The sequence below is a fragment of the Pelophylax lessonae genome (genome assembly GCF_965119305.1).
Source record: "Pelophylax lessonae genome assembly, chromosome: 7".
Lineage (NCBI taxonomy): Eukaryota > Metazoa > Chordata > Amphibia > Anura > Ranidae > Pelophylax > Pelophylax lessonae.
The window spans coordinates 238,663,817-238,730,767 of NC_138774.1; the positions used below are offsets into that span (position 1 = coordinate 238,663,817).

General features: G+C 43.0%; 1 protein-coding gene across 1 annotated transcript; it reads left to right on the forward strand.

Annotated features, from left to right (window-relative positions):
• Positions 1-221: 221 nt before the first annotated feature.
• On the forward strand, positions 222-56,910 carry LOC309559360 (actin-associated protein FAM107A-like). The gene is made up of 6 exons (XM_082262608.1): positions 222-319; positions 10,806-10,850; positions 21,438-21,535; positions 29,569-29,704; positions 34,892-35,033; positions 56,578-56,910. Exons 1-6 carry the CDS (start codon positions 279-281, stop codon positions 56,704-56,706), a joined length of 591 nt encoding a protein of 196 aa, XP_082118734.1. The 5' UTR covers positions 222-278; the 3' UTR covers positions 56,707-56,910.
• The last annotated feature ends 10,041 nt before the right edge of the window (positions 56,911-66,951 follow it).

A 66,951-nucleotide genomic window follows, 5' to 3' on the forward strand; every position in this document is an offset into this window, starting at 1 on the left:
TGGTACAAGCTAGGATCTGCAGTATACCTGTCCCCTCCTCTGTAATAATGTGAATGTTGGCAGCCTGAGTTGTCTGTATGGTTTTTCTCTTTTATATCTGCTCTGCCTTACAATGGCTGTATGTGCGTGTCTACCGTGGATTGCAGACAATCAGGGGTATTTAATAATTAACATGTAATGGAAACAGACACCAGAAATAACAGTAGGTTTGGAACTGCTGTGTCAAGGTGCTCAGACACATCCCAAAGTCACTGCAAGACCTCCAGCAGCGTCTCGCGATGTCACAGACCCCAGAAGAGATAAGCCACCACCAGGACATGTAAGACCCCAGAGCTCCTCCACGCCTTTCATTCTCTTTTAATTTTTTCTACACATTCTTATGGCTTGTTCTGAGCTGTAACTTTTTCTGATGGGGCCACGTTTTAGAGCCCCTTGATTCTCCAAACTTCTTTTAAACTCACCAGACACCTTTAGATCTACCAACAACTCTATAGTGCAAATACCCAGTTGGACTGGATATAAATTGATTGACTAGTTTAGGTGGGTCCTCATATTTACAGCATTTTTGGTCATTTATAATAAGAGATTGTACATAGATTGTAATGCTTATGATGAGCTTAAAAGCCCACATGGAAGAAAAATATATTTAAAATATATTTTTAAAACATTCATGTTTTTCCCCCAAATATATTGGAAATATATTTGAAATGCTACAATTTTGGCCATATTCAATATATTTCTAAACATTTTCCCTAAATATATTGGAAATATATTTGAAATGCTACAATTTTGGCCATATTCAATATATTTCTAAAAATGTTTCCCTAAATATATTGGAAATATATTTTCTTCCATATGGGAGGTGTTGAAGTTCTAAAGGAAATGGTCTACTGTAGTAAACTGTATACTATATTGTATGCCACCATTTATAAAAATAATCTGGTAGACTGAATGTTTATACATTTTCTATTTTTTTTTCTGCGAGTAAATTTTGAAAATAGGCTGTAGCGCGGATGGCAGCAGGTTAATATGTGTGTAAGTAAGTGGGGGCTTTGGTGGGCCCGCCTTGGGGGACACAAAGGCAATTGCAAGTGATGGATGTGATTGTAATGCTGTACATATCTCAGTACCAAGCCTAGAAACCCCTTGCTTTTACAGGCCAACTCACTATTTTAGGTTAAAAATTGATGTTTTCATTGCATACATTGGCAGATACATGTGAAGCAACACTACCACGTCAAGGCCCTTACGTGAAGTGTGGTCACTAATTCACACACTAGAGGACTTCAGCTGGCTCAAGCTTTTACTCAGCCTTTCTCAACATGGAAGAACCAATAAAATAATCTTCCAGTCTCAGGGAACCCTTTCTAATAATTATTACAGCATATCTACAGCTCACAGTACAGTGATGGTCAGTTGGAAGAATGCTCCTTATTTTGACCATACACTATTCATTCTCTGTACAATCTCCTATAGACCTACCAAAACTACCTAATATGAGAACAAACCTTAACGATTGCATTGCATTTTTATCAAATCAGGTAGTTCCTTGCGCTACATAGTTAATGGTAGATTGGGAAGAATCTTCCTCTTACAAATAGCTAAAAAGATCATTGGTGTCAGTGGGTTCTCGTTTGGGAGGTAAAAATTGCTCACTGTTTAAGAAGCCCCTAGCAATCTCTGAGGAAACCTTGGTTGAGAATGGCTGTTCTAGTCTATCTATGCATGTAGGAGGGCATGGCTATCTCCAAGGCATGCCTGCTCTCAGGTATTCATAGCTGTATAAATGTCACAAGTTTAGAGCTCAGATAGTTAGGGATCACAGTTTCCAGTAGGCCTTAAAGAGGAGCTCCAGTCTCCCTTAAAAAATTAAAAGCCAGCAGCTACAAATAATTTTGGGACCTGTATTAAAATAATAAAATATGGCCTGATGCACCCTGTGACGCACCTCCATCCCTAAATAAGATAGAAAGTTGCAACGGTTTGCCCTTGGGACTTTAAATGAGGTGCGACACGCCCAATGATGAGGTATAAAATGCAAGTTTATTGGTACGTGCAATGTCAACAAGTAAACACGGACAAGCACTGTATTGTCAAACAGATTTGTGATGTCATACATAGTATATTATATATTCATAGTGAAGTACAGTATTCCATAGAACAACCCATGGTAGGTATGAAAATGCACCCTGATAGCCCAACGCATTTCGTGAACAACTGTTCGCGTCCTCAGGGGTTGATGCGATACATAAATTCTATGAAATAAAACAGTTTGTGGTATGTAATAGGGATAGTAGATAATATTGTATTAATGCAGAACACTAAGGCGCCACCGAGGGGCCCATACTTTCAAATCTGTTGAAAAAGAAATTGTATGCTTATGTTCCATTGGCTGCTGCTGGGAATGTCTATCCCAGGAGTTGTGGGTCTGGGATCCACAAGGGCCTGGCAGGACAAACAGGGCCATACGCAAGCACAAACCAACATAGTGTGGCATCAATGGTGATGGCTATAGGAGACATATCTATGTATCAGACTCATTTCTAAAGTGTATATGAATAGTAATATTAGCAATCAATACAAGGAGTATAATACTGTACAATATGTAGGGGTATCTAATAGTAACATCAGGAGTGAGCCTGAGTTAAAAAAAAAAAATGTATATCTGATGCTCAGAGTAATTGCTACTAGTGGGCAATAAAGCAAAAAAGTTTGAAAAAAAATCAATGATTTGCAATTAAAATTAAAGGAAAAAGCAAAACAAATAACTCCAGGGCCCAGAAGACTCAGAGAAAGAGGTAGTGAATCAAGGTGACCTACCTAGGTGGGAATATGTAGCAACAAAGTACTATGTTGACTCATGTGCAATCAAAGTGAGATAAACATGACTGCCTAGGTGCATTGAATATATCATACTATGTTAGGGGACAGGGAGAATTGGAAAGACTGAAGATAGACATTCCCAGCAGTAGCCAATGGAACATGAGCATACGATTTCTTTTTCAACAGATTTGTAAGTATGGGCCCCTTGGTGCCCCCTTAGTGTTTTGCATTAGTACAACATTATCTACTATATTTATTACATACCACAAACTGTTTTATTTCATAGAATTTATGTATCGCATCAACCCCTGAGGAAGTGAATGGTTGTTCATGAAATGCGTCAGTCTACCAGGATGCATTTTTATACCTACCATGGGTTGTTCTATGGAATACTGTACTTGACTATGAATATGTAATATACTATGTAGAACACCACAAATCTGTTTGACAATACGGTACTTATCTGTGTTTACTTGTTGACATTGTATGTACCAATAAACTTGCATTTATATCTCAGCATTTTATATCTCATCATTGGGCGTGCTGCACCTCATTTAAAGTCCCCGTGATGTGTCCCAGAAGGCTGTGGGGGAAGGAGCGGGGCCGAACTTCCTCATAGATCACTTGTGGCGATCTGACTGACAGTGGGGGAGCGGGTACCCTTCAAAATCAGGTACCCGCTTCCCCCCCAAAATAATTGTGCCAAATGTAAAGGAGGGGGGGGGGGAGGAGGAAGAGCAGAACATCCCCTTTTGGGTGAAGTCCTGCTCTATAATACGGTGGTGTGGTTTCATTTTTATAGCCTCAACCCACTATCGAGGGACTCCAAAAAAGCTCAATTATCTGAGTCCTAACAGTATGATATTTAATATCAGGCTGAAAGAAAACACAACCTTAATTATGGACTCAACAATGTTATTAATTAATATTTATAAATATCAAACAAATCAAAGAAGTTCAAAAAAATACACGGACAATAAGTTCCCTGTCAAGATGTATCACATTTTTCTCAGTATAGCACATGTAATTGAATAAAAGAAGAAAATGGTCGCACACCACCACGGAATCTAATGAAGAAAAGTTCTTTTATTCACATAAGTGGTACAAGATACAGCACGGTAGGACAGTAGACGCGTTTCACACGACTGCTAGGTACTTGTTCACTAGTGAAAAAGCACCTAGCAGCCGTGTGAAACGCGTCTACTGTCCTACCCTGCTGTACCTTGCACCACTTATGTGAATAAAGGAACTTTTCTTCATTGGATTCCGTGGTGGTGTGCGACCATTTTCTTCTTTTATGCTTCTCCTGGTGGCGAGCCGAGGTTCAGCACCCACCTTGAATCGTGGACTTTGACTAGCCTGAGCGGTGTTATCACTTTTACTATATCTAAAGCTCATGGAATATTAGTGTGATGATAACTGGGAAGAACGATCCTTTCACTTGTAGTCACTGGGAAGAATCCAACCCTTAAAGTTGAAGTTCACCCTATTACTAAAATCTCTGAACCTACAGACATCCACAATCTAAAACTGAACTATCTAGACCTGTAAAGAAGAAATTGCTATACAGTACATATCTTTTCTGAAGCCGCTCAGGTCCGGTCTCCAGCGACTAAAGGTCTGCAGAAGAGAGAGCTGACAACAGTTGTGAAATGAATGGGAAGTGAGGTCATCCATAGAGTTACTATGGGGGTTCTGTTGTCGGCTGCCTCTTCTGCACTCGCCTCCACAGCGAAGCTGCCACTGACAGCTCAGCGTGGGACCGGACTAGATCGGCTTTTTAAAAGGTATGTACAGCGATTTATTCTGCACAGGGCTAGATAGGTTAGTCTTAGATTGCAGATGCCTGTAGATTTAGAGATTTTAGTATTAGGACGATTTTCTACTTTAAATATAGCTAAAAGATCATTGGGGTCAGTAGATACTCATCTGAGAGTCAGAAGTTGCTCATTAAACATTGAACCCCTAAAAACCTCTGGAGGAACATGGAATCCTGGTAGATAAAGTTTGGTACAGAGTGTAATAAATAAACATTTAGGGAGCATAGCTGTACCACAGGCAACTTGAATACAAAATAGAAAAAAAAATGGAAAAGGGGCTCGCATAAAAATACAGGGGCTAAAATTAAACTAGTAGTGGCATAAAGCCGCAAAACTGATTTTTAAACAATAGGATATATACTTTCAATATACTTTCTATAGGTGTTGCCGAAGGTGTCTGCTTAGAGTTCAATTCTGTCCAAAAGTCCCACAATGCAAAGTAAGTCCCCAATTGCAGCATAGTCCCTGGTCCTTGGTAGAACGAGGGTGTACACCAGTGTGCGGGATTTAATCAGCTCACACCTAAGGTTCCAACTTGAAACTTTTCTAATTTCTTAATCGTACACCTTATGGGGATACAAGTAATAATAATTATAATAATAAACTTTATTTTTATAGTGCTTTTAAAGGTACAATAGCTTCTCAAAGCGCTTTAGAAAGAAAACACAAGAAATACACAGGATGAAACAAAGGAAAAAAAGGGACAGTTAAGTGAAAGTTTGTCTAAAGAAAAACGTTTTTAGATTTGATTTGAATGAGTTTAGAGTAGATGACTTTTTGATGTTCTTTGGAAGTGAATTCCAGATTTTTGGGGGCATAGCAGAAGAAGGCTCTGTCTCCCATCGAGTGCGGGTGAGTCAATGGAGGGGACACACAGAAGACCAAAATATGAGGAGCTGAGGTTAAGAAGGGGGGAGTAAGTTGATAAAAGTCCATACAGATAATGAGGTGTCAAGCCATGAAGAGCCTTGTAGATGAGCAAGAGGATCTTAAAGTGGTTGTACTTGTCAATCTTTTACTTGTATCTATAGGTAAACCTATAATATGGCTTAGCTATAGGAACTGTAAATATCTCCTAGACTTGCACCATTTAGGAGATATTTACTATATATATATATGCAGCCGCATGCGTTTTGAACGAACGGCCACCCGGGCCGTTCCTTTAGAATCCTGTGCTGCAGTGACGTCTGATGAATAAAAATTTGGGGGGGGGGGGTATCAAAACTAACAACCCCCCCCACCCTGGCAGTCAAAGTTTATATTGTGTGTTGGAAATATCTTTGAAACGTTTGTTTAGGAGTGCTAAGACAAGATCAGTATAAATGGGGCGGCTGAAGAGTTTAGTTGCGTGTCAAATATTTTAGTCCAGAAGGCCTGCAATCTGCTCTACCACCCCCTCCCTCCTTCCTCCCCCCATCCTTACCTGCTCCTTCCCCGAGCGCTGTGAGTGTCTCCTCGGGCCGTATGTTCCCTCCCTCTTCCTGGCCAATGGCCAGTAAAATCACGTCTCTTTTTAGCCAATCAGGAAAGGGGTCTCGAGACCGCTTCCTGATTGGCTGGGAGGAGAGACAGTATGATAATAGTGAATATTCATTCAGTATTGTCATACAACTGGGTGGGCTTGGGGCGCAGTGCTCTGCGCCCCGAACCCACCCTTTTCTGAAGCCTATTAGAGCCTCTGGCTCTAATCACTTGCTTCAAAAAAAAAGAAATCCCCTATTGGAATCCGTGTGTCCAGCGCCCTGCATGTAGATTAGGGGGCCGGACGCATGGATAGGGGGGACAGCGCCCCTGTGCCCCCAATGAATGGGGCACCCCTGCTGTGCTGTAAACGGCTGCAGGAGTGACATCTTCACAGCTCTGGCCAGTCACACAACAGGAGTCCGCAGACCCGGAAGGAAGATGGGTGAAGATGAAAGCGGCCTCCAGCGATGACATCACATCGTTGGAATGCTTCGTATTCATGTAAGTTTCACATAATGTGCTAGTATGCGATGGTCAGAAAAAAAAGGGCACCCCGCAGTTTACAACTGCTTGAAAGTTTATGCAAAACCTGATAAGTAGCCAGGATAGAGGTAATATGATCACTTGTGCTGGACCTAGTCAGCTTCAGAATTTTGTGCATATTTTGTGCATATACAGTATCTCACAAAAGTGAGTACACCCCTCACATTTTTGTAAATATTTTATTATATTTTTTTCATGTGACAACACTGAAGAAATGACACTTTGCTACAATGTAAAGTAGTGAGTGTACAGCTTGTATAACAGTGTAAATTTGCTGTCCCCTCAAAATAACTCAACACACAGCCATTAACCACTTAAGCCCCGGAGGATTTTCCTGCTAAAAGACCAGGGGGTATTTTGCGATTCGGCACTTCGTGACTTTAACGGACAATTGCGCGGTCGTGCCACGCTGTACCTAAACGAATTTGACGTCCTTTTTTCCCACAAACAGAGCTTTCTTTTGGTGGTATTTGATCACCTGTGCGATTATTTGATCACGCGCTATAAACAAAAAAAGAGCGACAATTTTGCAAAAATAGCAATATTTTTCACATTTTTTTATATGAAAGTCCCCAAAAAAAATGTAAAAATCAAAATTTTTTAACATTTTCGGCCAATTTGTTTTATCCTACCTATGTTTGGTAAAAAAAATCGCAAAAAGCGTATTTTTATTGGTTTGCGCAAAAGTTATCGCGTTTACTAACAAAGGGAAAGATTTTTGTCATTTTTGTTGTTTTTTTTTTTTAACGCGTAATGGCGGCGATCTGCGATTTTTTTTGCGGTACTGCGACATTGCGGCGGACAGATCGGACCCTTGACTGACATTTTTGACACTTTTGGGGTTACCAGTGACATTTCTACAGTAATCAGTGCTATACATATGCACTGTTACTGTAAAAATACACTGGTAGTGAAGGGGTTAACTTTATTTGGGAGGGAGGGGCTGTGTGTGTCCCTAGGGGCGTGCTTTCTACTGTGATTGGCTGTGGCTTGAGCTGTAAGGACACTGATCAACGGATCTACATAGTAGATCCGTGTGATCAGTGTCTTTACACCGAGGAGAATGACAGGTGGCTTGTTTACACAAGCTGCCTGACATTCTCCCTCTCCCCCGACGATCGCCGAGTGACCGGCGGACATCGGGTCCGCTGGTCACACGCGCGGGGGGGGTCCGTGACCGCGCGGGAGCGGGAGCGCGCCTCCGCGGGCGCGTGCTCGCTCCCCAGACCCTCCCAGGCTAGTGACGTTAATTAACGTCACTCTGCCTGGCAGGGGCTGACCACCGCAGTAAATCTACTTGCGGTGGTCGGCAAGCGGTTAATGTCTAAATCGCAGGCAACAAAAGTGAGTAAACCCCTTAGTGGAAATGTCCAAATTGGGCCCAAAGTGTCAATATTTTGTGTGGCCACCATTATTTTCCAGCACTGCCTTAACCCTCTTGAGCATGGAACTCAACAGAGCTTCACAGGTTGCCACTGGAGTCCTCTTCCACTCCTCCATGACGACATCACAGAGCTGGTGGATGTTAAGAGACCTTGCGCTCCACCACCTTCCATTTGAGGATGCCCCACAGATGCTCAATAGGGTTTAGGTCTGGAGACATGCTTGGCCGGTCCTTCACCTTTACCCTCAGCTTCGTTAGCAAGGCAGTGGTTGTCTTGGAGGTGAGTTTGGGGTGGTTATCGTGTTGGAATACTGTCCTGCGGCCCAGTCTCCGAAGGAAGGGGATCATGCTCTGCTTCAGTATGTCACAGTACTTGTTGGCATTCATGGTTCCCTCAATGAACTGTAGCTCCCCAATGCCGCTGGCAGCACTCATGCAGCCCCAGACCATGACATTCCCACCACCATGCTTGACTATAGGCAAGACACACTTGTCTTTGTACTCCTCACCTGGTTGCTGCCACACACGCTTGACACCATCTGAACCAAATAAGTTTGTCTTGTTCTCATCAGACCACAGGACATGGTTCCAGTAATCCATGTCATTAGTCTGCAAAGTGTAATTTCTTCAGTATTGTCACATGTAAAGATATAATAAAATATTTACAAAAATGTGAGGGGTGTACATAGTGAGTCCAATGCCTGTTTTTACTTAGTGAGTCCAGCCTGGCAGATTGAACAAGAGAAATCTTTACGGTTGAGCCAGCTTTAGTCACACTCTTCAGCATTCAACACCATGCACTGTGGTTCCATCCTCTGATCTCCACATCACTGTGGGGGGGACCCAGGAGATGGAGACTTCGGTGTATTGTTTCTCAGCAATGGAGCAGAGTTTAGCAGTGTGGGGCAGCAGGACATGTATTTAATTTCTTTTTTACAGGTACGTGCTTTCCTCAGTCTTTTTTCTCATGTGACAGGGTCTCTTTAAAACTGACAGGGTTGCTTTAACATTTGTTCATTCTGCAGTCAGTGTATTTGGCTGTATATACAGCTGTTGTGTATTCAACACCAACACAGTAGATGACATGGCTCCCCAAATCATCACTGACTATGGAAACTTCACACTGGTCCTCATGCAACTTGGATTCTGTGCCTCTCCACTCTTCCTCCAGATTCTGGAACCTTGATTTACAAATGTATTGCAACATTTTCCACAGTCAGTGAAGATTTGGGGAGCCATGTCACCTGCTGGTGTTGGTCCACTGTGTTTTATCAAGTCCAAAGTCAGCGCAGCCCTCCACCAGGAAATACTAGAGCCCTTCATGCTTCCCTCTGATGGCCAGCTTTATGGAGATGCTGATTTCATTTTCCAGCAGGACTTGGCACCTCCCACACTGCCAAAAGTACCAATACCTGGTTTAATGATCATGGCATCACTGTGCTTGATTGGCCAGCAAACTCGTCTGACCTAAACCATACAGAGAAACCTGTGGGGTATCGTCTAGAGGAAGATGGGAGACAGGGCCATCTTACCGAATGGGCACGTTGGGCAGTTGCCTGGGGGCCCCACTTGCCCGGGGGGGGGCCACCTGCCCAGAGATCAAGCCCCAGCCAAGCATTAGTCCCAATTTCTGTGTGCATCCCACCGCCGAACTTAGCAGGTGGCAAGCGCCTGTCGGCTCTACGCTACTGTCAGGCCACTTGGGCCATGGAAGGGAAGCCCACAACTGCAGGTATGCCTGTATGCACACACAGGACAGTCAAGTCTGACTCCCGTCTGTGTGTGTGTTTACCGGACCCAACTTAGAAGCTGTCATTAGCCTGGCACTGCTGTACCAATAAATATAGCCTTATTGATAATTTGCATTTTTATTCCCGTGGGTGATTGTTTAGGCAGGGCCCCAGTGCACTGCATTGCCCAGGGCCCTTTAATGATCTTAAGATGGCACTGATGGGAGACACCAGACCCAACAATGCAGATGAGCTGAAAGCCGCTATCAAAGCAACCTGGGCTTCCATAACATCTCAGCAGTGCCACAGGCTGATCGCCCACATGACACTCCACATTGATGCAGTAATTCATGAAAAAGGAGCCCCAACCACTTCTTGAGTGCGTACTATACTGTACATGGGCATACTTCTCAGTAAGCCAACATTTCTGTATTGGTTTTATGTAATATTCTCATTTTCTGTGATACTGGGATTTTTACTAGCTGTAAGCCATAATCATCAAAATTAAAAGAAAGAAATGCTGGCAATATATCACTCTGTGTGTTACGCATCTGTATAAAATATGAGTTTCCTTTTTTGAATTTATATACTGAAATAAATGAACTTTTTTCAAATTTTCAAATTTTATGAGAGGCTCCTGTATAAGCACCTCTCTATATTTTTGGGCTTGTGTTCATTGCTCCACTATAGTACACATGTGCAAGAGATTTGTAGGGCTTGTTAAAGAATTTGGGTACTCACTTGTGTACACAAGACATCATCATGCGTTTATTATCATTAAGCAGCGGCCAGCTAGCAGAAGGTTAGTTATTTTCTATCCAAATAGTGTTTGTCACTGGCTGTGAAACTGGAGCCAGAAGCCTCTGAATCCATTATTAAACATCTGGATGCAGTTTCCTAGACACAGTTTAGTAGTTGAATAGCTATTGTATATAATCCCTGCATACAGCCACAGGCTTGACAGGTGCATATGGAAATATTATAATATTGTCTTTGACCCTTTTCAGTCTTCTATTAACTCCTTCCTTCTTTACCATACAGAGACGAGCAGTGGGGATCAACGCCTCCCGTTCCACAACAATGCAGGTAATACAAAACTTAAAGCATAAAATATTAAATATATGCATGCTACAGTATATGTGTGTGTGTCCAACTGTGTTACCTGGCAAAAGATCTGTAATTCAGGTTGGCCAGTCTTGTGATTTAAGCACCCCTGCTGGACAGTGTAGCCGGGTCCTAGACTTCTCTGCAAACAATATTGTGCCCTATCAGCTGTGTGTGATAAATAATCATTGTATCGTCCATTTTTACTGCTAGGGGGTTCTTATAAATTTACCATGAAAGTGCCTGAGCCCCCTCTCAGAACTCATTCTGGAACAGCAAGAGACATCCATATTGTTCTGCCCCCTCTATGTGTAGCTTGACATGCAGCTAAACCTTCCTATTCTGCAATAAGCCAGACTGAGTGTAATAAAAATGGGAATGTAGTTGGAATCGGCGCTACCTCTTAAGTATACAATATAAACCGGCGGTGTATCCAGACCATAGAGTATCACTTTAAAATATGTGCGGAATAAAGTGCCAGTGCAAAGAATTCAAGAAAATCGTGCTGATAAAAATTATATATATGGCTGGATAATTAAAAAACACACAGTGCTGGTGAAAATATTTAATTGTGAAGTGACAAGGTATGGTATATGTATATAATCAATAAATATTGATAAAAGGCATAAAACGATTGTGCTTATAAATAAATAAAAAGTGAATGACTAAAAAGTGGTTGTGGTGAGCTTTAGGTGCTTGTGTCCCAACTTCCGCTAGAGGTCGCACTCACCCTTCAGCAAAAATATCAATCGTGGCTGCAAGGGGTGATGACAAAAACTTCCCAGATCTGGCTCCAAAAAATCCTTACGGACAGGCGGATCCCATCTGAGTGTTAAAACATAGAAGCCTCATAGCGTAGTATGTCATGTCTAAATTACAAGAGGGAGAAGCAGTAACTCACGGTTAAGCTGTAGTTGATCCACTCTATATTGCAGCGCCGGGGAGCTTCCGCGTTCCACACACGGCAGACTGCAAACCGGAAGTGACGTTGACGTAAGGTACCGCCCTACGCGTTTCGTCATTGGAGGTCTACTGGAACGGTCGTAACCTTGAAGAGTTATTAACAAAACAGCGTGGGTGAAACTATTGAGAAAAAACAAATACAGATACCTATAATCAGTATATGAAGTATACAGAAATACAATGAATAAGCTAGGCTGTAGATGGCGTTAAAGAGATATGTAGGGTTTTTTTCTCTATTTTGGAATCATACTTACGTAGGTGGATGCAGCTTCGGTCAGATGCTGCATCTGTCCCCCGGCACCTCTAACACAGAGAACCGAGTGATCAAACCCCGCTGATCGCTCGGTTCTCACAGCTCCGTAAACAGAGAGCTGCTGACTATCAGTCACAGCTCTCTGCTCTACCCCCTCCTCGCTCACTGGAGCGCAAGGCTGTGGAGGGGGCGGGAGCGGCCGGCTCAGGCTCTCAGCGGCTGGCTGAGAGGCTGAGCTGGGTGCCGGTCTAGGCATGTGGGCAGATCCTGACTCCATAGTCATGAGGACGCCCAAGCCAGGATCGAATCTGTGACGTCAACAGAGAGTGGACCTCAGCTCGCTTTCTGCTGAAAACAGGTCACAGGAGTGCAGAACGAACTGCACTCCTGTGGTCCACAGGAGAAGTACAGCCAAACAAGCTATGGCTTTACTTTTACTTTAAGTAATTCTCACCAGCGATGCTGCGTTTAGGGGATGCAAGCGGATGCAAGTTTTAGTCCTACATCTGCTCTGACAGCTGGTTCCTTATTGTAGTCTCTAAGATTGAGTCTGAGTTCCCAGCATGCCCGTTTCTCTTGCTCAGACTGAAGAATGATGAGAACTTTTGTTAAAGGTGAACAGTTTCCAGTTTCTGCAAAAACAATAAAATTACCACTGGCTCCATCTTGTAGCCAAATCTAATATTGCAGGCAAACAACTTAATATTTATCCTGCTGGAAGCAGAACACATATGCTTATGGGACTTAAACATGTGAATATCTGCTGGCAAAGCAAAAATTGCACTGTAATTTAAAGCATGATGGCAATAGAACTAATGTTTCCATTGTGATGGCAATTGTACTTATAAATTATCCCTCTGTCTGGCATTATTGCTTTGACAGATCGTTCCCCTACAAGGGCAATAGCACATCCTCGTGGCAACTACACAAAATCACTTTCCCATGGCAAAAGCATGATAAATGATCCTATGGCACTGGGATAATATTTTTTTTTCCCATGGCAACAGTGCCAGGATCTAAAAAACTAAAATGTATATTGCTGTGTTACGCAGAATAAAAATCTAATATTAAAACAAATAAGCCGGTGCTAGTACAAATGCAGTCTATTATTATTTAAAATCTCCTCAATAAATATGCTGATGCCACTGTGGGTACAATAGGATGAATTATCACTGTCCCTCCTAATTAATGGTCTAGTGTATAAATAATTATCAATGTAAACTGTATACAATAATTGGTGAATAAATAAGTGTTATAAATGATATAAAAATATGATCTCAGCCAATCCTATAAAAATTAAATATAAAGTGCAGAGTGCAAATCCTGTGCAAAATGCCTTAATATGCAATCCACCGTAATCAACAAATTAATAAAAGCCTCATAAATAGGTCCTATAAAAACGTGCAAGATTCATAAATAAAACATGTGTTAATATAGTGTCCAAAAAAGAAATAAATATTCATAAAGTGTCCTTTAAATAGGAATAAATAATCAAGTCCATGTGATTCAGTGCAAATAACAGATTCTTGCTGTGCTCATAAACCACCAGCGGGTGGCAGGTGCTCCTCAAATTAGTGAGTGACCTGAGTGTCACAGATCCTGCTATCGCTGTGCACCCCCTCGTGAGTGGGCGCTCACCTTAAAGAGGATAAATATAGACTCATCAATCTGGGGTCCTTGATAGGGATAACCCTTCCTGGTCCCAATATTTCAATGATCCGTAGCTCAGAAGGTATGCCCTTATATCGAAAATCAGGTTAAATCACTCCATCCACACTCCAGCAATCAGTGTCACCGTATAGTATGCAAAAGAAAAATCTCCAATAGTGCTTATACCTTCAAAGCATTTATTTCAACAAAAGAACAAAAGGTTTAAACTCACAATTTTCGGGGCAAACATGCACCTTTGACAGGCTGTATACAGTCAGACATCCAAGCCGCAATGGGAAAGCAGGAGACTCTGTGGCTGTATAATCTCTCCTCTGCCGATGCAGCCAGGCAGTCTCACAAACAGTGAAGCGCTCCGTCCGTCCTAGCCCCTCCCCTACGCGTGACGACACAGGGACCTCGTGTCTTCCTCAGGGGGACGTGATTGGACGGTAGGACGCTTCCTATTACTTATATATTGGCCGGCGCCATCTTATCGAAGACTCTTACATTTTGAGGACATACTGATTCGGACTGTGCGCATCTGAATCAACACACAGTTCCATAGAACGAACAGGAGCTAGCTGCCTCTATGTAGTCTCCCTCTTTGCCACCACGGCCTTGAATTACATATGCAATAACGGAATCCATCATAATAACTTTATACAGTATATGCTGCTAAAAACTCAATATAAATACTACAGCTGAACACTCAAATCCTAAAAAATATTAAAAAATATTTTAAAAACTTGTATTCCATCATATTAAAATATCCCTTGCATGAACCCAAACGTGTAAAAACATGGTATGAGCAATCCCACTGCTATAATTGATAATATTATTAAAACTCCTCAATAAAATCAGCGGTCCCAAATTAACCCCTACACCCATCACTAGTTGCTTAAAAAAGGAAGGGGGGGGGGGATTTTAATAAATACTTAAAAAACATTTCAAATCAAACTCCTTGTTGATACCCCCAGGGTAAAGGGAGCCAAGCTGGTATATCCACCATGACTCTCTCTTGCTAAGTTCCCTGACGAAATTGCCCCCCTGCCAGTGCCAGGATCACTATGGCAATGGGGCAGGCCAGTACCAGAAGACAACAACAAGAAAAAGGGCGCACCGACCTTGTGCATTACCACTAAAAAAGTTTATTAAAATCCAAATAGATAGCAACCATTATACTCACAAACATAAGATGTATACATGCATGTAGGAAATAAGAACCAATCTCCTCCAGGACACTTCTATACTGCTGGATGGCGTGATGGCATCCACAATGACCTGGCTTACACGTTTCAAGGGAGAACCCTCTTTCTCGGAGCCAAAATCGCCACCAGGACAGGGTCATCCAGAGCAAGGATGCAGAATTGCGCCCCTCTCCCCCACTATTAATACATGCCGTAGAATGGGTGCACCACCCTGTGTGTATTTTTGCCCATTTGCTTCACTGCACCCAGTGCAACTACCCCTTCTGCCCATCCCTTGTCCCAGCCCTGGTGTAGACCCCTCCTTCACTATAGCAACACCGCAGATTCTATGGCATCTCCACAACCATTGCTATGGCAACATCATAGATCCTTGTAGCAATAGCAAAGATTACTTTATTGCCAAGTCACCACATGATCTCTCCATCAATATGACAATGGTGCTATTATATTGCCATGGTTACCACAATGGCGCTGATCCCTCAGCTGTCCGCTACAATGGCAAATGTGCAGATCCCTCAATTATTATGTCAAGTTTCACCATTGCCATTCTTTCATCATGGTATGGTAATTGCACAGTGACGAATGCTGGCCATAAACTATACTAAAAATCTGACAAAATTCTATTGTTTCGACCGTTCGGCTGATTTTCAATTAGTGAATGACAAACGATAATTAGTTTTAAATTTTCAGCCCCGGAAAATTTGGTTGGAATTTTTAAAATATTTTTATTGAATGAACGAAATTTGTAAGGTTAGTGGCTTTATTGCACACAGAAAAAATTGTTTGAGCAAGAAAACTTTAACCTTGCAGTAAAGAAATTCCTGATAACATAACATAGAGACACAACGATCTTTTGTCTACACAAGCTCAAATACACATTCAGCTAGCAGGAGACATAGTACATTTGAGTTTGCCATTGACTACAGTCATGTAAAAAATAAGCTTACAAAGTAAAGACAAGCAAAATTGCTTTTAGCAAACTTTATTTCAATCAAAATCTTTTTTTTTTTCAAATAACAATTGAAAGTGCACATTTTTTGGTTTCCAGTCCCATAATAGTAACAAGGCTGTATGTTGAGCATATAATGCAAAATAATGGTAGTACCTATGGTTATGACATCAAATAATGCACACACATTTGTGGCTATCGGGGATGCTAACAAAGAGAAGATAACGATCACGAAGTGGGACAGAAAGATCTGTCCACAACAAACATACACAGAAGGGATGTCGATAGATCAATTTTATTTCATCATTTCTCTTCTAATGTGACCAAATCGAACAATAAACCAGTTAATTTATGTCCATTGAACACTTCGATATTTGGTCAATACATGATGGTACTATCTTTAGCCCTTCTGAAAATTCTTTCATTTTTCGAAATCGCTATCGTCCGATTTTTTGTATATTGTATGGCCAGCTTTAGTCGCCATGGGAAAGAGTGCCAATCTTTCTTTCATTAAAGAAATGAGGCAGAAACCTTTTTTGAAATGGCAACAGGGCCAATCTTTGCAAGTATAGTGGCAATGCCAATATAACTGCCGACAGCCCAATTGTCATTACAGTGTAGCCAGAATCTTTGATCAGGCACACATTTGCTCATACTCTGTATATTCTATACGTGAAATATAACTGAATTAAAATAATGTGTGTAGTCTTTGCATTAGTGAGCCTTCTTATGACTCCTCAGGGTAAGACTTGTCTATTTCATAATGACTACATCCAATAAAATGTCTGCGTTCCAATACGAAGATGTTGCTTCAATGATGCCACAAGTTAGACTTTCTTGTGCTTGGCAGATTACAACGTTTGTTTTCTTTTACAAAGTTATGGGGAGAAAAAAATCACATAAAAAGTATAATATATGATATACAATTGCAAATCAAGTCATTTTGTAATTGAATGTTATTTAAAATGACCTTTCATTTTCAATCTATAGCGCTGTCATTTTCTATAACATACAATGCAATATGGCTATCTGGAGGCATTCTGTACGATAGTGTACAGGACGTCCCCCAGAAATGTAATGTCCTGCTTATGTGATTGGCTCACTGATTTTCCCAGAAATCTGCACTAAGATACAAGTCAGATCAGAGGCGTAACTGGAACTTTCAGGGCCCCAGTGCAAGAAACCATGAAGGGCCCCCGACCCTGGCAGGGACTCTTTCCTCTGAGTCTGCGGCCCTCAGTCTTCATCTCTGCAGCCTCAGCTGCACAGAATGAATGGACAGCAATAGCTCTGTACAGAGCTTCCCATTCATTCACAAACTGAAGCATAATAAACAGTTACTAAGCTTCAGTTATGAATGGACACAGTGAGTGCGGTACCAATTACTCGCTGTGTCTATTTAGAAAAAAAAAGTGTCCGAGGGGGGGCACTGTGAAAGGAGGGGGTTAATGTAACAAGAAAGGGGTAGTATGACAGGAGGGAGGCAGTATGACAGAGGTGGTAGTGTGACGGATAAGTAGTATGATGGGGGGGGTATTGTGACAGGAGGGGGGCAGTGTGACAGGGGCAGTATGATGGGGGTATTGTGACAGGAGCGAGGCAGTGTGACAGGTGGGGGGCAGTGTGACAGGTGGGGGGGTGCAGTGTGACAGGAGAAGAGTATCTGAGAAGTATGACAGGAGGGGGGAGTGTGATAAGAGGGGGCACTGTGAAAGAAGGGGGACAGTGTGACAAGAAGGGGCAGTATGATGGGGGATTGTGACGGGGGTAATATGACAGGGGGGACAGTGTAATAAGAGGGGGCGGTATGACAGGGGAATATTAGGACAAGAGGGGGCAGTGTGACAGGAAAAGGGTACCTAGGAAGTATGACAGAAGGGGGGCAGTGTGATAAGAGGGAAGCAGTGTGATAAGAGGGGGCAGTGTAATGAGGGAGCACTGTGAAAGGAGGGGGATGTTTAACAAGAGGGGGGCAGTATGATGGGGGTAGTGTGACAGGAGGGGGCTAAATATGACAGAAGGGGGCAGTGTGATGAGTGGGCAGAATGATGGAGGGGCAGTGTTACAGGAGGGGGGCAGTATGACGGGGGGGTATTGTGACAAAGGGGCAGTGTGACGGGACAGTGTGACAGATGGGGACAGTGAGATGGGGGGACAGTATGATGTGGGCAGTGTAATAAAAGGGGGCAGTGAGACCCAGTCATTTTATTGTTTGGTTACCTTGACGGCCGTGCCTTGGGTCTAAATAGAGCCCAATCATCAATCCTCACCACCCATAAAGCCTGGATTTCAACATGATTTATATTGGCCAGAAGAGCCATTCTCAGTGAGTGGACAGTGTCCTCCACACAAACATTCAAAGATGTTCAACTAGAAATGACCAAGCTGCTCAGCAGAGATCTGATTGACATTCAATTTTCCTTGAGACCTACCTCGTGGTTTTCCTCCAAATGGGACTGCTACCTGCCCAAATATCCCTTACCGGAGGCAAAGCCATTCAGCTTAGGTCATTATACGCTCCCCACAAACGTACAAACAATTCCCCCCTCATCATCATCCCCTCCCTCTTTACCCTGCCTCCATCATTAGGTCTCCAAACTGGTATTTGACGCAAACCTTCTGCAACCTATGCACAAGTCTACTCCTTTATCTTCTCTGGACATCCCAAAAATCTCAGATCGCCCACAGTGCCCCAAAACTCGCCTTTCCCCAGTTAGAGGTCTTCCGTGTAGACCTCAAAGTTTACTGTCAAATTTGTTGGAGTGTGCACCCTTTTGACTCATATGCCTTAATCTATGCTATTTCAGAAATATGCCAGCTACTGTATTCTATCTCTTTCCCCTATGAAGGTATTCCTCCCCTGCCCTCCTCCCTTCCTATTTCTCCCCCCCCCCCATTCTTTTTATCCCCTACTCTCTCCCCCCCTCTTCCTCCCTCTTTACCATTAATAATACTGTCATATTGAATAAGCATCTCTACCATGTGTAACCTGGTTTGTATTGTTATCATACGCCGAGTCAAATTGTATTTGTTACAACATGTATTTGGTATAAATGTTGTACTTTGTACTCCTGTTTTACTTGAAAAATTCAATAAACTTTGTAAAAAAAAAAAGAAAAAAAAAAAGGGGGCAGTGTGACAGGATGGGGGGCAGTGTTATAAGAGCGGGGGCAGTGTGACAAGAGGGGGGCAGTGTCATAGGCAGGGCTGGGCTGGACTGGCCTACCGGGATACCGGTAAGTTTCCCGGTAGGCCGGAAGTCCCACTGCCCTGGGGCTGCCTAAACGTTAGCGGCACCTGGAAAAGCCTGTTCACGCTCGGCCATTCTCGGGCAGATGGCGCATGTACAGTGACGTTATGGCACCACATGGTGGCATTTTTAAATGTTAGGCGCCTCATCGATGGGTAAGTAAGACCCCGCCGCAGCCCCTGCATCTCCTGTGTAATGCCCGCAGCACTGCATCTCCTGTACCATGCCCGCAGCACTGCATCTCCTGTGCCATGCCCGCAGCCCCTGCATCCCCTGTACCATGTCCACAGCCTCTGCATCTCCTGTACCATGCCCACAGCCCCTGCATCTCCTGTACCATGCCCGCAGCCCTGCATCTCCTGTACCATGCCCGCAGCCCTGCATCTCCTGTACCATGCCCGCAGCCCCTAACATCTCCTGTACCATGCCCGCAGCTCCTGCATCTCCTGTACCATGCCCGCAGCACTGCATCTCCTATACCATGCCCACAGTCTCTGCATCTCCTGTACCATGTCCGCAGCCCCTGCATCTCCTGTACCATGCCCACAGCACTGCATCTCCTGTACCATGCCTGCAGTCTCTGTTTCTCCTGTACCATGTCCACAGCCCCTGTATCTCCTGTACCATGCCCGCAGCCCCTACATATCCTGCAATATGCCCAGAGCACTGCATCTCCTGTGTCATGCCCACAGCTCCTGCATCTCCTTCCTGCACCATGCCCGCAGCACTGCATCCCCTGTACCATGCCCGCAGCACTGCATCTTTTGTACCATGCCCGCAGTCTCTGCATCTCCTGTACCATGTCTGCAGCCCCTGCATCTCCTGTACCACCATGCCCGCAGCACTGCATCTCCTCTACCATGCCCGCACTCTCTGCATCTCCTGTACCATGCCCGCAGCCCCTACATCGCCTGCACTATGCCCACAACACTGTATCTCCTGCGCCATGCCCACTGCCCCTGCATCTCCTGCACCATGCCCGCAGCACCTGCATCTCCTGCACCATGTCCACAGCCTCTGCATCTCTTGTATCATGCCCGCAGCCTCTTCCTCTTATGTACCATGCCTGCAGCCTGTGCATCTCCTGTACCATGCCCGCAGCCTCTGCATCTCCTGTACCAAGCCCGCAGCCTCTGCCTCTCCTGCACCATGCCTGCAGCTTCTGCATCTCCTGCACCATGCCCACAGCCTCTGCATATCCTGAACCATGCCTGCAGCCTCTGCATCTCCTGCACCGTGTCTGCAGCCCCTGCATCTCCTGTATTATGTCTGCAGCCCTTACATCTTCTGTACCATGCCCGCAACCTCTGCATCTCCTGTACCATGTCCACAGCCTCTGCATTGCCTGTACCATGCCTGCACAGCCTCTGACATCTCCTGTACAATGTCCGCAGCCCCTGCATGTCCTGTACCATATCCACAGCCCCTGCATCTCCTAAACCATGTCCGCAGCTCCTGCATCTCCTGCACCATGCCTGCAGCCCCTACATCGCCTGCACTATACCCACAACACTGTATCTCCTGCGCCATGCCCACTGCCCCTGCATCTCCTGCAGCCTCTGACATGTCCTCCTGTACCATGTCTGCCACAGCCCTTGCATCTGCTGTACCATGTCCATAGCCCCTGCATCTCCTGTACCATGACTGCACCCTCTGCATCTCCTGTAAGAGTGAACAACTCTCGCAGTGCAAAAGCGACTCGCTTGTGCACTGAATCTGGTGCCTGCCCGGGTCAGAGGCCCCTCCCCTCTCCACTGTATACACTGACACTCGGGAAGTGAGCTGCTAGCTGGAGGGACACCCTGCGGACATCACAGAGCTGCTGATCGCCCCCTCCACTGTATAGTTAGCTGCCAGCCAGAGGTACAGCGGGAGATGCCGGGTCTTGGGGCCCCCCCACAGTGGCGGAAAACCAAGGCCCGGTCGCAAGTGCATTTGCTGCGACCCTGGTGGTTCCGCCACTGATTCAGATTTTGGACATCCCCTGCAACAAAAATGTAATTTTTGGGCAGATACGCTCAAAGGAAAATCATTTCTAAGGGGCAGCAGACCCTGTCACTTTCCTCATTAGAGCCCTGTAAGTGCAGCAGCTGACTGATAATGCTAAAATCACTCCCATGGACATTCATTTTGCACATGGACACAGACAAACAAACAACTATTTTTTCAGAATAACAAAAGGTAGGAATCTGCAACAAAGCTTGTTAAAATCCTTGCAATGTACATGGATCACCCAGAGGGGAATGTTTTTTCTCAATAAAAGTGGAGTTACTCTTTAAATCTGCTCTCGTTGCAGGATGTCCCAAGAGCTGTGGATGTGGGCTAAATGTCAAGTCTTGTCCACATTGCGGATGCCTTTTGGTATTAGAGCCACTCTACCAGTGCTTAAGAAAGGTATGTAAGACTGATGGAAAAATATAACATATTTGCCTCATTGTTGCTTATATTCTTGAAGCCTTGGTGGTCCAAAAATGTGGAGAAAAAAATTATTACCACCAACTGCATTACCCATATCCAATAATTCACCTTCCATAACTCTCCCGTATTCATTCATTCATTCAGCTGTTGACAGCAAGAAAACAAAGAACAGCAAACACATTACAGGGGCCAAAAATCTCTTCATAAGGGCTATAGCAAGAGTTTACAAATGATGCATAAAAATTGACAATGCAGCTAGATTACTGATTTAAAATAGCCTCTTACGAAAAAGGTTTCTACTAGAAAAGCTATAAGGTAATTTTAAAAAAATAAAAATGATGGGGATTAGAGCTGGGGAACAGTTCAAACCGAGCAAAAGTTCGGCCCGAACATCGCCTGTTCGCCCGGGCACTGTCAGAGACATGATTGGAGAAAGACATGGAGACTTTGCCCAATCATGGATCAGAGCTCATAGTCCCACCCCACACTATTAAAGGTTCCTTCCCACTGGAACCTTTTGCAGTGTGTTGTTGGAGATAGATAGAGCCGGCCCAGTTTGCTACTAGTGAGTTAGTGTGTTATTGTGACTCAGAGTGTAGAGTGTTAGTGTAGTGTTAGTATAGTGTGAGTATAGTGTAGTGTGTGAGTATAGTATGAGTATAGTGTAGTGTCAGTGTAGTGTGTTAAGCTGGCCATACACTACCCGAAAGATCGTTTGAAAATCTGTCATTTTGTTCCGATCGTTCGTTTTTCGCCCAGTTAATGGGCACAAATAGAAAATCGTTTTTAACTTTTCAGAGCCGGAAAACCAAAGGAACAGTTTTGAAAACCTGCCGACCGAATGATAAACAAACAATAAATTGAAAGGTTAATGTGTTTCTCGGTCGACCTGTTTGCACTAGGTATATGTGACAAACTTAACGAAAAACGGATTCATTTATGTCCATTGAACGATTTATCATTCGAAATTCATCATTATATGATGGCACGATCGTCTGCTCTCACGAACAATTTTTAATTTTTTGAAAATGAGTTTGCCTGATTTTTCGGCTAGTGTATGGCCAGCTTAAGTGTAGTGCATTGTTTAACCACTTTCAGACCGGAGGATTTGTCTGCTCAATGACCAGGCCCTATTTTGCGATTCGGCACTGCGTGATTTTAACGGAAAATTGCGCGGTCGTTCGACACTGTACCCAAACGAAATTGACGTCCTTTTTTTCCCACAAATAGAGCTTTCTATAAACAGACTCCGTTGACCGGCTGACATTTGTCAAAATGAATCAGTCCTGGATTAGCAGCAGCTATCAAGCCCCTGATGCCAATTTCTTGAAGTGTTTATGGGATCTTGAATCTCTGCAAGACTGTCTAGGCTGCCTAGTTTTGTGAGTGTTCATTTTATCTTGAAATAATTTTTTGGTATTGGTTTTATGGGCACAATTAACATCAAAGGACAAATTGTTCCGCACCTGTTTGACAGGTGCATATAATTTAATTTTTTTACAGCAAGGCCAATTCTTGCTTTCATCAAGAGTACCTCTATGGGGTTACAGTGTAAAAGCACCATCAACAACCAAAGACTGGTACTATGGGGACTCACCAATAGAACGTGCGAGAGGGGTAGCAATAGGGCTGGCAAGAAATACAGAATTCTCCCTGGAAGAAATTAAAACAGACCCAAACGGCCGGTATATTTTTCTTAAAGGCCAAATAAGAGGGACGGATCTGACATTAGCGAATATATATAACCCAAATAAAAATCCGAGTGAATATCTAGGGAGAATTCTGTATGATTTAGAAAGCTTTAAAAAAGGCTACCTGATAATCGCAGGAGATTTAAATTTTTGTATGAACCCAAATGTTGATAGTACATCGGTCGTAAGGACGCTCGGAGAACAAAAACTCAGAAAAATAAGGAAAAAATTACATCAGACTCAATTAATAGATGCATGGAGGGTTCAACATCCAAAAAAAAGAGATTATACTTACTACTCTTCAGTACATTCAATGTATTCAAGATTAGACTATTTCTTTATCGACCACCGGCTTGTGGAATTTATAAAAAATACAGAAATAGGTACAATCACACTATCCGATCATGCCCCCTCAACATTAACAATTGAGATACCAAATAATCATAAAAATATGGGAATATGGAGGTTAAATGAAGAATTAATTCAAGATGAAGAAATAGGAAACAGACTAGAACAAGAATTAGAGTTTTATTTCCAAAAGAATGATCTACCGGAAACCTCATCGGCCACACTTTGGGAAGCACATAAATCCTACATCAGAGGAATATTGATATCCTTAGCATCAAAAAAAAAGAAAGAGAGAAATAACTCAATCAATAAACTAATAGGAGAAATACACGAATTAGAACAAAAACATAAAAGAGAAATTAAAAAAGAAACAGAAGAAAATCTAATAATAAAAAGAGATGAATTGAAAGAACTACTGGAGGAAAAATCCAGAAGTCATTTTAATAAGATAGCTAGATATAGGTATAAATTTGGAAATAAACCAGGGAAATCCTTAGCCAGATTACTGACGAAGGGGAAATCCAAAAATTACATAGAAAAAATCAAAAACAGTAAAAATGAAATAATTAACTCAACCACAGGAATAACTAAGGTATTTCATGCCTATTATAACACCTTATATAACGTGCGAAAGGAAGAAACCTCTGATGTAAGACAGGAAAGAATAAAAGAGATCCAAAAATATATTAGGGAAGCAAATCTACCTAAAATTCTAGGAGATAAATTGGAGCTTTTAGAAGCACCAATTGCGGAAAACGAAATAAGAGAAGCGTTAAAAACCACACAGAATGGGAGGAGTCCAGGTCCGGATGGATACACGGTAAGGTATTATAAAAGATTCAAAGAAATATTAATCCCAAAAATGCAAAATTATATGAACAGAATTGGGAAAGAAGAATTAAGGGAAGAATCTTTATTGGCCTATATCACGATAATACCGAAAGAAGGGAAAGACCAAACCCTCTGCTCTAGCTATAGGCCAATTGCGTTGCTAAACGCAGACACGAAGCTATTTGCGAAAATTCTGGCAACAAGACTAAAAGATTTATTAAAACTGTGGATCCACCCGGATCAAACTGGATTTGTCCCTGGTAGGGAAGGGAAAGATAACGTAATACGTACTTTGCTGCTCCTACAAAAAACAAAAAAACATGAGGTCCCCTCCATCCTATTATCGATTGATGCCGAAAAGGCCTTTGATAGGGTAGACTGGGACTTCATGAAAGAAACGATAAAAAATATAGGGATTGGCCCAAGAATGAGACAATGGATAGAAGCATTATATAAGAAACCCATGGCAAAAATTAAAATAAACGGGAGCCTATCGGAAAGATTTGGAATGAGCAATGGAACGCGACAGGGATGTCCCCTGTCGCCTCTATTGTTCGTCCTTACCTTAGAACCATTATTGGCAAAAATTAGACAAAACCGTGACATAAAAGGAGTAGAGATAAACCAGGATGAACATAAGGTCGCGGCATATGCCGACGACCTACTGTTCATCATAACAAACCCTAGGATTACACTCCCAAATATTCAAAAGGAACTGAAAGAGTATGGTAGACAATCAAACTTTAAAATAAACCCTATAAAATCAGAGATCCTCAACCTAAGGTTAAATACTCAAGAAGAACAAACAATAAAAACATATTTCCCGTACACGTGGACAAAAGACAAATTAAAGTATTTAGGGATATATTTAACACCACAAATAAAAAAATTATATCAAATTAATTATATACCATTATTGAACGAAATAAAAACAGAAATACGAAGGAAATCAAATAATCAAATTTCCTGGATCGGAAGAAACAACGTAGTTAAGATGTATATTCTTCCAAAGATTTTATACACCTTTTCTTTATTGCCAATAAACATCCCCGCAACCTTCTTCAGAGCAATTAGAACTTTACTAACAAAATATATATGGCAGCGGAAAAAACCTAGAGTTCAATATAAAATTCTAACAAGAGGTAAAACACAAGGAGGGTTAGCAACACCAGATATGGAAAGATATTATAAGGCAGTAATTATTACACGAATGGTAGAATGGACAAAAATAGAAAGGGAAAAAAGATGGGTAGAGATAGAATGTGCACAAAATAACAATCACCTTCACAAAACAATATGGATACCACCAAAATATAGAGAAACACAAGGAGAACACGAATTGACAAAAGTAGTCTATAAAGTATGGGATGGGATTAACAAACAAATGAAATGGGAATACAATTCACCTATGATTTCACTAAATGGCACTAAATACTTCCCACCAGGAGAGGAAGAAAAATTTGGGAACTGGGTAGGAAACACGCAATTAAAAGATATCATTCACAAAGGTCACATAAAATCACTTCAGAAATTAAAACAAGAAAATAAAAATATGAAATTGGATGACTGGAGATATCTTCAGTTGAAACACTTTGTTAGGTCGCTGCCACAGCCAATTAGGTCGGAAAAAGAGCTTAACAACATAGAGAAGCTGAGTTACTCCTCTAGCCAGAGACATGGAGTATCTCAGATATATAAAATGTTGACGGAATGGCATAGTCTGGAGAGACCCCCATATATAACTAAATGGGAGAAAGAAATAGGGACACAACTGCCAAGACAGGAACTTGAGGTTATACTAAGGGCGGTAGGATCCTCTGCTATGGATGTAAGCACAACAGAATTAAATTATAAATGTTTAACAAGATGGTATATCACTCCAGAAGTAATAAATAAATACCAACCAGACAAGACAGATAAATGCTGGAGGAAATGTGGTAGTATAGGAACAATGTACCACATATTTTGGGAGTGTCCGAGGATAAGAGGTTACTGGACTGAGGTTAGACAACTGATCGAAGAAATGACAGGAATAATAATATCAGACGACCCGTGGGTCTGCCTTTTCCACAAAACAACTATTCCCTTAAAAAAATACAAAATGATGCTGGTCCCAACCCTGCTAAATGCAGCCAAGGGAATTATACCAAAAAAATGGAGAGAAGAAGAGAGCCCGAACGCGAAGGAATGGTGTAAAAAGATAGACATAAATTTCAATATGGAGTACATAAGTAACACGCAAGTAGAGAACCCAATAAATATGAAAAGGAAATGGAGAAAATGGATTGAATTTAAAAAAACAATTAAATATATTGAAATAAACAGCCCAGCATAATCACCTTTAGGAAGTTGGTAGGATTAGGGATGGGGAGGGGAGGAGGAGATCCTTTGGGAGGGATGGGGCGGGAGGAGAGAGGGGAATGCTGATTGGGTTTGTTTTTCTTTCCTTTTATAAAATTAATGCATAATATGTGAATCCCAATTTGGGAAATGTTGTAATAAATTTTAAATTTTACATGCAAATAAAAATAAAGTTAAAAAAAACAACCAAAGACTATTTTTTTCCACACCTGTTTGAACAGCTCATATAACTTAAATTATTTACAGCAAGACCAATTCTTGCGTTCATCAAGTTTACCTCTATAGGGTAACAATGTAGAGGCACCACGAACACCCAAAGACCAATTTTTATGTACCTGTGTGAACGGGGCATATAATGTAAATTTTTACAGCAAGGCCATTTTTGCCTTCATTAAAAGTACCTCTATAGGATTATAGTGTGAAGGTACCATCAAGACCAATTTTTCTGCACCTGTTTGACAGGGGCGTATAATTTAAATTTTGTCAAGTGAGGCCAATTTCTGCTTTCATCAAGAGCACCTCTATATGGTTATAGTGTGAATGCACCACCAACACCCAAAGGCCATTTTTTCCACGCTTTTTACTTCTAGCTATCTATTTATGTTAAGCTTGGCCTGAGTGTAATATACTTTGGCTTTTTCACATAAGACTTGCTGACTGTTGTGCAAAACATTGTTATTTCCATCCAATGTCTGCCCAAGAGACACTAGAATTTATCCAAAAAATCTCTAAACTTGTTCCAAGTGCACTAAATTGTGGCCTCATCGTACAGACTGGCTCCTCAAGCGGTTGTTTACAAAATAAAGAAACCTTGCAGGGAAAATCAATTTAAATGTCATTTTTTTCCTTTATAAATGTCAGTTTGGCTGCAGCAGGTTCTATACACAGTACAGATACGCCAATTTACAGGCAGGCAAAGAGGACCCCCCCAGGCACTATATTTAAAGGAACTTTTTTTATTGTTTCACTTTAAGCATCACTAAAATCACTGTTCAAAAACCATCTATTTTAAAAACTTTTTTGCATTGATACATGTCCCCCAGGGCAGTACGTGTGCCTCCATACCCTTTTTAGGGCCAATAACTTGCAGAGAAGCCTTCAAAAATTGGCACTTTTGATTTTTCAAGTTCGGGTCCCATAGACTTTAATAGGGTTCACAGTTCGAGTCCGAACCTTTGCAATGTTTGAGAGTTCTGGCGTGAACTGGGGGGTGTTCGAACCATCTCTAAGGGGATTAACCATAAATTCACATGTACAGTAAATAGTTTACCATTGTTGCAAGATAATTTAGTTACCCTAAAAAGCATACACTTATGGTGTAGGGCAGAGATGTGAAACTCAGTTTTTTTTACGAGCCACATCAGCATTGTGTGGCCCTCAAAGAGACAGTTGTATCTGTAAGACTAGATGTCCAGAGCACCCCTGTTAGGAACACTCCCTGTGCACACTGAAGTGCTGTCATGAATCTGCCACTAAAGAGTTAACTTAGTGCAGACTAATTGCACTAATTGGCAAAAGGCTGGCCTATTTAAACACCTCAGCAGCACTGAGCCTTTGCTGTCTTGTCTGCAGCTTTACCTGTACTTCCTGATCCTGAACCTGCTGTTTCCTGTTGACTTCCTGATCGACCTCCCAGCTTGTCCACTACTTCGTCTGCTTGCTGCCCGCCCTGACCTTGGCTCGTTCCTGTGACCACTCTCCTGCCTTATCCTTGTCGGCTTATCTGCTTCCGATTCTGGACTTGTTAACCTCCTGGTGGGGCAACCCTGAGGACCGCGACCTGGTGTTCAGCACGCAGCAAAATCCATCCTCACCATCAGAGGCCCTGGTGAAGACCTGCTGTCACTTAGACTCCGCACATCATACTAGCCTGTGTCTACCACCAGTGTGACCCGTCCGTGTTCCTGTTGTACCAGATCCCACAAGGCTACCTCTGCACATCAGGCTCAGCCACCAGCACCATTACAACCCCACTCCCCCATTACATCAGCCCCCCCAATGTCAGAAGTCAAGAGTCCACCACAATCCCTTACATCACAGTACCACACCTTACCTTGTGCTGCTGCTGGGCCGAGCTGGGAAGCAGAAAGTGCAAGGTCTGGAGGAGGACTAGGGTAGTGCCTCTGTTCTCGAAGAGGACCAGAGGAGGGCTGGAGTCAGCTGCTGGAGTCTGCTGAATGCTGAGACCAGGGGAGGCAGAGACAAGGGGGTGCTGCGGCTGCACAGAGAGACGCAGGATCTGTAGAAGGAGTTTTATCCTCCTCTCTGCTGCAGACTGCTGAGACATGGAGGGAAGAGTCGAGCTGAACCTCTCAGCTGCACGGAGAGAAGTGCAGGATCTGGCAGTGGAGTTCTGTCCTCCTGTCTGCTGCTGACTGCTGAGGTAAGGTGGGGAACGGAGATGAGGAGGGAAGGGGGCCACACCAAATGGCCTGGCGGGCCGGATTCGTCCCTCGGGCCTTGTGTTTGACATATGTGGTGTAGAGTCCGGTCTTTACATTTAAGCAGAATGCATTGAACCTGCATTGATGTATACAGATCTACACAGTTTAACGGACATGGTTGCCACTGACAAGATTAATGTAAGTGACATACTGTATCTAGTGAAACCCATCACAGAGTAAAGTAGTACTCACATATTGCATTTCAATCCATAATGGCTTCACAGTTAGACCTCCTAGATTTCTTCTGTAAAGAGGAATTTTTTATTTTATTTTGCAATCTTCATTGTAAGTTAGGCCTAGGTTTTGTTGACCTTTGCTGTTTTATTTTTTAAAGCTGCCGGGAAAGAAGGATCGTGTGACTCGATCACCATACTTCCCAAAAATTTCACTCCGTATAAACCTGATAACTCCTTGAAGTCATCTCGTACCCACCAGGAACTGCACCGGGAACTACTGGTCACCTATAAGAAGTATGTATTGATTCTAGGCTTTTGTGGTCTGAGGATTAGTACCATGCAAGAATGTTTTGGATTTTTAAAATGTATTTATGCACCTTTAAGCCTGGAATTTAAAAATGGCTAGTTTGTGCACCTACATGTATTACTATAGTTCATTTACATTCTTACCATTTAAGAACTCCACATAAATTAGAACAAAATAGGTCTACTATATCCAGGGCTTTTTTTTAAATCAGAGAATATGTGCAGGTACCCCCCTCCCCCTCTTCTGAGTTACCCCTCATCTCAACCCCTTACCCACCTCTGAGCATTGTCACTTGGTTTCACCCCCTACCCATCTCCGAGTACCGCCCCTTTTAGAGAATAGAGATCCAATATTCATTTGTGGTGCTAAATAATTTGTTTGGAATTGGTTAATTATAAAGAAAGCAGTAAAACCAATCCCCTGCAACCAGCAACAATAGATCTCCCAGCAGCCAGCATTAATGGACCCTCCAGCAGCCAGCAATGATAGATCTATCCATGCAACAATTGACCCCCTGAGGAATTTTGACCCCCCAGCAACAATAGACCCTCCTCAACAATAGATCCCCCAGCTACAATAGATCCCCCAGTAGCCAGCACCAATAGATCCTCCAGTACACTCCAGCATCCCTGGCTGTTACATACATTCAGTGCCAGGGTCGGTGTTACCAGAAGGCGGCTTAGGCAGCCGCCTTTGAGAGCCAGGATGGGGGGGGGGGGCATTAAAATCTGAATTCCCAGCCACTTGTTCGGAGGTTCAGATTTTTAGAGTGCTGTAGACATGTGTTTTTTTTCCACACTCCGGGCATCTATAGCGGCCAGAAGTGTGTGTACTTTAGTAAAGCCGATTGGTGGCTTTCATGCGGAAGTGATACAAGTGGCTCTAACGATGCCTATCACTTTCACGACTACTGCCGCAATATGCTGCCTTTCCCCCCTGTGCAACAAGCCCCCGCTATGTTTACTGGACTCTGCCGTTCCACCTGTGGGCCTGGTGCTGTCATGGTGGGTGTCGCTGGGAAGGGCGGCTGGAGCTCAGCGGACCTCCTGTACACAGACCGGGAAATGATGTCTATGACATCACTTCCTGGACACTAGCTGTGATTTGTTACTGTAAATAGACCAGTACTATACATACTGAAAAAAAAAAAAGTTTTAATTCAGTATGTTTAGTACTGGTCTATTTACAGTCCATTACTGTCTGTTTTAGTACTCACATTATTTGTTTAATTGGCTGTTATATCTTTAGATATGCCCCTTCCAGCCCTTGTATGTTTATATTAGGCTCATCTTTCTTCTTTCCTGCATCTACACTTGAAAAAAGAGCACGCATGCTCGTTGTGAGCTTGGCGCATGCTCTGAAATGCGTTGTGTTTTCCTCCTGGCCTTGGTGACTTCACGCGGCGCACGCTGCATTCCAGCTTGGTTCCCAGAACAGCGGAACCCGGAAGACGCCCAGCCGACTTCACCGTCTCCCGGTCCATCTCCTGGCTCCCAAACCCCGGACGCTGTATCAACAAGCTTCTCCCCGCTGACCACCAGACCTTTTTATCACATAAGAGCCTTATTTAATTCATCAAGTGTGAGTGCACTATTGCTGTGTGCTTATTGGATCATTAAATAATACTGCACTTAGAGGCGCTCCCCTTCCTTCCTTTAAACTGACCGCTGTGCGGCCATGCCTGTGTCTCCTCTGGCAGAACTACAGACGAGGTTGATGGCTGCAGGGCCGAGCTGTGTCTCTCTCTCACACACAGCTCAGCCTCAGAGCCGCCGCTGACAGTTCCCCCCTCCTCTCCTCTCTCTGCAGGGACCTGAGAGGGGAGAGAGCTTGTCTGCTCCTCCTCCTCCCGCCCCTCTCCTACTGGGTCTGCCCTGCCCACATTCCCCGGGGATGTGTGGGCGGGAAGTTTAAACCCAGAAGAGAAAAGCTGCAGACAGCCTGTGCCAGAGGCTCCTTCCTGGGACGAGTAAGATCACCCTCTCTCCTGCCTCTTAGTATATAAAACAAATTTAAGGAGGGCTCTGTGGACTCTGATGCAGGGGGGGGGCTTTGGTGAGCAGAGACCCCCTTACATCAGGGTTCCCCTTTACACCAGAGTCCACAGCATTCCCCCTTTAATCAGTGTTCCCAGAACACCCCTTACATGAGAGCTCTCTTTAAATCAGGGTTCCCCTTTACATTGGAGTCCACAGAGCTTCTCCCTTACAGTGTAAGTGGAAATTCTGCAGACTCCAAGGGGGGCTCTGTGCGGTCTCTGATGTAAGGGGGGCTCTGTGCGGACTCTGATGTAAGGGGCACTCTGTGCGGATTCTGATGTAAGGTGGACTCTGTGCGGATTCTGATGTAAGGGGGGCTCTGTGCGGACTCTGATGTAAGGGGGGCTCTGTGTGGACTCTGATGTAAGGGGGGCTCTGTGTGGACTCTGATGTAAGGGGGGCTCTGTGTGGACTCTGATGTAAGGGAGGCTCTGTGCGGACTCTGATGTAAGGGTGGCTCTGTGCGGACTCTAAAGTAAGGGGCGGCTTTGTGTGGACTCTGATGTAAAGGGGGCTATGTGGACTCCGATGTAAGGGGGGCTCTGTGCGGACTGTGATATGGGGGGGGGCTCTGTGCAGACTCTGATGTGGGGGGGCTTTGTGCTGACTCTGATGTAAAGGGGGCTGTGCAGACTCTGCCACATAGTTGCCCAATGAAACAGTGCATTGAGGTCAACTTGTAAGTTGGAAGTTATTCCATTGCGAAGCTTGGTGTCACCTGCAAAGACTGAAATGCTACTTTTTATCCCAGACCCACTATCATTTATAAAGATATTAAAAAGTAAGGGTCCCAACACTGAACCTTGGGGTACACCACTGATAACCTTAGACCATTCAGAGTAAGAATCATTAACCACTACTCTCTGAATTCTATCTTTTAGCCAATTTTCTATCCATTTACAAACTGATCTTTCCAAGCCTGTAGACTTTACCTTACACATTAGCCGTGTGTGGGGAACTGTGTCAAATGCTTTTGCAAAATCCAAGTATGCTACATCCACAGCCACCCCTCTGTCCAAGGTTTGTCGTTCTGTCGGAAGAGAAGGCATTGATCCTGTGTTTCTGCTAAGCAGGAACACTGATCTTTGCCTCCTCTAGTCAAAGCACCTCCCCCACAGTGAGTAAGCACACAGTTAACCCTTTAAATTCCCCTAAAGTTAACCCCTTCCCAGCCATTGCCATTACTACAGTGACAGTGCATATTATTTAGCACTGATCACTGTATTGGTGTCACTGGTCCTCAAAAAGTGTTAAACGTGTCAGTTAGGTGTCCGTTTTGTCCACCACAATATCACAGTATAGAGCTATAAGTCGCTAATTACCACCATTACTAGTAAACAAAAATAAAATTAAAAAATCCCATAGTTTGTAGACGCTATAACTTTTATGCAAACCAATCACTATATTGGGCTTATTGGGATTTGTTTTACCAAAAATATATACATATTGGCCTACATTGATGAAGAAATTTGAATATTTACATTTTTTTATTCTGTATGTTATATAGCAAAAAATTATTTTTTTGCTATATAACATACCCAATATTTGACGCGTTTAGAACTGGTTGATAGAAACATAGAAACATAGAATGTGTCGGCAGATAAGAACCATTTGGCCCATCTAGTCTGCCCAATATATCTGAATCCTATGAATAGTCCCTGGCCCTATCTTATATGAAGGATAGCCTTATGCCTATCCCATGCATGCTTAAACTCCTTCACTGTATTTGCAGCTACCACTTCTGCAGGAAGGTTATTCCATGCATCCACTATTCTCTCAGTAAAGTAATACTTCCTCATATTACTTTTAAACCTTTGCCCCTCTAATTTAAAACTGTGTCCTCTTGTGGTAGTTTTTCTTCTTTTAAATATGCTCTCCTCCTTTACCGAGTTGATTCCCTTTATGTATTTAAAAGTTTCTATCATATCCCCTCTGTCTCTTCTTTCTTCCAAGCTATACATGTTAAGGTCCTTTAACCTTTCCTGGTAAGTTTTTTCGAATGATGATTTTTTGATGAACTTTTAAGTTCCAATCTTCATCAGGGATCTCTCCGCCATCGGCCATTTTAAGATATTTGAACTTTGAAGACATACATCAAACGATCTAGAACAGAAGGACTTGGTGGGTATTGGCTTTTGTGTCAGTGGTTGGAGTGCTCGTGTCTTTAACTGCTGTCTATGAGGCAGGCTATGCAGTACATTCATATATATTTTCCCTTTTTTTATATGTGTGTTTGTATGTTTCTGTTTTTCTTTAGGAAAAATGGATCACTAATCTATATATATATCCCTGATGGAGATTGGAACTTAAAAGTTCATCAACCAGTTCGAAACGCGTCAGTTCAATACTCTCCCTCCCCTAGGGGTGTCATCCCAGGGCGGGAGTGGTGTATCCCCAATTCCTTTTTTTTTCTTTTCAATGCTCCATTGTATGTTAACTTTTGGTCCTATCTACCCATGGCCAACTGTGGTCCCTTCCATTTTTGGCCATGGGATTAGGATCAGGATGTATGGAATTGTTCCCAGTTTGACTTCTCTGTCATTTTTTATCAGAATTGTATTTAATACATTTTCATAATTTTTATACACTGTTGCTATGTACTTGTTTTTTCTATCCTTTAGATTGCCGTAAAAATCCCTCCCCCAAGAGGAGAACAACACTTTTTGTGTTATACTTTGCACTGATATATGGGATGATGGCAATCTTATGTCACTTATCATCTGGGATTAATATATAAGGTGTCAATTTGCTTAATGTCTATCTTAGTGCAGGAGAGACTTACCTTGTGTCACTGAAGCGACCTTTTGCAGCCAGGAAGTGCCCAATTTGTTAGGCAAAGTGGGAAAATGAAAAGGAAGGAGAGTGAAAAAAAAGAAAAGGCAGGGGCAATGTGGATGTGCAAGTTGGTTCAGAGCTCTCGAGTTTTAGGGAAAAGGATGAATTATGGCACATAGTGTCACTTGGAGTGGCCCCGGAGCAGCCAGATCCAAGCAGTGTTGGCGTTTAGTGTCAAAGAGCTTCTGTTAAACTTTTAGGGTAAACCAAACCCAAGAGCTCCAAACTCTTTGGAATCCAACCAAGGAGTCATTTTGCTGTTCTTTGTGTTTTTTCATATTTTATTGTCTCTTCTTGCAGAGGCCTTGTCTTGCACAGTAAGCCCGAGTTATTGCGTGTTTTGGAGAAGAGGCGGAATCAGCGACAGGAAAGTCAAGACACAAAAGTGCCGCACTGCCCCCTACAACAAGAGCTGCAAAAGTGGCAGCTGCGACGAGAAGAGGTAAATGGAGAGTATTCTTTTTAAGATTCTAAGTAAAAAAACAACAGCTGCTGACCTCTCTTTTTAAAATGGGTATTGCCTGCATATCCTGCTGCTCCTGGAAGTGTCGGATTCTGGCTGAAGAGGACTTTAGTGAGTGATTTGTCAATAATCGAAGCAGCATGGGCAACAAAAGGGAAAGTATTTCATTCCATCTTTACAGAGAAAGCTCCAATTAGTTGTTTTTTTAGCAACTTTCTATGATTATCAAAAGGTTTCCCTGATGCAGAATCCGTAACATTACAAGTAGTTCCTAAATTAGTCAACGGTAAGAGGTATACTTACATAGTTAGTCTAGTTAAAAAAAGACATGAAGTCCATCTAGTTCAACCAATAAAAAGGGGGAAACAAAACAAACATTTTTTACAGTCCAATATATACAATCCCATTGTCAGCAACAGGTGAGACCAGAAATGTGTGGACTGACAGAGAATATCAAGCATGATTAAAGTGTAAAGAATATAATTTATTTAAAAATAAGTAAATAACACAAATGTAAACGCACCTCCAGAAAACTATAAGACCCCGTTCTCACTGGGGCGACCCGACTTGCCGGGGCGACCTGTGAAGTCGCGGTGCGCAGCTCGCACCGCGACCTCGGAGCGGCCGGCACGGACTTCATATCATTGAAGTCAATGCAGGTCGCCCCAAAGAAGCTCAGGACCCTTTTTCTAAGTGTCGCTCCTATTAGAACGGGTCCTGAGCTACTCTATGGCAGGCGACCCACGGCGACTTGTCAGGCGACCAGGTCGCCTGACAAGTCGCCCCAGTGTGAACGGAGTCTAACTGTGTAAATCCAACCAGATAACCAAACAATAGTGACACACAGCGAACAACTGCTCAAACCAAATATATACAGAAAACAGGATAAATGAATAGTAATTGTAACAGAGCCGGGGTCATACATGGGAGATCAAGCAGAGGGAGCTGGGAACAAGACAGAACAGGGAGAGGGTTACAGGAGATGGAGTAAGCAAGCAGGAAGGAAGGAAGGGATCAGGCTGCAGGGTCAGGATCAGAGTCCAGGATCAGGATGCAGGGACACAGGAACGCAGGTCAGGAGCACATGGAGACAACACCAAGGCAGTGAGGAGGAGCATGCACAGGGTTCAACCGCTTGCCGACCGCCGCACGACTATTTACTGCGGCGGTCATCCCCTCACAGGCAAAGCGACGTAGGGGTACGTCGCTAGCCTGTGAGGCTCTAGGGAGCGAGCGCGCGCCGCCGGAGGCGTGCTCCCGCGCGGTCACGGACCCCCCCGCGCGTGTGCCCGGTGGACCTGATCTTCCGTTACACCGGAAGAAAGGCAGGCGGCTAATGTAAACAAAGCCGCCTGTCATTCTTCCCTGTGTAAGAATGGAGATCATACGGTTCTACTATGTAGGACCGTTGATCTCTGTTCTTACACTAGTAGCCACAGCCAATCACAGTTAGAAACACGCCCCTAGGACACACTTAACCCCTCCCTCTCCAATACAGTTAACTCCTTCACTGCCAGTGTAATTTTTACAGTAACAGTGCATATGTATAGCACTGATTACTGCAGTAATGTCACTGGTAACCCCAAAAGTGTCAAAAATGTCAGTCAAGGGTCCGATCTGTCCGCCGCAATGTCGCAGTCCCGCAAAAAAAATCACAGATCGCCGCCATTACTCGTTAAAAAAAAAAACAACAAAAATGACAAAAATCTTTCCCTTTGTTAGTAAACGCGATAACTTTTGCGCAAACCAATCAAAATATGCTTTTTGCGTTTTTTTTTACCAAACATATGTAGCATAAAACAAATTGGCCGAAAATGTTAAAAAATTTAAATTTTTACATTTTTTTGGGGGGAATTTCATATAAAAAAATTTGAAAAATATTGTTATTTTTGCAAAATTGACGCTCTATTTTTGTTTATAACGCATGATCAAAAAATCACACAGGTGATCAAATACCACCAAAAGAAAGCTCTGTTTGTGGGAAAAAAAGGACGTCAAATTCGTTTAGGTACAGCGTCGCACAACCGCGCAATTGTCCGTTAAATTCACGCAGTGCCGAATCGCAAAATAGGCCCTGGTCAGGAAGGGGGTAGAATCTTCCGGGGCTTAAGTGGTTAAATACACTTCCTGCAACCAGCATCAGGTGATGACTGATTGCATTAGAGGTCAGCTTCTGACTGCTGGGAGACACCCGCTGGTGGACACTGGAACTGCAGCCTAAGGATCTGGGAGCTACAGTGCAACCAGCAGGTGAGCTCTTTCCTGACACCCATGCCCACAGTTGATCCAGAGGAAGGCAAAAAAAACCAGCAAAGCATGATCCGATTTGCTCAAGCAGGGGAAACAATTCCTTCCTGATCCCCCGAGAGGCAATCGGATGATCCCTGGATCAACTTTACCTATAAATATTAGTATCCAGTTATATTAGGTACATTTAGGAAAGAATCCAGGCCAGAGCTGGTCAGAACCAGCTCTTGAGGGAGTATATTCCTAATTTTTACAGCTTTTACTGTGAAAAAGCCTATTTGGAGATTACATTTTCTTTCTTCCAGATGTAAATGTGCCCCCTTGTCCTCTGTGATGACCTAAAGTGAATAACTCAACACTGAGTTCACTATAAGGACCCCTTATGTATTTATACATGTCGATCATATCCCCCCTTATCTCCACTTTTGGAGAGAATAAATTCTGTTCCTCTAATCTTTTCTTCGTGGCTGAGCTCCTCCATGCCTCTTATCAGTTTGGTTGCCCTTCTCTGCATTTTCTCCAGTTCCCTGATATCCCTTTTGTGAACTGGTGCCCAAAACTGAACTGCATATTCCAGATGAGGTCTTACTAATGATTTGTACAGGGGGCAAAATTATCTCTCTCTCTCTCTCTCTGGAGTCCAAACCTCTGCTAGGTGTATGTTTATGAAACTGAGAATTTTTCTCTCAGTTCACTTCTCGGCAGTTCTCAAAGGAAAATTATCTCCTCTGTCAGCCTGATTATAAAGCAGAGAACTTCAGTTCTCACAGGGAGAACAGAGAAGTTTTTCCTCTGAATACGGCAGAGATCAATATAAAAGTGAATGGGCTGCCTGTAATCTCGTGAGACATAGTGAGATTACAGTACGAGAAACACCCTGGTGTCCATTTATTAAGCAGTGGTAAATTATCAGTGCCCCTAATGTTAATAAAATAATGAGTCCCCCTACACAATATATAAACAGTATATAACAAAAGTGAGTACACCCCTCCCATTTTTGTAAATATTTTATATCTTTTCATGTGACAACACCAAAGAAATTACACTTTGCTACAATGTAAAGTAGGGAGTGTACAGCTTGTATAGCAGTGTAAATTTGCTGTCCCCTCAAAATAACTCAACACACACAGCCCATTATTGTCTAAAATGCTGGCAACAAAAGTGAGTACACCCCCTAAGTGCAAATGTCCAAATTGGGCCCAAAGTGTCAATATTTTGTGTGACTGTCATATTGATTTTGGATTATATTTATATATTCATATTTTTTACCATTTATGAACTTTATGTATCTATTCACTTCACGGGGTGTTTTTATTGTATCTTAAATTGGATATCTTGTCACTATTTATATTTATATTTTTACATATTTAGCCACGTTGAGCACTTTCAGTATACCAGATCTGCGCTGTTTGTTTTTGCACCAACATTTACTAAAATCCTTTTGATTTCACGCACAGCAGCATTTTTGGAGACACTTTAGTTATCACCATAGCACAGCTTTAACCTTTTTTTTTTCCAATATTTTGTGTGGCCACCTATATATTCCAGCACTGCCTTAACCCTCTTGGGCATGGAGTTCACCAGAGCTTCACTGGTTGCCACTGGAGTCCTCTTCCACTCCTCCATGACGACATCACGGAGCTGGTGGATGTTAAAAACCTTGTGCTCATTCGACTTCCATTTGAGGATGCCCCACAGATGCTCAATAGGGTTTAGGTCTGAAGACATGCTTGGCCAGTTCATCACCTTTACCCTCAGCTTCTTTAGCAAAGCAGTGGTCATCTTGGAGGTGTGTTTGGGGTCGTTATCATGTTGGAATACTGCCCTGCGGCCCAGTCTCCAAAGGGAGGGGATTATGCTCTGCTTCAGGATATCACAGTACATGTTGGCATTTATGGTTCCCTCAATGAACTGTAGCTCCCCAGTGTGGGCAGCACTCATGCAGCCCCAGACCATGATACTCCCACCACCATGCTTGACCGTAGGCAAGACACACTTGTCTTTGTACTCCTCACCTGGTTGCCGCCCCACACGCTTGACACCATCTGAGCCAAATAAGTTTATCTTGGTCTCATCAGACCACAGGACATGGTTCCAGTAATCCATGTCCTTAGTCTGCTTGTCTTCAGCAAACTGTGGGCTTTCTTGAGCATCATATTTAGAAGAGACTTCCTTCTGGGACAACAGCCATGCAGACCAATTTGATGCAGTGTGCGGCGTAGGGTCTAAGCACTGACAGGCTGATCCCCCCCCCCCCCACCCCTTCAACCTCTGCAGCAGTGCTGGCAGCACTCATACGTCTATTTCCCAAAGACAACATCTGTATATGATGCTGACCATGTGAACTCAACTTCTTTGGTCGACCATGGCGAGGCCTGTTCTGAGTGGAACCTGTCCTGTTAAACTGCTGTATGGTCTTGGCCACTGTGCTGCAGCTCAGTTTCGGGGTCTTGGCAATCTTCTTATAGCCTAGGCAGTGATGGCGAACCTTGGCACCCTAGATGTTTTGGAACTACATTTCCCATGATGCTCAAGTACACTGCAGAATGCATGAGCATGATGGGAAATGTAGTTCCAAAACATCTGGGGTGTCAAGGTTCACCATCACTGGCCTAGGCCATCTTTATGCAGAGCAACAATTCTTTTTTTTGTTCCTCAGAGAGTTCTTTGCCATGAGGTGCCATGTTGAACTTCCAGTGACCAGTATGAGAGAGTAAGAGCGATAACACCAAATTTAACACACCTGCTCCCCATTCACACCTGAGACCTTGTAATACTAACGAGTCACATGACACCGGGGGGGGGGGAATGGCTAATTGGGCCCAATTTGGACATTTTCACTTGGGTGTACTCACTTTTGTTTCCAGCAGCGTAGACATTAATGACTGTGTGTTAAATTATTTTGAGGGGACAGCAAATTTACACCGTTATACAAGCTGTACTCACTACATTACATTGTAGCAAAGTGTCATTTCTTCAGTGTTGTCACATGAAAATAAATAATTTAAATATTTACAAAAATGTGAGGGGTGTACTCACTTTTGTGAGATACTGTATATATATATATATATATATATATATATATATATATATATATATATGTATGTATGTGTATATACAGTATACATAAATATGGTAGGGGGACATGTTTACCGTTTTGGGGGGGGGGGGGGTGTGATCGAGGAAGAAGGAAGTCAATAATTTTCCTTCTTCCCCCTCAGTTCCCCGGTGATTCTGTCTTCTGTCTCCGATTCTCCACCTCTGGGCTGGTGAATCTGGGAGTGGGAATTCTGGCACAGATCGCCAGTGAAGTGCGGAGATCACAGCTTCATAAACTGGCCGTTTCTGGGTCAGTCAATGGCCGATTCTCTGTGTCAGAAATGATCAGGAGAGAACATGTTCTCCCCTGGTTCTCTCTGTTTCATAAACCAATAATGATCCAAGATGAGCTGCAATCATCATGATCGCTGCTCATCATGATCGCTGCTCATCTCGGTTTCATAAATAGATACCTTAATACAAGAAAGCACTTTGCTTGTTTTGGAAACCGCAACTTGGCATTGCATGCTATTATACTCCCCCTAGTATGTACGATGCATGCATATTCTTAGCCCCCAAATGCATAACTTTACATTTATCAACATTAAACCTCATTTGACACATAGTTGCCCAATGAAACAGTGCATTGAGGTCAGCTTGTAAGTTGGAGACATCCTGTAAGGAAGTTATTCCACTGCAAAGCTTGGTGTCATCTGCAAAGACTGAAATGGTACTTTTAATCCCAGACCCTATATCATTTATAAAGATATCAGAACGTAAGGGTCCCAACACTGAACCTTGGGGTACACCACTTATAACCTTAGATTATTCAGAGTAAGTATGTTCCCCTGTACTCTGAACACACAAACAAATGGGGCACTCGGCGGAAAGTTTGCGCCCTATAATTCACTGCACTCTTTGATGAGAAATGTGCAGACTGAATGTATTTTTGTTTGTCCTTTTATAATTACTTTGGATTATTTGGAATATCTTTGCTTTGTTTTCGGAAGCTATTTCTCTGTTCTGAATCTTATCTTGCTGATTACAAAAAATCTCCAAGTAAAACGTATTCATTCATTTATATTTTATGCATTCATTTATAAAACAGCTTTTTTTAATCCCACAAATATTTGTAAAATATAGAAAATATAGAGCAATGAATATATTTGCATCCTGCGGTACACAACCCCGAAGTCTACACTCAGATGCGCTTTTCTGTTTTTCATGTGAAAACAGAGGCCGCTTACCAGAAGCCTAGACCCCACATTATAGAGGTCTAAAATCGCTTTAAGATGACACAGGATCCTACATGGATGGATGGGGTGATACCAGGGGCGGACTGAGCCAGGCCGCTCTGATGCCCCCTGAAAGGCTGCACAGCTTTCACCGCAGACATGCAGGGATGGCAGAAGACCTGCTGCTCCATCCACCTGCTCCTCTCCTCCCCCTCCTCCCCTCTCCTCCAATGACTGCTCCGTCCCCTGCGGGTGTGGGTGACAGCTTGCTTGGGAGCCGCAGCTGTCCTGCAGGAATCCCCACACTGCTCTGTTCACCTCCAGCATGCCTGAGCCTGACACATCCCTTCTCCCGCCCCTCTCTCCCTGCGTGTGCGCTCCGTCTGTGAAGCCAACAAAAACATTTAGGCCTCATGTACACGGGGCGTTTATAAAAACGAGCTGCAAAGCCACTTCTGACGCCAGGAAAAAGCAGCTGTAAAAACGCGCTTTTAGAAGTGTTTTGTATTGGTGTTAATGCACGTTTTAGCCACGTTTAGCAGCAGAGTTGTATAAAGTACTCGAAACCCATACTTGAGTAAAAGTACAAGTGCTCGATCAAAAAGTGACTTGAGTAGAAGTGGAAGTGCTCGATCAAAAAGTGACTTGAGTAGAAGTACTAAAGTATTCAACATTTTTTGTACTTAAGTATTGCAAGTAGTTTTTTTAAATATTTTGCTACTCAAGTACTGAAAGTAAAAGTACCAGTAGTTTTGAAAAAAAATTGCTACTCAAGTACTGAAAGTAAAAGTACAAGTACTGTGTTATGTAGTTATTAAAGAAAGAAGTCAAAAGTTTGAACATCATATTGTGTTTTATTATTTCAAATGCAGCTTTTATTTATACATACAGTAGCATTTATTTTCGTATGCGCTGATAATACACATGTTTTGATCTTCATGAAACCTGCCATCTACTGTTCTGGCAGTGGTAATTTTTATAATTGTAACGAGTCACTATGCAGCACAAAAAAAAAATATCGGAGTAGAAGTATTGAAATCATTGAAAAAATGTAGTGAAGTAAAAGTGGAAGTAAGAGAAAATAATTCTACTCTAGGAAAGTACAGATACCGCCTTTCCGTACTTAAGTACAGTAGTAAAGTAGTTCTACTTAGTTACTATACATCTCTGTTTAGCAGCGTTAGTGTTTAGCAGCCTTTCTCTGCCCTCTTCTATTTTCCAACCTCAAATCCAACTACTACAGCTTAAAAAAGTCTGACGTGGCCTAAGGCTGAATGCAGCCTTTAGCAGCATCAGGCATTTTTAAAGCCTAATGCTGCTGCTCCAGAATGCACTGGCCCTGGGGGTTTTTTTTTTCAGCCTAAAAACGCCTATGCCACTTACAGCTCCCAAAAGCTGTGTGTGCATGAGGCCATAGAATAACATGGAGGGGTGTTTTTAAGCTGCAAAAAAAAAAAAAAAAAAAACGCCTGACGCTCCTAAAAGCAGCTGTAAAAACACCCTGTGTGCATGAGGCCTAAAGAGAAGCCACTGAATGAGCCAGTGAGCCCCCGGACCATCCAAGTGAGTGAGCACTGACCAGACCCTGCCCCTTTTTCTCTCTCTCTCCCTGCCCACCCTGCCCCCCTCTCTCTCTCCCTGCCTCCCCTCTCTCTCTCCCTGCTTTCCCGCTCTCTCTTTCCCTGCCTCCCTCTCTCTCTATCTGACCCCCTCTCTTTCTCCCTCTCCCCTCTTTATCCCCCTCCCCCTTTTTTTCTCTCTCTCCCTGACCCCCTCTCTCTCCCCCTGCCCCCCCTCTCTCTCTCCCTGTCCCCCCTCTCACTCTCTCTCACTGACCCCCACTCACCCTGCCTCCTCTCCCTGCTCACCCTCTCTTTCTGCCCTCTTTCTCTCCCCCTCTCTCTCTCCTACCTGCGAAGCTGACAGCCACATTGAAAGAGAAACCACTGACTGAGCCAGTGAGCCCCTGGGACCAATCAAGTGAGTGAGCACACGCCCTTCTCTCTCTCCCTGCCTCCTATCTCTCTCTGCTCCCCTCTATCTCCCTGCCCCCTCTCTCTCTCTCCCTAACACCCTCCTTCTACCTACCCCCCCTTTCTCTCTCTCCCTGTCCCCCTCTCTACCTTCTCCCTCTCTCTCTCTGCCCCCTCTCTCTCCCTGCCCCTCTCACTCTCTCTACCTGCCCCCTCTCTTTCTCCTTGCCCCCCTCTCTCTCTCTCTCTCCCTGCATCCCCCTCTCTCTCTCCCTGTCCCCCTCTCTCTCCTTTCACCTATCTATCCCTCCCTTCCCCCTCTCTCTCTCTCTCCCTGCTCCCTCTCTCTCTTCCCCTGCCCCCCCCACTCTCTCTCACTGCCCCCTCTCTCTCTCCTCCTATCTCCCCACCTCTCTCTCTTCCTGCCCCCTCACTCTCTCTCCCTGTCTCCTTTTCACTCTCTCTCTTCCTGCCCCCCCTCTCACCCTACCCCCTCTCCCTGCCAACCCCTCTTTCTCCCTGCCCTCTCTCCCACAAGTTGCAAAAATTATTGGAGGGGGGGGGGGTGGCACCATGTTTTACCGCATCAGGTGACACCAACCCTAGTGACGCCACTGCCAACAATGCCTCAGATCCCTCTAGTAGAGATAATGTACCACAGGATGATCTCAAAATCGTTCACTAAATCTGATTTCACCATCATGGATACATACCAAGGAAACAATAATAATATCCCATAGTGAAGTACTGTATTTATTAAAAGCTAAGTAAAGGTGCTTACAAACAAAGGAGCATTCAAAACATTTAAAACCTCACCATCAGTATTCTGGGTGGGCGTGATGATGTCACCACTATTCTCCGCCGGATGGATGTTTGGTTCAATGGATCGTCTTCCTGGGGCATCAGAGTGAAAAGAAATGACAAATCTTTATAGGTTACAGGCCAGCCAACACCAGAGGGTGCTCATCCTCCCCCAAATCCTCCTAATATACAATACACTCAGATGAAATATTCTGTACGGCTGCCTAAGACAAAAAATCAGAGGCATAGGTAAAAGATAATTATTAATAAAAATAGATAAAACAACATATATACTGTATGAGCAACAAATAGCTAAATAAACAACTAAAAGGCAATTTGTAATTCCATTTAGTTAAGGATATAGCGCCATTGGTTTACATAAAAATATTAATACAAGTCACCTAATAGATATTCATGCATATATAAATGTATAAATTCAAATTATATTCTAAAGTAATCTCACAAAAATACAAAAATCTGAAATTTATTAAAAAAAAAAAAAAATGAAAATAATAAAAATAAAAAACTAAAAGACAATACTCACCAGTCCCCTAACTATTATTAATAAAGGAATTATTATCTCACTCAACATTCAATCCTAATAGTACTTCAGTTGTGCCCCTGCGGTGACATAAAGCAAAATGTTTGGCTAGGCTGTGACTTTTCATATTTGTTAAGTGTTCCCCAATCCTGACCTGCAGAGCCCTTTCAGTCCTACCCACATATTGCAGGTGGCACAGACATTTGAGGAGATTCTTGGTGGAACAAGTAATTACCTGATCTATTTTATACAACTTTTGGGTAATAATGGCAGGCTACTAAAATTTTGTTCTGACAATATTGTGTCCACAACATTTACAGATTGGGCATTTCCTGCACAGAAAGCAGCCCTAAAGAATAGGTCCTTCCGGATGTTTAATAACATTGTGAGCAATCAGATTTCTGAAAGTCGCCACTTTTTTTAAAATCACCTTAGCTCTATCGGGTAAAATGGGTCCCAACACCTTGATGTTTTGAAGAAACCTCCAGTGTCTTTTAAAGTGGTTCCAAAGGCAGAAGGTTTTTTTTTTATCTTAATGTATTCTTTGCATTAGGATAAAAAACCTTTTGTGTGCAGCACCCCTAATACTTAGCTGAGCCCCATCTCCACCCAGCAATGTTGCACGAGAGACTCGGCTGTCCCGGACTCTCCCCCCTGGTTGGCTGAAACACACAGTGGGTGCCATTGGCTCCCACTGCTGTCCACATCAAAGTCAGTGAGCCAATGAGGAGAGAAAGGGGCAGGGCCAAGTCGTGACTCCACGTCTGAAGCAAGATGCTTGCTGTGGGGGCTCTTGGCAGGAGAGAGGGGCCAGGAACGCCAGTGAGGGACCCGAGAAGAGGAGGATCTGGGCTGCTCTGTACAAAACCACTGCACAGAGCAGGTAAGTATAACATGTTTGTTATAAGGAGTCTCTTTACCACATAATGTTGTTCAGAAAAAGTGGTTAAAAAGGCCCATTCAAAATCATGAATACCCATATTTCTGGACCTAGGGGCCAATAAATCATTCCCGTCCAAGGTTGAATTATCACATACAGTATATCATCTTCTAAGGATGAAATAGAATGACCTTCATCTACAAATCTCTGTTTAAGAACCTGAGCCTGTAAATAAAAATTATCCAAATCCGAGCAATTTCATTGCATCCTTAGAAACTGCCCCTTTGGGATGGCACACAGCCAATGACGAATGATGACCGCTGCGCATTGGGATATATCTGTTGTGAATAGTTGCTTTTTTAAAGTTTTTTGTGCAGAAGCGGTCACTGTCCCTTTACACTGTAGGATCCAGAAAACGTATTTCCGACCCACTATATTCATAATTCCATTTATTCCCCAATTGTTAGAATTCAAATTGGTCATAAATACATCCAGGCTTTCTTTGGCACCTCCCCAAATTAGCAGGGCATCATTATTGTAGGGCCTCCAAAAAAGGACCTCCCCTTGAGGTCTACCAAAAATATTTCCCTCCTCCTAGTGAGCCATAAATAAATCGGCCACACTGGGAGCGAATTTCGCGCCCATTGCCACTCCTGTCCACTGTAAATAAATTGTCTGCTGTACCAGAAATAATTATGGTTCATGCAGAAATTAGGTAAACATAAAATAAAATGTTTCTGCTGGTCCAGTAACAACTAATTTCTCGCTATGGAGTACTCAGTCGCCTCAATTGCTTTACTATGAGGTATAATAGTATATAAGGATGACAAGTCTAGTGTTACAAGCAGTCAACTTCCACCCTTCAAGCATTTGTTAACCTTAAAAAAAATAGTTTCCTGTTCCCTCAAAGCACGTTATACAGCACAGTGCTTGTGCTATGTAATTTGGCCCCCTGTATCACCTAAAAAAACCTGGCTGATCCTGCCTAGTTCTGCCCTTCCCCCTGTAAACTGACCACGGTATATCATGGCTGCTGAGCCCTGACACCGTGGTCAGTGTACATGCCTCTGCCATCCACAGCCCTGCTCTTTGCTCTCCTGTGTCCTCCTCTTTCCCCCTCCCCTTCCTGCCTGTCAGCTCCGTGTCATGGCCCGCCCACCCCTACTGCTGCTGAAATAACTGTTAATGTGTTACATAATCCTCTTTCTTTCCTAAGCCTGTGTGCCTCTGTCTATGTGTTTTATAAAAAAAATGCTGTATTTACCTGATTTCAGTGTGCTGCTCGGCAATCACATGACCTGCGGCCTCTCTCTCTCTCTCCTCCTGAGTGATGTCAGCAGGGGAGTCTCAACCCTGCCCACTGCAGCTGTCAGACGTGGAGAGGAAAGAGCCGGCTGGTCAGGTGATTGCCGAACAGCACACTGAAATCAGGTAAATACAGCATTTTTTTAAAAATAAAACACATAAACAGAGGCACACAGGCTTAGGAAACAAAGAGGATTATACAAAGGCTTAACAACCACTTTAAATATTTAAACGCATTTATGGTATCCCATGTGTCTTTAAGAAAAGAAGGGGGAACCACTAACCAACGGCTGAAGAAAAGAGTCAATGTTTTTCCCAGCTCTAAATGTTATAGATTTGATTCCACTTACAAATGGATGCCCGGGAGAGCCAACCAATGATTTTTGGATCTTGGGCAGGTAATATATTACCAGTATCCTAGGGGTTTATGGGACCGGAAAAGCCTTCTCCTTTTTATTGATAATCTTATCCACATACGCTGCCTTATCCAGTTTTTCCAGACTTATTTTAAACTGTTGAGTGGGATCTTTTAGTAAAATATGGTAGGAGTTTTTATCAGCTGACAAGTTGGTAATTTTCTCCATATATTCAGCCTTATCAAGCACAATGATGCTGCCCACTTTATCACCTAGTCCTTGCAGTCACATAAAGATCTGACACCTTGTTGTATATAATGGTCAGACCTACTCCTGATCAGATAATCCTCCATATCTTTTAACACTAATTCCCTAAACACCATCAAACTTGGTGGTAATGCCCCAGGAGAATAAAAAATGGATGCATTAGACAGAGTGGTATGAACCCCCCTCATCAGATTCATGCCGACAGTGACCACAAATGTAGGCATCAAAAAGCAAACAACCCAAATACAATGCAGCTTACATAACGAAAGTACATAACCTTGTCAACACTATTCCCATACTAAATTCAAATTGAATAATCAGCCAGCATTGAAGCTAAGAAGCCTGTCCATGGTCAGATCCGCTGGGGCAAGCCCAGGTACCTCAAACCATGGGTCCCAGAGTTTTTCATACTTGCGTGGACACCCCATATACTGATAATTAAGTCTTTCAAATTCCAATGGGGTTTCCCACAGCAGCCGCCCACTATCTATAAACTTTAAAAATGTACTTAATTTCCATGGTGGAACAAACTTCAGACCTTTACTTAATATATTAACTTCTGAATGTGTAAATTTTGCACTGTTGAGATTAAAATTCCATTATTATTTAAAACCTCCTTTTTGTGCCTACTCCTCTCTTTTTTTTACCTTTCTTTTTCCTTTGTGGTCCAACTATATTAAAAAAGAAGAAAGTGCATGAACAGGTCTATGTGTAAAAGTGGCACCCCTATAAGGGGTCTATTTTTATTAATCATTTTCTTTTACCAATCCCTCAGATTTCTTGTTCGAGGCAGCCGCACTGATTAGTTCATCTGAGTGTTTTCTATATTAGGAGGATTTGGGGGAGGATGAGCGCCCTCTGGTGTTGGCTGGCCTGTAATCTATTGGATGATCTAGACAGACTTGTGTCTTTTTTTTTTTTTTAAAACCAGACTAACTATGTTTCTTTTCACTACTACTCTGATGCCCCAGGATGACGTTCCACTGAACGAAACGTACATCGGGCAGAGAATAGCGGTGACGTCATCACGCCTGCCCAGAAGACTGGTGGTGCGGTTTTAAATTATTTTAATGCTCTTTTGTTTGTAAATACCTTTACTTGGTTTTTAATAAATTGTTATACAGTGCCTCACAATGAGATATTATTTTTCTTTCCTTGGTATGTATCCATAGTGGTGAGGTTGGATTTAATGAACAATTTTGAGATCATCCTTTGTTACATTTCCCCTATGAGAGCGATCTAAGGCATTGTTGGCTAAGAGGCTAAGCAGATTGGAGCCATCCATCTATGTGGGATCCTGTGCCATCTTAAAGTGATTTCAGACCTCTATAATGTGTGGTCTAGGCTTCTGGTAAGCGGGCCCTTTTTTCACATTGTGACTGGGGCACTTTTGGATTTATCAAGATTGTTCATTTACGGTGGACTTTTCTCAGTTAATATTTATTTTAATACTTTAAGACTTTGTTTATTATTTTTTCTATTTGCAGTTTTTAGTGACCGCACAACATACGGTATATTTCTGGATTTGTAAATAAAACAATGTGGCCCTCATACTGAAAAAAAAAATGGAAACCCCCCAATCTAATAGAAAAACAAAAATAAATTGTCTTGAATGGTCTTTAACCACTTTTTCAGTTTGCAGTGCTGTGACACTTTGACAATTACTCCATTATGCAATACAGAATACCAATGAATTAATACCAATGAATTTTATATAATTTATTTTAAACGTTTTAACTATATATATATATATATATATATATATATATATATATATATATATATATATATATATATATATATAAAGACTGAACATTTTAAAAGATTCCAATCCAAGCTTATTAATTTGTGTGGCATGGTAAGAATCATAGGGTTTCTAAACAAAAACCATACCCGTAAAAATTCCATACCCTCGTCACTTCCCGTGCACCTACGTCAGCACCTACGTCATTGAACAGCTGAGGAGCTTACTAGTGCGCATGCTCGGAGGGTAGGGAATTTTCACGGTAGTGTGTTGTAACGTTGCACCGCCTCAGCTGTTGCGGCACTTACATTAAAGGTTACATGAAAACATCTCGGCTGCAACATGAATTTTCTCCGCTCCTACCCCTGTCACTTCCCTCATCTTGGCTACTAAATCTAAAAGCGGAGGCGGGTCTATGAAAATATAAATCACGGAGCCGAGATCTCCGTGATTTAGATTTCATACACCCGCCGCTTTTACATTTGGTAGCCGAGATCAGGGAAGTGACAGGGGTAGGAGCGGAGAAAATTCATGTTGCAGCCGAGATGTTTTAATGTAAGAGCTGAGGCGGTGTAACGTTACAACACACTACCATGAAAATTCTGACCCTCCGACCATGCGCACTAGTGAGCTCCTCAGCTGTTCAATGACGTATCTGGAGCTGTGAGCATGCGCACTGCTACGCTGCTCAGCTGTTCCATTACGTTTCTGACAGGAAGTGACGTGGGTATGGAATTTTCATGAGGTATGGTTTTCTAACGTTATACCGGCACGCATCGCAAAGCTATTTCCAACCTCCTCGCCATTTTGTTTTAGGGACTGCCAATCTCTGGGCACTATGCTCCTTTGGTGGGAGTGCCCTAAAATCAGGGGCTTTTGAGATAAAGTTTTTGTTTCGATAAGGAAGGTCACCAAAACCCCAGTTTTCCAGCTACCCGTATAGCCCTTCTTAAAGAAAAGGTTGCCGAAAGCTCCCGTTCAACACAACAGTTAATTCATTTTATGCTTTTAGCTGCCAAACTTGCCATACCTCGCTCTTGGAAGCGCTCCTCAGTTCATATTGCTATGTTTAGACGCAAAGTTTCCTGAAACATGCTTAATGAGCATTTGGCAAGTATACTTACTGACTCAGTGCCTACATTTATGAAAAATGGGAGCCATGGGCTAATTACGTGTATATTGATCTCTGAGTCGCCTTTTGTTTGGCACTCCTCCCTGGCCCTCTTAGGGTGATTTGACAAGGCACCAGCCTCCTCTGGGTTCCCCCCTCCCCCTCTTTTCACTCTTTGTATTATCCCAATTTTCTAGTTTCTTTTTGTTCTTCTTTTCTTTTGGATCCCATGGTCTGATGTGCTGACTGGGTCCCCCTCTCTTTCCCCTGTTATTTTCTTTTCTGATAATATAAATATACCAGGTTAGTGCAACTTCCCCTCCAAACTGACCTCTTTTTGGAAAGTAGAGCCCCTGAGGTGATGTCCTCTTATGGCCAAGTTTTTTTGGGAAATGAGGAAACATGCTGGTTTTGAGGGGGTTAAAACAAAAACAACTTTAGTTGCAGCTGCTGCTGTGGTTGTACTGTGTTTGGAAACTAATGAAAGACGCATTCGTTCATTAGTTCCTCTTTCCTCTGAGGACTCACAGATGAAACATACACTATTTACATTATTTGATCACTATGATTGGCCTCTCTATAACCAAACACAGCGATCTCAGGATACAGTGCCTTGCAGATCGACTCTGTACACCGTATCTGTGAATGGAGCCATCCATGCACCGGCCCCGCTCGTCAGTTCCGGTGCGGGCGTGTCATTCCCTGCTAAACAGCTTCTGGGCATTCCCAAAAGCTGTGGAGGGATGATGCGCCTGCACCGGAAGTGACGAGCGGGGCCGGTGCAGGCGCATTCTGGGAGAAGAGGACACGGAAGAGGACGCAGAAGAGGACGCGCTGGCTTCAGCTGCCCACACCTGAGATGGCAACGCTGGAGAAGAAATTTTCAAGGTAAGTATTTCTTCTAAAAGGTAAGTGCGACCCGGGACAGTTCAGAGGCTATCCATTGTGGAATGTACTAGCCCTGACTGTCCGGGGGGTATTTTTATCTAAATTTCACCCCCGAGGCCGGAACTCTGCTTTAAAGATATAGGGCAGTAGTAAAGCAGTTAAAGTGAGCCTGTGCATAATAAAGCATTTACATATTATGAACAACCAGTCAAATCACATTAAACTAGCCTTCACTGACATGTGTAGCTGCAGGTATTGTTGAAAAATGAATCTTCAAATTCATAACAGAAGCTTGACTTAGAAGAAAATTTGACACGTTAGCACTTGGAACTCCTAGAGAAGCTAAACATAAAGTATCCAAATGCAATGATCACTAAGCAACACCAACTGATTAGTTAAGGCATTACAGCCCTCCTAAGATTGGGAAATGTTTAACTGTACAAAAAACAAAAGGGCACAAACAACTAGTATATTATCCACAGAACTTTATTAATAGGTAAAAGATACAAATTATACTCACAAACCAAACATAGCATATCATAGATCCTCAAGCCAGCCCTCGGACCCCATAGCTCCAAACAGATAATATTACCAGCTGATGTGTTTCGAGCGTCAGAACCTCCTTCCTCAGAGCCCTCCTCAGAAATCTGTAAGCTGGTAACATCATCTGTTTAGACCTATGGGGTTCAACGGCTGGCTTCTGGCTATGATACGCTACCATTTATATTTGGTTTGTGAGTATAATTTATATCTTTTACCTTTTAATAATGTGCTGTGGATAGTGCACAAGGCATTTGCACCCTTTTGTGTTTTGTTGGTCACAGCAGAAACATTTAAATCACATCTCTTCTCCCCTTTTACTTTTTATGGCAGCAGGTGTTGTACGCTGTTATAAACTGGCTGAAACCCAACTCCAGATTCTCTGTTGAGATCTTTGAGGCTGAATTAAAGTACATGCAGTTAGAGAGGTTAGTGAGGGCTTGTTTTAACGCTCTTTTACTATTTGTTAATGTAGCAATTTACATTTTTGTCTCTCCTGTAATCAGCAGAGCAGTGTGTGATAATTTTAGGCCAGAGGTTGCCAACTAGGGGTCCATGGATCACTGATGGTCCACAAGAAAATGTTTGGGTGGTCCCCAGGGGTTCTGCCGGAAATCAACATTGTGGCAGATGTATACTGCCCAATGTTGTTTCCAGTGCTGTTCTCAATGCACACTGACAGTCAATACTGTCAGCGCACACCGATACCCTATGCTTCCTCTGTAGTTACTCCTGTGGACTCAGAGGGAGGTTCCGGGAGTAGTGCAGAGAGTGGGAAGTGAAGAAGGGAACTTCCAATGCCAGCGCTGATCACAGAGGGAGGGAGCACGAGCACATGGCTGGATAATGATGATGAAGATGAGGTTCAAATATGAGTCTGTGTAAGGCAACGGTGTGATGTAGAGTTCCGGGGTGTGGGGGGGGGGGGGGCTCTGAACCAGAGCATTGTTTCTACAGTATAAGGCAGCAGTGTAATAAGGCATGTAAAATTTACGTTAGTGGTCGGGGGTATTTAAAATTGTCAGTTTAGTGGTCTGTGAGGTCCGAAAGGTTGCCAACCCCTGTTTTAGGCCAGTCTGGGCTCTGCAGGCTGCAGGTTTGATTGCTTCCCCTTGTTTCCTTTAGATTTCTAGAACATAATGGGTGGAAGAAACAAATGAGTAGCCTGATGTATCTTCAGCCAATGCCTGGGGAGGTGTGCCCAGATGGTGGTTGAGGAGTGTATAAATAGTGTGGAGTCCCAGAGAGTAGTGCTCTTTTCCAGGAGGAGAGGTTCCCAGCCAGGAGGGCTGCTAGCCCTTCCTAACCATTCTTCTCAAGATTCTGCCTAGCTCATCAAGGTCCCAGCTGTGCTTAGCTGGCGGTCCTATCCTTCCAAAAGTTCTTTTGGAGCCAAAAGAGGAATGCCACTGAGGATCCTATCTGGGAGCTCAACAGAGAAGTCTGTCTACTTGAAGGAGAAAGAATTTTAGTGACTGTGCTGTTGTTAACCCCTGCCACACTCCGTTTAAAGGCATGCCTGCCCTGGGACATTGCAAATGGTGTACCAGTGCTGTCAACTTCATGTCCTAACACTGCTATACAAGGAGCAAAGACACAAACCAGCGGCCCTTGTAGGATTTAGAGTGACATTAAGAATATGTAAATACTTTAATGTCCATAGTCTGTGCACAGGTGTGCTTTAATGTGTATGGGAGGTGTAAATACTAAAAAGATCTCCTCTAGATTCTTCAATGTAAATATATCATCAGATATACAATTGTAAAAACAGCTAAACATACATGCACTCTAGTTCAATGTCCCAAGGGCAGAGTCACTGAAATCATAGAGTTTCAGAAGGTCACCATACTGTGTATCCAAACACAGAAGAGTTAAGAGCACATGAAGCCCCCCTAAGTGAAAAGAAAACTGTTATGTCCACCAGGGAAGGGTTTAAGAAAGTGTGGTGTGCACAACACCGTGCAACTCAAACAGTTTTTTGAACAAAGATAAATAAAGATAAAACACAATGCACTCACAAGGATATGCAGTAACGAGTGTCCATGTCTGGCTGTTATCAAAGGGCTCCTATGACAGCATAGGGCTGACCTGAAGAAGGAGGCCACGCCCTCTGAAACGCATTGCCTTGTCAACAAGATGGTTTCCTGGTCAGCTGGTGCTGCCCAGAGTCACATGACCCAGTAGGCAGGCCCAGCATTCCTGTGGCCGGAGGAACTCCATTGTGGACAAGCGGCTTGTGCGCAGTTTGTTGGCGGCTGCATGCTGAGGCTCCATACCATCTACTGATAGCCCCTTGCTAATCCTGCCTGGTGCTCTGGCCGCAGATGATTGATAACAGCCAGACATGGACGCTCGTTATTGCATATCTTTGTGAGTGCATTGTGTTTTATCTTTTTTATCTTCGTTCAATAAACTGTGTTGCACTAGGAGCGGGTGCGCTCTGTCTCTTTTTATGTTTCCATCAGATATACAATGCTGTGAGAAAATATTTGCCCCCTTCCTGATATTTTATTTTTTTGCATATTTGTCACACTTAAATTATTCAGATCAGATGCAGTTTTTAAATAATGATTTCATATATTATGTGATAAAAGCTGTCCAAACCTGCCTGGCCCCTAAATCTAATAACTGGTTTTGCCACCCTTGGGGGCAATAACTGCAATCAAGCATTTGCAATAACTGCCAAAGAGTCTTTCACATCGCTTGGGAGGAATTTTGGTCCAATCTATTTTTAGAACTGTTTAAATTCAGCCACACTGGAGGATTTTCGAGTATAAACAGCCTATTTAAGGTCATGCTACAGCATCTCAATTGGATTTAAGTCTGGACTTTGACTAACCTTAATTTTGTTTATTTTTGAGCCAATCAGAGGTGGACTTGCTGGTGTGTTTTGGATCATTGTTCTGCTGCCTGATGGCTGGAAATTCTCTTTCAGGATTTTCTGGTAGAGTGCAAAAATGATGGTTCCATCAAATATGGCAAGTGGCCCAGGTTCTGAAGCTTCAAAGCAGCCTCAGACCATCACACTACCACCACCATGTTTGGCTGTTGGTATGGTGTTCTTTTTATTAAATGCTGTGTTTGTTTTATGCCAGATATAATGGGACTCAAACCTTACAAAAATGTTCAACTTATGTCTCATCAGTCCACAGAATTCTCAAAAGACTTGGGGATAATCAAGATGCTTTTTGGCAAATGTTGGACAAGCCTTTGTCTTTATTTTTGGTCAGCAGTGGCTTTCGCTTTGGAACTCTCTCAGGGATGCCATTTTTGCCTAGTCCCTATCTTTATGTCCAATCATGAGCACTGATCATAACTGAGGAAAGTGAGGACTGCAGTTCTTAAGATGTTCTTCTGGGTTCTTTTATGACCTTTTGGATGAGTCGTCATTGGAGTAATTTTGGTAGGCCAGCCACTCCTGGGAAGGTTCACAACTGTTCCAAGTTTTCTCCATTTGTGGATAATAATTAATTATTAATTGTGGATAATTTTCTCTGTTTGCTGGAGTCCAAAAGCCTTAGAAATGGCTTTGTAATCCTTTCCAGACTACAGCTCTCATCTCTTCTTGAATTTCTTTAGATTGCATGATGTGTTGCTCTTTTAGATGCGCCGATGCCGGTTGCGCAGGGCTGGACATTGTGCTGCCTGGGTCCAACGATGAAAGGCTGCCCCCCCCCCCCAAAAAAAAAAATCACGCCCACCAAAAGGCCCCCACATCCATTATTTTATAGAAGTATAAAATTTAGAAAATATTATATATACTGTTATCTTCTTCCATAACTCACCACCGGACCAATCCACCAAACATCCACTGTCTGTCCTCAGTCCTCCTGTCACTCCTGTGTCTGCCGCGGCCACCGCCCTAGAAGATCCAGGCTGCTCTGCATGTGATGGAGTGCGCTGATGCCTGATGTCATTGCGCACATCACGATCAAGTGAGGGATGTTCCCCAGAGGAGACAATCTGCCTCCTCATACTCATCAGTTTGCACTGGGGGCGGCAGTATGAGTTGAGGAAATGCCACCCGTAACGCTCGGCAAACTGATGACACACAAAACTGCTGGAAAAAAAAGTCTTGGGTGTCAATTTGCTGCCCCTCTCCAAGTTCTGCCTTGGTCCAATGGACCCAGTGGGACCCATGGACCCAGCGGGACCCATGGTAGGGCCAGCCCTGAGCAAATGTAATCTTGAACTAAGATGCTGGCTCAGAAATAATAAAATAATGTAAAGCTGGGTACACACTGCAAGTTTTTTCTCATTCAACCCAGCAGGCTGAGCTGGCCAGCGCCATTGGCTGCCAGCACAGATCGGGTGTGGGTCAGATGCTGGTTTTCCAGCATGCCCATTTGACAGAATCTCTGGATTGAAGGTGAATATTGTAGCAAAAACTCTTTTTTTGTTTTATCTTTTAATGACCTAATAATTTTGATGTTGCAATTTTCAGCTGGAGTTGGCTACAGCATGGGTACATCTTTCAGCTTGGTTCTCTTTTCTGTTTTTAACTATTGCAATTTTCTATAGAAAACTTCAGTAATGGAGCATGCAAAGGTTAAATCAACAAGAGCTTAGTTTCCTCTCTGGTTTCTGATATTGCAGAGGCAGCAGGAATCGACCAAGACTGAACAGCCTGCTCCTGTCGTCCATGAGTTCCTGAAAGTGAGGGAGAATCTCCGGAAATCCAAAACAAGGGATGTGCAGCAGAGCCCCCCACCTCCTGTCAGCTGAACTCCCCCCCTCCGTTATATTCTATAGGATCCAACTGATTGGATAGTTCCATCATGGATGAAGAATGTCTTGATGTTCACCAAAGGGACCAGAGGACATACATAGAGGTCACCACTGATGAACGTTGACCTAATTAGCATGTACTTTTCACCCTCTGAAAAAGAGTGGAACATAGAGGTTGCCCACATCTTTAGAATGTCAAATTGGGACAAAATGATCAGATTCCTCTATTCACCATTGAGGATATAGATGTAATGATTGGAGCTACCATGGCAATAAAGTCATCTATATTCTCTGCCTTATCCTACAGCCATGGTTTTACCTAGCATCTGTTTTAAATCACAAAGAATGGTTGAGTGTTCCATTGTCACCAGGAATCATTCAGAATGTATTTTGAAGCCCAACTTTTTTATCTTTAGCTTTGTATAAAATGTTTGCATAAAATGTTGCTTGCATGTTTTCATTATATGCTCAGTTCTGTGACAGGTTCACTTTGAACCTCTGCTTAAATCATTGCTGCTACTGCAGCTTCTACAACAGTCTGATTGAAAATAATGAGCATTCTATTGTACAGACATTTGTTTAAATGGAGATCTGTTTGGAAAATTTGTGTTATACTCTCTGTGCCAATGCAAAATAAAATCATGATGGTCATAATGTGAGAAAAACACTATGATCATTGTTTAGATAGATTTGGAACCTAGGGTTGCCAGTCATCTGTATTTTCAAGGACAGTTTGTAAAAAAGTGCCTGATTTCTCCCGTCCTTAAAAGTCAGTGGATAAGAGAAATTGGCGGTGAAAATACCTCGGCTAGCTCCCCACTGTAATCTTAAAGGCTTCAGTGCAGTTTACACTCCACATTCTCACTGCTCCTGCCCAGCGCTGTCAAGGTTTTTGTTTGCCAGGTCAACCTGGTATTGTTTGTCAGGTCCACCTGGTATCCTAGCAACCAATGACTTTCTTGTCCAGGCTTTAGCATTTAGAGGAGGAAGATGGAACTTCCTACTCCAGACCTTCTCCACCTAAGTAGTGCTCCACCTCCCAGCTTCCTTCCTGCTGTGAATGAGAGTCTGTGATGAGGGGGATCCAGGATGCTTAAATAAAAGGGGGTGGGGGACACTGAGGTAAGGAGAGAAGTGGGGACACTAAGGGAAATAGAACACTGATGTGAAGTGGGAACACTGATGTAAAATTGGAGTGGGCAAACTGAGGTTAGGGGTAAACTGATGTAAGGGGAAGTAGGAACACTGATGTAAGGGGGGAGTGAAAACACTGATGTAAGGGGGAATGGGTACACTGATATAAGGGGGGGAGTGGAGACACTGATGTAAAAGGGGAACTCTGATGTAAGGTGGGGGAATCTGATGTAATGGTGGGACTCTGGAGTAACGTGGAACTTTGTGGACTGTGAAGTAAGGGGGAACTCTGGGGACTCTGATGTGAAGGGGATCCAGAAACCCTGACGTATTGTATGGGGGCACACTGGGGACTTATTTGTAAATGGGACTCCAGAGGCACTTATGTAGGGGGTAATGCTGAGGACTCTGATGTAAATGGTAACAATGGGGACTCTGATGTAAGGGAGGACTGTTATGTAACAGGGAATCTGGAAACTCTGGTATAAGGGGGAATGCTGGGGATTCTGATGTATTGAGGGACTCCGATGTGAGGTGGGACTCTGATGTAAGGGAGGACCATTGTGTAAAGGAGGACTCTGATATAGGGGGACTCTGGGAACTTGGATGTGTAGGGGAATGCTAGGGACACGGATTTTAGAGGGGACTCTGAGGACTATGACGTAAGATGAGGTCTGTAATGCAAGGGGGGGGGGGGGCTCGGACATGAACATGGGGCTCCTTCTGACTGCTGCACTATTAATGTTGTTTTGTTTGGTTTTTTTTTTTTTTTCCAATAAAAAGCTTTATTGCAAGAATTATCAAATACAAACATTAGCTTTACAAAAAATAGTACAATGCAAATTGGAACGCATAACGATTGTTTGTTACTTACCCCTGCTCTCTATACATTATGTTGCTCATTGCATCACTCAAGACCTAGGTGTTCATAGTTTCAACTTTTGTTGGTTCTAATAAAGTTAATTTTAAGGTAGGCACAGTCAGACAAAGTGCAATGTTTTTATGTGCAGAAAAGCCTATGTAATAGATATGTTATATTTTTAAAAGAAATATCCTTTGTCCTGAGGTTTATGTGTGTCTGTGAGACATTAATAGTGTTAATTTTGGCACAATAATTAGGAGTATTTCGTGGGTACAAGGACTGTGGTATATTTGTGCAGTGTATACAGCAACTAGGCAACATTCTGTTTAATGATCCACCTTTAAGCACCTCCACCTGTTTCACAGCCGGTTTATTTGTTCTATCCCAGGTTGCCCCAGGTCTTTTATAATCTTAGTCATGCTCACATTTTGTGATGTTGTTTTGTCCTTTAAACTGTAAAGCCAGGCAGATTACTCCTTATGAGAATTTTTAAGGTTTGCATATTGTTTATACTGTTTAAAGTGATAGTGAACCGCCATGCAAGGTAAACTTATAATGTGCTAGTATACATCACATACTAGAACATTATGTTAAACTTGCCTTTAAAATGAAGCCCTCCAGCGACGCACTGTCCCTGCTGACAGGGCTTCTATCTTCACCTGTCTTCCTTCGAGGTTCACGTACTCTGGTCGGCTGATTGGCCACGCTGCGTTGACGTCACCCCCCCCCCCCCCCAGCCGCTATTCACAGCACAGGACTCTGAAGGAATGCCCCGGGTGGCTGTTCCTTCAGAGCGTATGTGCCGGTGATGTCACTGACCCATTCACAGGTAAATATCCCCTAAAAGGTGAACGTTGAGGAGATATTTACTTTTCTATTAGGTAAGCCTTATTATAGGCTTACCTATAGGTAAATGTCAACTATGGGAGTTTACTTCCACTGTAAATATTGATTGTCAGTAAAGAAAAGTGATGGGGGACAATCACATCATTTATCTGCATGTATGATGATCCTTAACCCCATTCCGAAATTGTTTTGCAGTACTATGGACCTGAAACCTGAAGATTATGAAGCCACTATACTGACCATGCACCCTCTTCTCCCTTTAGAGTCTCAATTTTTATTTGTAGCTTTTTATTATCTTATTTGAGTTTATTATATACATTACAACAACCAGTGGACTCTCAAAGAAAAGAGAACTTATTGAATCCTGTCAATGCTTTGTAGAAATGTTGTTCATGTACAAAATAAGCTTAATGTAAAAAATGTGTGTTCATGTTTTAAAATCTTTGATTCCATATGTAGTATGTAATGATATGTGTGGCAGCCATATTTGCTCATTAGCTAACTTTTGTGAGCCCTTCTCATTTAGGTGACAGGGTCTGTAAAAAAGCTTCTTCTGACTATTTTACACTCATCTTTCCAATTCTCCCCCACCACTTCTGTGGCAGCAACTGAAAAATCCTTGCTTCTGGGCATGGGGGAACATTTGACCTATAATGGGGTATTAGTTTGGTCACTAAGTGGCACTCTTCCTAGGATATAAATAGTGGGGTGAGTTTGCGAGAAGAGAGTTTGGGCTGAGAGTATGAGAAGACAGGAAGTAAACTCTGAAAGTGGCCCCAATGGGATTAGGCGGGGCCCTTCTTTCAGAGATGTAGCCATTTCAACAACTGATTTTTCCCATCTGGGGATACCTGGGAAAGTTCTGGTACCCTAGATAGGACTAGTACTGGGGACAGGAAAAAGGATGCCTGAAATGGGCAAGATACTGACAACCAGCAATCGGATTTTGTGAGAAGATGTTTGCTCTAATGTAGTGAAAGTAAAGCATTGAAAACTGACTGGACTCATCCCTGTTTTTGGTTGGTGGCCTATTCCTAGGCCTGGTACTGGTTCAGCCGGGAAAGAAGTGGGGAGATACCCTGTGAAGGTACTGTGCATATGATGGGGAATTATTACTTTAGATGCTCCCACAGCAAGTGGGTACTCCCATTAATGCAGACGTTGGGCTACAGGGCAGTTTGTGATACCCAGGAATGCAACATTGTATCAATGTTTCCTTGGCCCTGCCTACAGACCTCCTCCCAATGATGCATTATTTAAACCTAATGGCAAATTGCTAGTCTGAAGCACTGTCACAGGAAGGGGTGGTACTCATTTAAGTTGCAACACCAGCAAACACCTGGTATTTTGGTGGGGCAGCAATGGAGGAAGGAACAGCTAGGGAGTTTGAGAGAGGTGAATGCAAAGTGATTAGGGGGTGGGCTTTACACATATCCTGTCCTGGATGGGAAAGGTGACAGATTGTCTGTAAAGCCTATCCGCGACCACTTTTTACTCTGGACCACCCTCTGAATTATCAAAACATGCCCAGGCTGGAAAAGAAGAATAGAGCTCTGCAACTTCATGCGACCAGCCTGAAGACTTCAGAAAAGGTAACTACAACAGCATAAAATACTGCCAAGGGGACCACAAAGAGGGTAGATTTCAGGGCCAATGAGACGGAGCTTAGAATTGGGCTTTAAGTGACATGACCAACATTAGATAAAATCAAAAATGCAGTCATTTGCATTTTTAATGCCAAGTCCACTTTGATTAGAGCTATCTAGTCAATGCAGTCAGTTTTCCAGACTGTACGATAATAATTGTCTACCAACTCTGTATGCTAAAAGAGAAGAAGGAAAGAATAAAAAGAGATAGCGAAGATTTAAATTTTTTTATTATTAGAGTTATTTTGTATTGTGCGTGTAATGTGTTCAACTTAGAGGGAGTCTCTCCCTAGCAAAGACAACTTATGTCATTATAATTGATACAACCATTTACTAGCCAAACACAATAATGGGATTTTTGCACTTACTGTAAATACATTAGTTGGAGTCCATTGAGTGATCCTATTAAGGAGCCATGGGTTATAATGCTGCCTCCAAGAGGAATAGACTCTAGGCACAAAAAACTACCCCTATGAGCAACACCAACAATGCTTCAGCTACCTGTGTCCCTCAATAGACTCCAAGAAAAGTTTTTTTTTGGTTTATACAATCTTTTTCTATTGTCCATTGAAGAACGCAGGATTCTATTTATGAACGATCGGTTGGTCCAAAACAAGCTCCCATTAGAGGGAAGGGCAACCCCCTTCGAGTACAGGCAACCAGCCAAACAGGAAGGTGGGAAAAATACATAATTTACAGGGCCACTTGCAAAACATTATAGCTAAAATTTGCATCAGAAAAAGCTGGAATATCCATCTGATAAAACTTGGAAAAAGTGTAAACCAAAGACCAGGTGGCAGCCCTACAGACCTGAAAAACAGAAGCCTGACGCTAAAAAGATTTAATTGGCAAGCAAACTCTTAGGATCTGAGGATGATTGGAATTCTCTCTGCTTTGATCCACTAGAGTAAATGAAGAAGCAACTTCAGAAGAGGAAACATGTATATCAGCACGTAATGATTCCACAGACCAACCAAAGATCCTCTGCTTTCGGATCTTGTGACCTCCAGAACCCTCTTATTGGAGATATCAGCCTTTCAAATATCCACAAATGCCAACAGAATTCCCCCCACCTTGAGGGCAAACCTTTATGCCACAGAACATTTCTTTTAAGGACTTGGAACTCTTGGCCTACCAAGACTTTTGGCAGATGTTGAGCAGAAAACCTTTGTGGATGGAGAAAAGAAAACAGTCCTGGGGGAATTAAGGGAAAAAAGAGAACCTAGGAGAGGGGGAGGAGAGAGAGGGTTTCTGCACCTGATACTTACCCTTCCAATTTTGGAAAAGATAAGTGCTCTTTGGCCACCTTAAAAAAAATAGATCAGGTAAGCTTTGTATTGCAAAAGAGGCATACTATGTCTCTTCTGAAATAAAGGGCTCTAAACTGCCTGTTCTCCTTTTTATTGACATTGGACACTAAGCTATGGATGTGCAGCTCAATTTTGGCATAGGTCAGAATGAATGAACTCCTTCACAAGTATGGGACTTATATAATCAAGGCACGGCCAATAAAGATGGCCGAAGATCCAGAACCCAGAAGAAAAATGGGCAAGGATGGAAAGGGAGCTCATAGATTTTACATCACTGGAGGGGAGGTGAACCTAATTCTGCTTTATTAAGGCCATCCAGTAAAGTTCCATACAGATGGTCTTCCATGAAATGCAGGTCCAGTAATGACATCTTATAAGTCTGATTTTCAGACCAACTTGTAAGCCAAATCACCTTCAGCATTTGCACAGACATGAGACTTTAGACCAGTGGCGGCTGGTGTTCAAAATTTTTTGGGGGGGGCGCAAACAGAAAAATGTAATAGGCATTGCATTGCGGCAAAAAACGCTGTAAAAAATTGCGTGACTTTGAGGTCACAAAAGTGTGAAAGGGGCCTTCAGTAATCAAGGTATAAGGTGCCCCCTTCAATGCAGAGAGACCAGCGTGCCCCCTTTCAATGCAGAGAGACCAGCGTGCCTCCTTTCAATGCAGAGAGACCAGCGTGCCACCTTTCAATGCAGGGTGACCAGCGTGCCCCCTTTCAATGCAGAGTGACCAGCGTGCCCCCTTTCAATGCAAAGTGACCAGCATGCCCCCTTTCAATGCAGAGTGACCAGCGTGCCCCCTTTCAATGCAGAATTACCAGTGTGCCCCCTTTCAATGCAGAGAGATCAGCGTGCCCTGTAGAGAGATCATCGTGCCCCCTTCAATGTAGAAATATCAGTGTGCCCTGTAGAGAGATCATCGTGCCCCCTTCAATGTAGAGAGATCAGTGTGCCCCCTTCAATGTAGAGAGATGATCGTGCCCCTTTTCAATGCAGAGTGACCAGCTTAGCGTAGCGTGCCCCCCCCAGACCAGCACTTACCTGATGCAGCTTCTCATCTGTCCCCCGGCGTCTCTTCGAGACCTCCCGCCTCCTCCTCATCCAATGGTTGGCATGGTTTTTGCCTTTCGGCCAATCAGGAAGCGGGTGTCGGACCCACTTCCTGATTGGCCAGGAGGAGGATCCGAGTGACAATAGCGAATTTTCATTCGCTATTGTCACACAATGGGTGGGTTTGGGGCTCACTGCTCTGCGCCCCAGGTCCTCCCTTTTCTGAAGCCTATTAGAGCCTCTGGCTCTAATCAGGTGACTCAGAAAAAAAAACCCATTGAACTCCATGCGTCCGCCCCTGCGCCCCCCAACGCACCGGCCGCCACTGCTTTAGACATGTGAGACAGCACATGACTAGCATCCAACACTGTGCCACACATGAACTTCTTCTTTTTCTTTTTTTTTTTTAGCCAAGAACATTTTCAGAAAATACAGAAAATACCAGTTGATCCTGTCAGAAATAAAGTGTCCCTTCCTTTGAGCTGCACCAACACATATTTTCCTTCCTTTGCAATTTACCATTGCCAATTGTGCCACTCTTCATGTAATAAAGAAGAAGGGATACAGACATGTTTGTAGTCCATATCAGCAGAGCAACCCAGGGTGACAACAATGGTTCTCTCTATAGATACAGTGGAGGGGGTGTATTAGCCACCCAAGCACAGGAAGTGTGTTATTTGCAAGATCACCAGGTGAAAATTAAGCAAAAAAAAGTTAAAAAAAAGAAAACAAATGCAGCTACCGCACCAAGGACTGGTAAGTTGCAATATATAAAATTTTTAGGTTTTTGATTAAGGAACAATTTAACGACTTGCTGACCAATGTGTATACATATAAACGCAGTAACAGCCATGATCTTGGTACCTTTGGTGATGGCTCTGAGGAAGAGGCACGGCCTCGAAACGCATCAGCCCTTCGTCTTCACGAGACATTGGACCTTTAACAAGGATGTTGCTCTATGGAATTGATATGCTGGAATATTTCGCATGTTTGTGAGTAGCTGATTTTAAAACTTGTTTCATTAAAAGCCCACTGAGGATAATGCGCTAGGCTGGTGCGCCCTTTTCTTTGTTTTTATTTGCAGTACCTTTGGTGATCGCCTGTTTTGTAAAAATGATCTGAGTTGCTTTACAGCTGCCTGACCACTTTGACTGTGCTGCACAGGAGTACCCCTCCATTCCACTGCCTCTGGTTAGCCCGGGACCACAGTAAATGGCTTAGAAGAGATGGAGGAACCTCCATTCCCCCATCTCTGTGATGAATGAGCCCAGAAGTGACAAAGATATAATCACTTCATGTTTCAGAGCTGTCTTTGTTAGGTGCTTTGGAGGGCAGGGGAGACATCAGGGGTCTGATAGACCCCTGATGTCTCCATAAAGAGTACATGTCACCTGCCCAAGGCTATCACAGCTTGTTAGCCCTATATTCGTGTTAGCCCTATAATACATTTAACTAAAATAAATTATTTTCTTATATGTAAAAGCACCCCTGTCCACCCGTGCACACACACAAATGCAAACCTACACGTTTAGCAGTCTGGAACGCATATGGAAAAATCAATTGCACCACAAATGCAAGTGAGATCAATAATTCACGGGCCATAATTCATGAGGAACTAAACAGTGCCGCGCTAAAAACATGGAAACAAGTGAGATTACTCTAACAAGTAAAGTGCCACATGTAAACATATCAATCATAAAGTGTTATAGTGCAAAATTTAGCCAAAGTGCGAGACAAAAATTATGCAATAGCGAAAATCATATGTTTCTTTGATATAACTCCAAACTTCAAATGAATATATGAAGGTGCAAAGTCCACATGATGTGAATAAATAATGTCAAAGTCATAAAAATAAATAAAAGTCAAAGAATAAAGACAAAGTTTGAGATCCGTATCCAGGAAAATAGGTATTCCGTGTTCCAGGATGAAAAAGAAATCACCACGAGAGAATCAATCACCATAAGGGGAAATCAGGAGCGCTTACCAGAAACTGTGGACTCCACTGCCAACAGTAAAGAGTCAAGTAAGCAGTAGGCTAAGAGCCTTGTAAATACGACCCTTGATTGTCTGCGCCTCTTCAGATCTTCCAAGTGCTCAGAAAAACAAAAGTTCTCCACATACTGTAATACCGTCAAAAAATATTTTTATTTTAAAAGGTAGAAAACTTACATTTTCCATCTAAATAGTAGGCATTCAAATTGTGATCACAAGATAGTCTCAAATGGGCGCAATACCATGGAATCAGCTCTATTAAGGCTTACCTATAGGTAGTGTAAATATCTCCTAAACATGCACCGTTTTGGAGACATTTACTGAGCTAGCAGTCAGTTGCGTCACTGGCGCATGCGTTCTGAAGGAACGGCCGCCCGTGCCATTTCTTCAAAGCAGTATCGTGACCTTATGCGCGGGAGTGACGTCATCGCGGCTCCGACCAGTCACAGAGCCGGAGCCATAAACCTGGAAGGAAGACTGGGTAGAGCCTTCACCTTGCACCGCATCGATTGAAGGCTTCGTTTTCAGGTACGTTTAACATGATGTGCTAGTATGCAATGCATACTAGCACATTATGCCTTTATCTTGCAGGTAGGTAAAAAAAAAGTGCAGCGGTTTACAACCGCTTTAAGAAAAATTGTGTTTGATAAATAGCCCAAATATTGTGAAGCATAAAAAAATGCAACAGTCACCATTTTATTCTCCAGGGCCCCTGCTTTCATAAAATATATAATTTTCGGGGGGGGGGGGTATTTAGGTAATTTTCTAGCAAAAAATTATGATTTTAACATGTGTGTAAAAAATTAATAAGTTGCTTCAGACAACAAGTGGATTAAGGTAGAGTATCTTATGTATCTACATTTTTATGTGCTTTTTTGCAGTTTGATGCCTTTTTAACCGTTGCAGACCAGCTGCCGGTCGGCATGTTCCCGGGAATCGCCATCGTTCAGCGGGGAAGCTGAGGCGCGGGCACGCGCAATCGCTCCCCATGAAGAGAGAATGGCGATCTGCTGTTGTAAACATAGCAGACCGTTGTTCTCGCTGCTATCAACACAGAGTCCTTGTGTTTATTTATTTTTATTTCAGGTACTTATATAGCGCTGTCAATTTACGCAGAGCTTTACATATACATTACACATTCACATCAGTCCCTGCCCTCAAGTTCCTCCTATTTAGGATCACATGTCCCTGTGTTGGTATTACAAGCCCACCCCCCCCCCACAGTTAGAAAATACCCCCTAGGCTCACACTTAACCCTTGGATCGCCCCTGGGTTAACCCCTTCCCTGCCAGTGTCATTAGCAGGTATGAGCTCGGGCGTGTTCGAGTTCGTACGTGCCCGATCCCACCAGGAAGCCGACACTGCACTCCGCTAATCACAGGCAGTGAGACATTTCCCG

Excerpts from the sequence above, each read along its gene's own strand:
- LOC309559360 (XM_082262608.1), top strand. The coding sequence starts at position 279 with ATGTCACAGACCCCAGAAGAGATAAGCCACCACCAGGACAT. Across the intron at positions 10,851-21,437 it reads CCCGTTCCACAACAATGCAG|GATGTCCCAAGAGCTGTGGA; the intron begins GTAATACAAAAC and ends CTCTCGTTGCAG. Across the intron at positions 29,705-34,891 it reads CTACTGGTCACCTATAAGAA|AGGCCTTGTCTTGCACAGTA; the intron begins GTATGTATTGAT and ends CTCTTCTTGCAG.